At 60.1% G+C, this 53,483-nt stretch overlaps 4 protein-coding genes and 2 pseudogenes across 4 annotated transcripts in view; 3 read left to right on the forward strand and 3 right to left on the reverse strand.

Moving 5' to 3' along the window:
* LOC104037660 (dual specificity testis-specific protein kinase 1-like) overlaps positions 1–4,081 on the forward strand; it is a 10,159-nt gene extending 6,078 nt beyond the window's left edge. The window contains exons 2-10 of the mRNA XM_075725649.1: positions 240–361; positions 474–522; positions 758–904; positions 1,070–1,152; positions 1,520–1,610; positions 1,857–1,940; positions 2,388–2,477; positions 2,631–2,781; positions 3,039–4,081. Coding sequence (XP_075581764.1) covers positions 240–361; positions 474–522; positions 758–904; positions 1,070–1,152; positions 1,520–1,610; positions 1,857–1,940; positions 2,388–2,477; positions 2,631–2,781; positions 3,039–4,081 — 1,860 coding nt within the window. The remainder of the gene's footprint in view (positions 1–239; positions 362–473; positions 523–757; positions 905–1,069; positions 1,153–1,519; positions 1,611–1,856; positions 1,941–2,387; positions 2,478–2,630; positions 2,782–3,038) is intronic.
* A 2,607-nt stretch (positions 4,082–6,688) lies between these two features.
* LOC142596521 (C-type lectin domain family 12 member B-like) lies at positions 6,689–10,116 on the reverse strand. The gene is made up of 7 exons (XM_075725668.1): positions 10,032–10,116; positions 9,857–9,946; positions 9,529–9,618; positions 8,653–8,967; positions 8,245–8,393; positions 7,755–7,906; positions 6,689–6,827 (listed from the first exon to the last, which is right to left on the reverse strand). The coding sequence occupies exons 1-7, from the start codon at positions 10,114–10,116 to the stop codon at positions 6,689–6,691; spliced, it is 1,020 nt and encodes a 339-aa protein (XP_075581783.1).
* Positions 10,117–11,688: 1,572 nt separating this feature from the next.
* LOC142596430 (uncharacterized) lies at positions 11,689–13,280 on the forward strand (annotated as a pseudogene).
* Positions 13,281–21,417: 8,137 nt separating this feature from the next.
* Positions 21,418–24,498, reverse strand: LOC142596431 (C-type lectin domain family 6 member A-like; annotated as a pseudogene).
* Positions 24,499–24,572: 74 nt separating this feature from the next.
* LOC142596432 (uncharacterized) lies at positions 24,573–28,311 on the forward strand. The gene is given in 9 exon segments (XM_075725529.1): positions 24,573–24,577; positions 25,250–25,751; positions 25,753–25,837; positions 25,963–26,037; positions 26,154–26,231; positions 27,287–27,346; positions 27,434–27,478; positions 27,673–27,816; positions 27,914–28,311. Coding segments are annotated over 9 exon segments (1,392 nt in total).
* A 12,195-nt stretch (positions 28,312–40,506) lies between these two features.
* On the reverse strand, positions 40,507–49,061 carry LOC142596433 (transmembrane protein 8B-like). The gene is made up of 13 exons (XM_075725530.1): positions 48,959–49,061; positions 46,365–46,554; positions 45,551–45,758; positions 45,129–45,262; positions 44,735–44,994; positions 44,120–44,475; positions 43,702–43,798; positions 43,385–43,494; positions 41,872–42,043; positions 41,495–41,673; positions 41,261–41,407; positions 41,070–41,186; positions 40,507–40,842 (listed from the first exon to the last, which is right to left on the reverse strand). Exons 1-13 carry the CDS (start codon positions 49,059–49,061, stop codon positions 40,507–40,509), a joined length of 2,409 nt encoding a protein of 802 aa, XP_075581645.1.
* Between the last annotated feature and the right edge of the window lie 4,422 nt (positions 49,062–53,483).

Genomic DNA, 53,483 nt, shown 5'->3' on the forward strand with positions numbered 1-53,483 from the left:
GCAGGATGCCCCAGGGAGGATGGGGTTGTGCATCATTGGCATTGGGTGTCCTTGGGGTGCTGCTGTGATGGGAGAGCCCCCCTTAACCCTAGCAGTCCCTGAGGTGCCCCATGCCTCGGGTGTGTGGGGTGCTTAGCTCCAACCTCTAGGGCTGGGGGTGGGCACCAGGTGCAGTCTGGCATCTGGGGGGGGGCTGTGGAGACACATGGGGCTCAGCCACCCCTGTACCCCCCCTCCAGGTGCAGCACCGCCAGTCTGGGCAGATCATGGTGCTGAAGATGAACAAGCTGACCAGCAACCGGAGCAACATGCTGCGGGAGGTGCAGCTGATGAATCGCCTCTCGCACCCCAACATCCTCAGGTAGGACCTGCTCCCCCACTGTCATCCCCAGTCAGAGCTGCTACCAGGGCTGGGCAAGCTCCTGGGGCTGAGCCCCGCCACAGCCATCCTCAGGTCCCCCTCTGTCTCACAGGTTCATGGGGGTGTGCGTGCACCAGGGACAGCTGCACGCGCTGACAGAGGTGAGAGTGGGGCGACAGCCACGAGTCTCAGGGTTCCTGCAGGCAGGGCCTGGGGAGGGGACAGCAATGGCTATGGGGACACTTTCTTGGCCAGTGGCACATGTGCAGGGCAAGGTCTGCTGGGGGGCTGTGCCGTGGGGTGATTGGAGGATGTGTTGGGGTGAGAGATGGGGATCCAGCTTTATGGGAGGGAGGAGGGGGTGCAGTGATGCAACGGCCCGGCTCTTCCCATCAGTACATCAATGGTGGGAACCTGGAGCAGCTGCTGGACAGCCCTGTGCCCCTCTCCTGGTCCATGCGTGTCAAGCTGGCCCTCGACATCGCTCGTGGCCTGCACTACCTGCACTCCAAGGGCATCTTCCACCGCGACCTCACCTCCAAGGTACAGGGCATTCCACTGCCCTCTTTGTCCTGTACCCATGTTGCTTCCCGGGCACAGCTGGCCAGGGAGCAGGAGGCTGTGCTGTGCCCAGGGCATCCCAGGAGCAGTAGCTGGCAAGGCAGGGCTGGCGCAGGCGGTGTGACAGGAGTCCTCCTGTGCCCTCAGAACTGCTTGGTGCGCTGCGAGGCCAACGGCTACACGGCTGTGGTGGGTGACTTCGGCTTGGCGGAGAAGATCCCCACCTACAGGTGCATGGGCAGCATCCACCCATCCATCCCCGTCCTTGGAGTAGGAGGTTTACAGCCCACTTGGAGTAGGAGCTGGGGAGGGATGGACATTTGGGGTGTAGCTAGAAGGGCAGGGATGGGGGATGGTGGGTGTGGTCCCCATCAGTGGGGACTCATTGGACAGATGTACACATTTGGGGCTGGCTAGGAGGGGATGGAGAAGGAGATGGTGTGGGTGGGGAGACATGAGTTCGTAGGGTACATGGAAGAGGGTTGGCCCAGGAAGGGAGATGGAGATGGTGATTCAGGCTGCCCCAGCAGGAGGATGGGAGGTGGGACAGGGGCAGGTGCCTGCAGGCGGCCCCTGACGTCCTGCCATGTCCCCCAGTGAGGGCAGCGAGAAGGAGCCGCTGGCCGTGGTGGGCTCCCCGTACTGGATGGCGCCTGAGGTGCTGCGAGGGGAGATCTACAACGAGAAGGTGATGTACCATGGCTGCTGTGTGCGGGGCTTTATCCAGGCTTGCGCCGCTGGCGGTTTGCAGGATTTGCAGCCCTGGGTGCAGTCAGGCACACGGAGGGAAGGAACTGGGCATTCCTCAGGAGCAAGGTGGCAGGGCCCCCGGTGTGGCTCCGCAGGGAGGAGGGGGGCTATGGGTTTACAGAAGGGTGGGCACGTAGCCTCGGGGCTGCAGGGCCCCCCTCCAGTGACTCCCTGCTCTCTGCAGGCCGATGTGTTCGCGTACGGCATCATCCTGTGCGAGACCATTGCTCGCGTCCCCGCTGACCCCGACTACCTGCCCCGCACCGAGGTGACTCCCTGGGACGGGGAGGGAGGGCAGCAGGCAGCAGCACCACGGCTGAGGCCGCTTCACCAAATTAGGGGGACCATCCTCCTGTGCGGGGCAGAGCCCCATGTGCAGGAGCTGCCCCACGTCTCGGGGCAGGGGTGCTGTGTCCCAAATGTCTCCTGGCGGCAGGTGCTGCTGCCTGGGGAGGGATGCTCTCTGATGATAACTTGTCCTTGGAGCCCAGAGTCAGCCCAGGTGGGAGAAGGGGACAGCTGAATTCAGGCAGAGAGTAGGAGGGATCCGTGTCCCAGCATCCCCCAGCCTTGACCCAACTTGGGGTGCTGCCAGGTCTGCAGGGTGACATGCAGTCAGTGCAGCGGGTGGGGGAGGCCAGGACACCCTGGGTCCCCTGGGCTATGTGGTGCGCCGGGGGACCCATCCTCACTCTTCCTCCTTTCCCTGGCACAGGATTTTGGCCTGGACGTCACCACTTTCCGCACCATGGTGGGAACTGACTGCCCAGCGGCCTTCCTCCAGCTTGCTTTCCGCTGCTGCAATGTGAGCCTCCCATCTCTGCTGCCAGGGCAGCCAGGCAGGACAGGCAGCCTTGCCTGCACAGGGGGAGAGGCAGGGAGCTGCCTTTGCTGGGCAGGGCGCCCTGGGGTGCTGGGGGGGGCTACAGACCTCACAGGGAACCCCTCCTGCCCACAGATGGAGCCCACCTCCCGCCCCTCATTCCTGGAAATCATGCAGTGCCTGGAGGGCATCCTGCAGCACCAGCTGGGCACCAAGGGCACTGGGGCCACCCTCTTCGGCAGTGGGGAGAGCCTGCCCGCACCTGGGACAGCGGCTGCGCTCAATGGTACGTGGGTACCCCAATACCATAGGGTATATACCAAGGCCATAGGGGTGTGCAAGGAGGGGGGCTGTGGGGTGTCCCATCCTACCCCAGCAGCCATCAGGAAAGGAGACAGGGGTTGCACGAGGTCTGCAGGATGGAGCCAATTGCTGTTTCCCCCCCTGGGGTGCGTCCCTGGGTTGTTGGGTGCCCAGCACCCCGTGGCACCCTGTGCCAGTAGCTGCTGGCTGCTGGTGACCCACTCCTGTGCCTGTGCCCAGGGGTAGCCAGGAGGGCAGCCAGCCACTCTGAGCAGTTGCCCCTGCGCGAGCTGGGGACACAGCACCTGCAGTTGGACCAGTGCCTGTCCCGCAGCCAGTCTGACATGTTCCCCCCCAAATTGCCCACCCTACTGCGGCTGCTGGAGCCTTACGGTGGGGCCAGGACCAAGGAGCCACTGCCCCGCGTCAACCCCTTCTCCCAGCGCGAGGACCTGAAGGGAGGGAGGATCAAGCTCTTCGACACGCCAAGCAAGTTGGTCATCTCACTCACCTTTGACCTGCCGCCCCCCGCCCTGCTCCAGCTCAGCACCCCTGTGACACCCGAGCCCACTGTGGAGGTGCAGTGTGACTTCTTGGCCCCTGCCGCCGCCCCCCGCAAGTGCTACTCACTGCCTGCCTCCCCCAAGCTGCCCCGCCGAGGGGGCCTGGCACTAGACATAGGGTCCCCCCATCCCACCGCCAACACCCAGCCCCCTGCCCTCCTCTTCCCCCTGGCTTGGGGACGAGCCTCCCCCCCCAGCCCTGGGGCAGAGCAGTGGATGGACTGCGGCCCCGACAGCTCTGAGCTGCTCCAACCCTCCCTGCCACCCTCCAACAGCAACTTCATCCGCACAGCAGCCTTGGGTGCCCAAACCTGGCAGCCAGATCCGCGAGCCCCCAACGGGCTCCTCTTCAACAACAAACACATGGTGGTGAGCAAACCCCTGGCTTGGGGCAGCCGGCTGGAGCACAACTTCTCCGAGCTCAGCATCCCCTGTGCAGCAGCACTGGAGCAGACAGAGCACGCAGCCATGCTGACTGGGCATGGCTCCGGCACCGTGCTGGAGCAGAATGAGGTGCTGCCCTGCCCTGGCTGCTGCCTAGGTCCCTTCAGCTTCAGCTTGGCCTCTGTCTGCCACCGGCCGACACCCAGCCCACCCCACTATCAAAACCTCAACTGTGAGGCCAAGAACCTCCTCTGCCACGACCGGGGCTGCCACCAAAAAGCCCCGGGGCCAGTGCTGGCGGAGCCCAGCCTCAAGCTGCCAGAGGCGCAGTCTTAGTGCCAGGGACCCCTGGGGAGCGGGGCTGCACCCGGCCGCCCCTCAGACCCCCTCGCAGCCGCAGCACCGGGCAGGTGCAGGAGCCTGGCGTGTCCCTGCGGTCTGTCCTTGCTTGCTTGGCACTTGGTGGCTGCAGTGCCCCTTGCTGTGGCCACCATGGTGCTGCTCAGGTGCCCATCCTGCCGGGATCAACCTCGGGGGTCTGCGGGGAGCCCCAGGGGTGGGCTGGGTCCTTGCTGGGGACTGAAGTGCAATAACACTCCTGCCCCAGGCATGCTCTAGCACTGCCCTGGGCAGCAGGGCTAGGCCCCCGCAGGGCCCCCGGGGCTCAAGCCCTGGATGCAGGTCCCCCCTTTCCCAAGGGCTCACCCCTTCGCAGGCTCTCGCCAAGGTGTGTGCAATGAGCCGGGAGCCCCCTGTGGCCCCCCAGGCCATGGGGTGAGCAGGGCTGGGCTGGCGGCAGAGGGGTCAGTGTGTGTATGTGTGTGTTGGGGGACCCTGTGGGGCTGGTGGGTATCCCCATGCTTCCTCACAAGCATGGGGAGCGCACCCAGTCCCTGATGTGGGGAGAGGCGTGCAGGGGGCTGGGAAAGGGGTGATGCCCATAGGGCAGTGCCCAGGGAAGACTGCCAGTGCTGGGCTTGCCCCCTGCCTGCCCAATGACGAGGGCTAGGTGCTAAGCTGACACAGCGCCCTGTGTCCCCCTGGCACACGGGGTCAGGAGCAGGGTGCTGGCAGAGGGGCTGGGGTGCCATCCTACCTGGCATCCCACCCCAGAGCCTCCCAGGTGGCTGGGGGGGAAGTGACCAGTAGACAGCATGGCCAGGCTGCCCAGCCCCTGGCAAGGGTGGGAGCCAGCTTTCCTCCCTCCCACACAATGCACTGGTGAATGCAAAACTCTTGTGGTTTTTATTATTATTATTATGATTAATAATTGCTAGTAATATATACCCAGCTTATTTAAAGTGTTCAATAAAAACTGAACGTCCCAGCGACCCGGGCTGCTGCTTCTGTCTCTCAGATGCATATTGGATGGAGAGGGGAGCCCCACCCCAGACGGTGGCACAGGCTTGGCCAGGGCTTCTGGAGACCCCCCTTGGGGACCATGAGCCACCCTGGCTCAGCCCCAGGTCTTAATGTCCCCAAAATGACCATTTCTGTTGAAACGGCTTCAGTCAAATTCCCATTTATTATTTAGGTTCATTGGGTTCATGCCCTCAAGTCCGTGTTTGTAGTGGTACACAAGAAAGCAAAGAGCAGACAAGCTGTGTCTCTTTATTGCTACAAAGTGGGTTCAGCCAGTGGACAAGACAATTACATGTGCCACCTCCAAAACGCCTGTCTTTAACACCCTTTTGCTCTTCAAGTAAGCTAATTCAACTATATATGGCACACATGACCCCATAATAAACTGAGAGCGTCTTCACCTGGTTGAACATGACTTCCTCTGCTCTTGCCTGGCTGCAGTGTTACATCAGGGCTATTTTGCTTAATCTTCGCATGTGCACATGTGTAGTAACTATTTAAAGTTCTGATGATTTGTCTCGCAAAGCGTCAGTCCACTGCAAGTACTAGAGTTGCTTTTGCTTTTGAAAGGCACCGGCACATAGTACAATCCTAAAGGTCACTGCTCTACTTCCTAATTAACAAAAAACCCCCAACCACCAGCACAGGTGCCGGCCAGTTCAGGTACAGCTTCTCTCCTTTGCCAAGGCTGTTGCTTGCTGGGTTGCCTGAAAGCAGGGGCCAAGCTGCTCCCAGGATGGGGCCAGGCAGAAAGTCCCTGCCATAGGGAGGGGACCTGGCCAGGTGTGGGGCTGTGCTGTCCCCTGCTCCCACGTCTTTGCATCTCTGCACCACAACTCACTCCATGCTGGGGCTGTTGCACAGCTGCAGAGCTGAGCATCAGGGCTCGCTCTGCTCTGTGGCCATGGTGCACCAACCCCTGTGCTCAGGAAGACCCAGTGTACCCTGTGCAGGTGTGGGGCTGAGCTGTGGGGCTCGTACCACTCTGCTGAAGCGTGTTGGTTGGGGGGAAACAGTCACCACCACCGCCTCCCCCAGCCTGCATGATGCCTGAGCATCACTGTGGTCAGGGGAGCAGGCGGGAAGGACCTGGGTGGCCCCTGGGCAGGGCTCTGCAAGAGGGAAGGGGGTTGCTCGCGTGGATGGGACATCTCAGGCAGGGGTGCAGCAAGGCTGAAGCAGAGGCGGCGCGGGGTGCAGGCACTGCAAGAGAAGGCAGAGGGTGAGAGTGAGGTGCTGCCCAGCCTCCCCCGCATGCAGCGAGACTGGGAAGGCAGCTTGCAAAGGGGTTTCCCCCATCTTGCCCCTTTGCTGCCCCGCAGCTTGGGGGGGGTCTCTTGAGCTACCACAGACCAGGGGCTGCCGTGGCAGCAAAGGGATGGAGGCAGGCTCCATCCAGCATGGAGGTGTGCCTGCATCCCTCTCCCTTTCCTGCCAAGCCAGGGGTCAACATGCCCCATGCAGAAGCTCAAGCTCTCTGCTTTCCTCCACACACACCCCATGGGCCCCATGCACCCCGGGGCATGGCAAAGCCTGGTGTGGGCACACTCACCGCAGCGGTGCCAGGGCCAGCGGCCATCGTCATATGAAAGGGGAGCTGGGCCCTGCCACCTTCTCGCAGATCCAGAGGTGCAGGTCATCAGGACCAGCGCACTGGGTGGGCTTGATGTTCCCACGGCTTATTATGGCACAGGACCCATTCAACTTTGACTGCCATGGCCTGGATGGGGAAATGGCACATCAGGGGGCTGCCACCACACTATCCACCATCCTCTGCTGAGGGCTGCAGGCAGCCAGGGCCACCAATGGGTTCCCTCTTGCACACTCGCTGGGGAGGGGTTGAATGCTGCAGTCAAAGGGGGGATCCCCCAGTCCTCCCCTTCTGATTTCACAGTCTGAAGCCTCAGCTGATGCATCCCTGCCCTCCCTTGGGCAGGCTGAGAAACCCCTCTGCCTCAGGTTTGCATTACTTGCGACTCCATTTAGCCTCCCCCCTGCTTGAATCTCAGCCTCTGGCTGGGGGTATATTTCATCCCTGCAGCGCCCGGTGGTAGGAAGAGCTCAGTCCTCCCTGAGGGCACATGGATGGCTGGAGGAGCTGCCCATCCAGCAGCTGCAGCTGGGCAGCCTGGGCCTTGGGGCTGAGGATGGAGGGGCGGGCAGCGAGCAGGGGCTGGGTACCCAGCACCCGGGCCAGACAGGTCTGTTCCTCGCCACTGCTCTCAGACACCACAAGAGGAAGCAGTGGCGAGCCAGGGAGGGGGTGCACATGGCGGGGAGGATCCCAGGACCCTCTGTAGGCAGGAAGGCTTGATTTCCCCTTGAGGAGGGACCGGGGAGGCACGTGGGTGATAGAGGTGATGCTCGAACACTTTGTCTAGACCCCAAATAAAACTTGTGGTTTCTTTTGTCCCCTCTCACTGCCTCCTGCTCACGCAAGCCCTGCATTTGCCCCCCAAGGCTTGACTGTCCTTTTGCACGGCCTTCGAGCATCTCATCACACTGCTGCACCTGCCTCCCCTCAGCCTCAGCTGTTTGATGCTCTTTGTTGCCCAGTGCTTGTGCCCGGGACTGGGTACCACTGAGATTTAAAACGCTTCCTAAAGGAGGAGAGGGGGTTTCAGCAAGAGGCTGTGCCACCAGGTACCTTTCGTAAAGGGAACCGTCCACCCAGAACCAGGCGTCCGAGACCCCCTCACCATCTGGGTCCCCTTCCTCCAGCCAGCCATAGTCGTACCAGGGGAAGCTGCTCTTCTGCAGCCCAATCCAGTATGGGATGTCTGCATTCTTCAGGAAGGTCTGGGGAAGGGGAAAAAGGGCCTTTTCAAGGCTTTTCCACAGCGTCTACGGACTGCAGTGTCTGTGGGGGGTGGCTGTCTCCCCAAGGAGACCCTGAGGCCAGAGCTCCATGGGGCAGGACAGCTGAGCAGCCCTGGTGCCCCGCTCCAGCCTGGGCAGCATCCAGGGGTGCCAGAGCCTCTCCACCCCACATCCACCACCAGCCATGTGCTCCAGTGATTGGCCTTGCACCCTCTGATGTTTTGCCAGGGTAGGGGCCCCCAGAGTGGTGCTGGCCCACCTGGGGAGCCCAGGGCTGGATGCACCAGCTCCTGCCCTCGGCTCCCCCAGTACCCTACCGGCACGGTCCAGCGACTCCAGGATTTGGTGACCAGGAGCTGAGAATATTTCTTCTCGCACTCATCTCTGCTGTCTTCCCATGTCTTCTTCTCCGATGAGATGAAGAGGCACTTGCCCCTGTACAGCAGCCAGCCTGAGGGGCAGCAGTCTGGGGGCAGGGGCACAGCTCAGGTGCTTGCTCAGCCACAGATGCCCAGGGGGGGGCCCAGCCTGGACCGGGAACAGCCCCCACATCTCCCCAGCAGACATCGCAGTCTCAGCCTCTGTTCCAGGCATAGCTTCAGCCTTTGGACCACCCTGTCCCCACCATGTGGCCAAAAAGCCAGTGCCCGTGCCTCAGCACTGCATCTGCTGAGGGGTGCTGGGGTCCCCTGGGGCACCCCATCCCTGGTCAACCATCACCCTACCTATAGCCGTGCAGGAGCGCAGGATGGCCACAGTGCTCTCGCTGTTGTTGAGCTTCCCCTGCACCTCCTGCATCTCCTTCTCCATCTTCCCCAGGACACCCATGATGCGTGCCAGCTCGGCGTCCCGGCTCCCCAGCTCCAGCTGGCTGCTGTTGCCCTCCCGCCACGCTCGCTGTAGCTCCGCTCTGGCCCATGCCAGCTCCAGCCGTGTCTGCTCCAGGCTCTGCTCCCGTGCACTCACCTCCTGTGAGAGGCGGCCCCACTCGGCCGCGTGCTTGCGGGAGGCATCCTGCAGGCTGCGGGTGACCTGCCAGTCTGGGGACAGGCTGGGTGAGCTGGGGCATGGGGATGGGACAGCCCGAGCAGGGGGACACAGGACTGCCCCTGCTCAGGGGGTAGTGTGGGCATGGCTGGGTCAGGCAGGGCAGGACAAGGCAGGGAGGTGTCCATGCTGGATGGGAAAGGATGGGAAAGACACGGCAGGGAAGTGTGTGGCCAGAAGCTGGGCAGGACCTGGCAGGGGAGAGCAGGGCAAGGCAGGACAGGGTGTAGGAGCAGACAGAGCAGGGCAGGGACAGGGAGAGCGCAGCAATATGAGGCTGGGCAAGGCCTGGAAGGGAAGGGAAAGGAGCAGAAAGGAAGAACAAGGTAGGGAAGATGGGTGATGGGAGGCAAGGGAGGCACCCATGACATGCGAGGGATACAGGACAGCATGGGGCAGATGGGGCAGAAGTACCTAGCCCCAAGCAATGTGTGTGAGCATCCCTCTATTCACCCACTTATTCACCCACGGCACCCACCCCAGCCCAGCTGCCTCCCTCTCCCTGTGCTGCCCAGCCACCCCCAGCCCTGACAGTGCCCACCCCCCTGACTCACAGCAAGCCCCCAGGGCCGCGGTGGCCACCAGCAGCAGCAGGCAGGTTGCCAGCAGCCCCACAGGGATGCACCACCACCAGGACCAGGGCCCTGCAAGACACAACCGACCACGGGCATCACCTGCTGCCACCTCCAACTGAAAACCAGGAAACCCCTGGCAGCCCCCAGACCTTCTGCCTGCAGGCAGCAGAATGGCAGCGTGATGGCACAGGTGGCACGGTGTGGGCACTTCCTCTCTTCAAGGATGGGAGCGGGAGCACCCTGAAACACTACCCACTACCTGCGCCAGGACCTCCCCGGGTCCCCTGGGCTCCAGCCGGGCACTCACCTGGGCTGGGCTGGGCCCCGTCCCCATCCTGCCCCACTGGCGCTGGCTGAACATTCTCGTAGGGGCTCTCTGCCTCATCCATGCTGAGGGCTGTTGGAGGAAGGCAGGGGAGAGTGGCTGAATCCATGGGGCTGGGCATGGCAGGGGCATCATGAGCATTCCTGTGGGCTCTCACCTGCCTCCAGCGCCTGGCTGGCCATGCTCCGGCCCCCCATCACCTTGGCAAACCTCAGGTCAGCATAAACCACGCTCTGGGCCATGTGGGCAAGCACTGGGCAAGCCCTAAGCCCTGCTGGCTCCCACCCTGCCTTTGGGATGCCTTTCAGGGATGGTCCTGCTCCCTGGTGATTGCACCGTCTCTCAGGGGTGCAAAGGAGAAGCGCGGCCAGCGTCTGCAGAAGCAGAAGTTTGCTCTGAGCTGCAGCAGATGGGACCAGCGAGGCACGGCTGCGGGGACCAGCACCTTCTCATTGGTCCCAGCAGCTCCGGTCTGTCCCCTCCCACACCCTGAAAGTGCTCACGGTCCCCCTGGGCACACTGCAGGGCCAGGGCAGCACAGCCTGAGGTCAGGGCACTGGCAGAGCAAGGACAGACCCAAATCCCTGGGCCAGGGGAGAGCTGGAGGAGAGCAGGGACAGCCTGGACACAGGAGCACATTGCCCTGGGGCCAGCCCCGTGGAGGGCTGAAGGTCTCCGCGGATGCAGATTTCCCCTCCCAGCCTCTGGGAACGGGAATTTCCCTATGATGTAGCTTGTGCCGCTGCCTCTTGTCCTCTCCCTGGTCCCCTCCTAGAAGACCCTGGCTCCATCATCACTCCAAACCCTCACCAGAGAGTTGCAGAGAGCAACGACACCCACTGGACACAGCCAGTTCCTGGCACAGGACTGGAGGTGTGCAGGGGTGCTGGTGGAGCACAGCATTAAAAGGCCGCTCTCCATCATCTCTACAAGAGCAGAAGTACTTCATGACTGGAGAAAGGCAAAAATCACAGCCAACTTAAAGAGGGTAAGAAGGAGGTTTGGAAAGCCAAAGGTTGAGCAGCTTCCACCCAATCCCCAGGAAAGGGATGGGGCACGACCTGGGCACGTGGTGGTCCAGGACCAGGGAGGACATGGTGGTGGCTGGGGGGAGCAGGACAGGATTTACCAAGGGCAAGTGGCACCTGCCTGACCTGCCTGCCTGCTGCCATGGGAGCAGTGGGCTGGGGACAAGGGGAGAGCAATGGGGGCCATTTATTGTGACCCTTCAAGGTCTGGGACATGGTTCCCCATGGTGTCCTCACTGGCAGAGTGGGGAGACATGGCTAGGAGAAGGGGAGAAGAGCAAGAGCTCAAGCTGCAATGTGGAAACTCCTTTTTAGGCGTTAGGGCAAACATTTCTGCACAACAACGATGCTCAAACCCCAGAGCAGAGCACAGAGAGGGGGAACCTCCATCCTGGATGGGGCCAGCCCCAGAGCGACCTGTTCCCACGTCAAAGTCGGCCCCCCTCTCCCCTGTCCCAGCAATTTGGGTCGGTTCTCGGTACACTGAGCCCTGCAGCTCTGCCACGCCCCAGTGCAGCGCCCCAACCCCGAGCTGCACCACCCCGCCACGGTCCCAGGGGACCCTGAGTGGTTTCGGGGAGTGGAAAGGGACAGGATGGCAGTGCTGGGGCCAATGGCAGGGTGCTGGTCCCCACCGCTGTGCTTTCCTGCTCCCATTTTCCGCACATCACAGCAAACTTCTGCTTCTGCAGAATCCAGCCACCCTTCTCCTTTGCAGCTCCAAAAGAGGGGGGCGACTGCAGCGGAGCAGGAGCCATTGGGGTGGTAGGGGCAGCACCCACCTGCATGGCCTAGAGCGTGGTCTACACCAACCTGAGGTTTGCCATGGCTCCACCACTCACCATCCCCACCTGCCCTGCAGCACCCTCTGAGGCCGAGAGCCCCTACAAGAATGTGCAGCTGGGGCCAGCGCCCGTGGCAACCAGCCCAGGTGAGAGCCCGGCTGCGGCCACCACCATGGGGGGGATGGGTTGGGGGCACACCGGGCAGTGGCAGCGGGGATGCAGGGTGATGCCCGTGGGCGCTCATCTTTTGTAGGGCACTGGCCCCGGAGGCGGCGCATCCCTGCGGGGCTGCTGGCAGCCAGCCTGCTGCTGCTGCTGGTGGCCACCGTGGCCCTGGGGGCTTGCTGTGAGTTGGGGCAGGGGACGCGGGGTGGGGGGCAGCTGGGGAGAGGGGCACCGGGAGCAGGTTTGGGGCTGGGTGAGGGCCGGGCTGCTGGGGGGCGGTTGGGGCCAGAGGGTGCCTGGGGATGGGGGCCCTGGGGCGGTGCTGCTTCTTGCTTGGCTGCCCTGAGCTGCCCTCCATCTGCCTAAACTGCCTCCCACTGACTCCCACTGCCTCCCACTTCCTCCCGCTGTCTCCCACTGCCTTCCCACTGCCTTCTCATTGCCTTCCTATTGCCTTCCCCTTTCCTCCCATTGCCTCCCCTCCCCTTGGCACTGTTGGGGCTTCCTTACCCATCCCACTGGCACCCCCTGGACTGTCTCTGCCCACAGCCAGACACTTCTCTCCCACTCCCCCTTGCAAGGGCCATGCTTGACCCAGCCACCTGAGCAGGGCCAGTCCCTTGTCCCCTGCCTGGACTGTGCCATCCCCATGCCCCAGCTCACCCAGCCTGTCCCCAGACTGGCAGGTCACCCTCAGCCTGTGGAATGCCTCCCATGAGCATGCGGCTGAGTTGGGCTGCCTCTCACAGGAGGTGACTGTGCAGGAATAGACACGGCTGGAGCTGGCATGGGCCAGAGCGGAGCTACAGCGAGCGTGGCGGGAGGGCAACAGCAGCTGGCTAGAGCTGGGGGGCTGGGACACCGAGCTGGGGCATGCCAGGCAGGAGCTGGCTGTGCTGGAGAAGGAGATGCAGGGGGCGCAGGGGAAGCTCAGGGCCAGCGAGAGCACAGTGCACCTGCACGAATACAGGTAGGGCCATGGCAGGGTGGGGAGACAGGCAGCAATGCTGCTGGGGAGATGTGGGGGCCAATCCTCGGCCAGGCTGAGCCCCCTGAGCATCTCCAGGCAGGCAAGTACCTGAGCCGTGCCCCTACCCCCAGATTGCTGCCCCTCGGGCTGGGTGCTGTACAGGGGCAAGTGCCTCTTCATCTCGGTGGAGAAGACGACCTGGTGGGAAAGCCAGAAGTACTGCAAAGAGAAATCTGCTCAGCTGTTGTGGGAAGAGGTGTCCATGGTGCGGATGCTGTCACTGCCCCTCTGAGATGTGCCCTCTCTCCTAGGTATGACCATTCTGCAGACTGTGGGCTATCAGCTAATGGGAAAATAGAGAGTTCAAAATGCTGGAGAAAGTACCAGTGGATCTGTGAGCAGTCCCAAAGCTGAATAGCACACCCAAGACCCTCCTTCCTCTCCTGCTCAAGGAGTGACTGTGCTGCCATCCTGCTCTGTCACAGGACTCGGGGACAGGAGCTGAGGGTGCATCCCGAGACCCTCTCTCCTGTGCACGCATTGCCTCAACTGCATTGCAAAGCACTGGGAAAGGGTGTCTGTATTTTAAAGCAAGGCTCATGGAAAACAGACTTTATTCCCCTCTCTCACACATACATTTATACTACCTTGCACCAGCCCTCCAGACCCGGGCGCATGTCCCCATGTGCCCCGGCCAGCACAGCTTGCAGTGACCCAGGACTTCAGTGTGGAGCCCAGCTCCTGCCTGCCATGCTCCTCTGAGGCTGTCGGTGGTGCGCTGGTGCATCTTTTTGGAGCTGGGGGATGATGGTGCCATTGGTGTCCCCAATCTGTCCTCTTTGGGGAGTCCTGTGGATTTACTGCCTGTCCCTTGGCTGTTCCCTCAGCATTGACAGCTCTCGTCCTGCCCTTTCTCCTGCCTCCATCACCTGCCCAGGGCTTTGGGCTGGACCTTGCCCAGGGAAGGCACAGGCAGTGGTGCCATCAGCATGAGAAACTGCTGGGAAGCCCTAAGACCATGGGGGAGATGGAGGAGTGCTGGGGAGCCCTGAGACCATGGGGAGCAAATGAGGAAGCCCTGAGACTGTGGAGGAAATGGGGGTGCAATGAGGATCCCTGAGACCATGGGGGGTGAATGAGGGAACCCTGAGACCATGGGGGAAAAAGGGGTGCAGTGAAGAGCCCTGAGGCCATGGGGGATTTGAGGGTGCAGCGAAGATCCCCAAGATCATGGGAGGCAAATGAACTGAAGCCATGGGAGGAAATGGGGGTACAGTGAGGAGCCTTAAGACAGTGGGAGAGATGGGGGAGCACTGGGGAGGCTTGGGAACACGGAGAAAAGGGGAGAGCCCTGCCACCATGGGGGAAAGATTCCTAAGACCATGGCGGGACCGGTGAGCCCTGAGCTGCCAGGGGGGCGATGAGGGAGGTGGGAACCACTTTGCTAAGCTGGACTCGGGCATCTCATGAGAGAAGAGGTGTGGAAGGAGGCTGGTGGATGCAGCCCACGGCATGGTGAGGCTGGGAGGCTGGAACAGGATTACAGGAGGTCTCCTGCAATCTCAGCTATTGTGTGAAACAAGGACTTGCTGTGTCTGGCTTCTCCTGGGGAGCCCAGATGTGGTCTCCCCGGTGCCCTCAGAGGAGCATGCTCCCTTCCCCTGGAGCTCTGAGCTCCAGTCACAATGGCCCATCAGTGTCACTGGGCTCTGTCACCACAACGACACACTGTTGACTCCTGTCCAGCCTCTGGTTCGTAGGTCCCCCAGGCCCGTTCAGCACGGCTGCTTGCTCACCCATCCTGATGCATGGGGTTTCTCCTTCCCAACTGCAGGACTGTGGTGGGTTGACCTTGGCTGGCCAATAGGTGCCCACCAAGCCACTCTGTTACTCCCCCTCCTCATCTGGACAGGGGAGAGAAAATATAACGAAAGGCTCGTGAGTCAAGATAAGGACAGGGAGATCACTTAGCAATTACCGTCACGGGCAAAACAGACTCGACTTGGGGAAAATCAGTTTAATTTATTACCAATCAAAACTGAGTAGGGTAATGAGAAATAAAAACCAAATCTTAAAACGCTTTCCCCCCACCCCTCCCTTCTGCCCAGGCTCAACTTTACTCCCGATTTTCTCCACCTCCTCCCCAGAGCAGCACAGGGGTATGGGGAATGGGGGTTGCAGTCAGTTCATCACACGTTGTCTCTGCTGCTACTTCCTCACTCTCTTCCCCTGCTCCAGCATGGGATCCCTCCCATGGAAGACAGTCCTCCACAAACTTCTCCAACGTGAGTCCAAGTGTCGGGTCCTGCACTTCAGTCACAACAACCCCATGCAACGCTACAGGCTTGGGGAAGAGTGGCTGGAAAGCTGCCTGGCGGAAAAGGACCTGGGGGTGTTGGTGGACAGCCGGTTGAACATGAGCCAGCAGTGTGCCCAGGTGGCCAAGAAGGCCAACAGCATCCTGGCTTGTATCAGGAATAGTGTGGCCAGCAGGAGCAGGGAGGTGATTGTTCCCCTGTACTCGGTGCTGGTGAGGCCGCACCTGGAATGCTGTGTCCAGTTTTGGGCCCCTCAGTACAAGAAGGACATTGAGTTGCTGGAGCGTGTTCAGAAAAGGGCAACAAGGCTGGTAAAGGGTCTGGAGCACAGGCCTTATGAGGAGCGGCTGAGGGAACTGGGATTGTTTAGTCTGGAGAAGAGGAGGCTGAGGGGAGACCTTATCACTCTCTACAACTACCTGAAAGGAGGTTGTAGCAAGGTGGGTGTTGGTCTCTTCTCCCAAGTAGTTAGCGATACGATGAGAGGAAATGGGCTTAAGCTGCGCCAGGGGAGGTTTAGGTTGGAAATTAGGAAAAATTTCTTTACGGAAAGGGTGGTCAGGAATTGGAACAGGCTGCCCAGAGAGGTGGTGGAGTCACCATCCCTGGAAGTGTTCAAAAAACGGGTAGATGTGGCACTTCGGGACATGGTTTAGTCTAGTCTACCCTTGATTGGCTTAGAGTAGACTTGGTAATGTTAGGTTAATGGTTGGACTGGATGATCTTAAAGGTCTTTTCCAACCTAAATGATTCTATGATTCTACCATGGTCACTCTTCTCTTCCAGCTGTTGTTGCACAGCATTTTTTTTCCCATTCTTAAATATGTTATCACAGAGGTGCTACCACTGTCACTGATTGGCTCAGCTTTGGCCAGTGGCTGGTCCATCTTGGAGCCATCTGGAACTGGCTCTGTCAGACATGGGGGAAGCTTCTGGCATCTTCTCACAGAAGCCACCCCCGCTACCAAAACTTTGCCATGCAAACCTAATACAAAGACTCACCCTTTCCCCCATCCAACATCAGCAGGCTCCCATCAGCCGGTTTCTCCAGGTCCCTCTGAACATCAGTCCTGCACTCCAATATACTCACCACTGCTCAGTTTGGTATTGCCCCCCAGCTGGCTGAGACCGTCCCCATCCCATCATCCAGGGCACCGGTGAAGGCTTCAAGGAGCACTGGCCCCAGGAATGACCCTGCAGGGATGTTGCCAGCTGGACGGGGCACTGCTGACACCCCCCTGCAGCCCTCCCACCATCCAGGTTTCCACCCACCTTCTTCTCCCCTTCTCCTGGCCACGTCTCCCCACTCTGCCAGTGAGGACACCATGGGGAACCATGTCCCAGACCTTGAAGGGTCACAATAAATGGCCCCCATTGCTCTCCCCTTGTCCCCAGCCCACTGCTCCCATGGCAGCAGGCAGGCAGGTCAGGCAGGTGCCACTTGCCCTTGGTAAATCCTGTCCTGCTCCCCGCAGCCACCACCATGTTCTCCCTGGATGTATTGGCTGAGATGGAGTTAATCTTCCCCATAGCAGCCCTGTCGTGGTTTAGCCCCAGCCAGCAACTAAACACCACGCAGCCGCTCGCTCACTCCCCCTACCCCAATGGGATGGGGGAGAGAATTGGAGGAGTAAGAGTAAGAAACACTCCTGGGTTGAGATAAGAACAGTTTAATAATTGAAATAAAGTAAAATAGTAATGCTAATAGTAACAGTATAATAATGATAATAATAATAATGATATACGAAGCAAGTGATGCACAATGCAATTGCTCACCACCCACCGACCGATACCCAGACAGTTCCCGAGCAGCGATCACTGCTCCCTGGCCACCCCCCCCCAGTTTATATACTGAGCATGACGTCATGTGGTATGGAATAGCCCTTTGGTCAGTTTGGATCAACTATTCTGGCTGTGCCCCCTCCCAGTTTCTTGTGCGCCTGGCAGAGCATGGGAAGCTGAAAAAGTCCTTGACTAGCATAAGCAGTACTCAGCAACAACTAAAAACATCAGCGTGTTATCAACATTCTTCTCCTAAATCCAAAACACAGCACTATGCCTGCTACTAGGAAGAAAATTAACTCTATCCCAGCCGAAACCAGGACAAGCCCTCATAGTGCTGTGCTTTGTATTGGTATCTAGAAAGGTGTTGATAACACACCAGTGTTTTGGCTACTGCTGAGCAGTGCTCCCACAGCATCAAGGCTGTCTCTCCAACATTTCCCCCCTCACCAGTAGGCTGGGGGTGGGCAAAGATCTTGGGAGGGGCCATAGCCAGGACAGCTGACCCAAACTGACCAAAGGGATATTCCATACCATATGACATCAGCTCAGCAATAAAAGCTAAGAGAAAGGAGGAGGAAGGGGGCATTCGTTATTACGGCGTTTGTCTTCCAGAGCAACCGCTACGTGTACCAAAGCCCTGCTTCCCAGGAAGTGGCTAGACATTGCCTGCTGATGGGAAGTAGAGAATAAAATCTTTGTTTTCCTTTTGCTTCCGCATGGCCTTTGCTTTTGCTTTTGCTTTTTATTAAACTGCCTTTATCTCGACCCACAATTTTTTTTCCATCTCATTTTCTCCCCACCTGTCCTGCTGAGGAGGGGAGCAATAGGGCAGCTTGGCGGCACCTGGCGTCCAGCCAAGGTCAACCCACCACACTGGACCATTGCATGCCCAGGATGACGTGCTCCATCTTCTTCCCAGGAGCAAGGCTCTTCTCCGACCAGAACAAAGCTTAACCCTAGGACAGGCTGTGGCTGAGGGCAGGTGATGGAGGGAGGAAAAAGGGCAAGACAGGAGCCAGTGACAGCCAGTGACAGAGGTGAGGGGCAGACAGTAAAACCAAAGGACTCCCCAAGGGGGACAGCTTGGAGACACCAATGGCACTATCATAACCAGCTTAACAAGGTGCAAGAGGCACCTCCCAAACCAGTGCATGGGCACCAGCCTCAGAGAAAGGCAGCAGAGGTGAGCAGGACTCCGTACCAACATCCCCGCCCTGGGTCATGGGAGCCGAGGCTGGAGGGCAGGGGCAGGGGATGTAAGCATGGGTGTGAGTGTGAGACACAGAAATACAGTCTCTTTTCCATAAGTCTTGTTTTAAAATGCAGACACCTTCTTTCCCAACCTGCCTCCCCAGAGCTTTGCAATGTGGTTGAGGCAATGGTGCACAGGGATGTGGCTGTGCAGGAGGGGAAGGGTGTCTTTGCTGTGCACCCCCAGTTCCTGTCCCTCATTCCTGTGATGGAGAGGGGGCCTCAGAATCAATCCCTGGACCAGAGGAAGTAGGGACTTGGATGGGCTGCTCAGATTTGGGGGCTGCTCACAGATCCATGGAAAATGGTAAGAGCAGAAGGAGCAGCTTATCTTCCCAGAGGCTGTTTTTGCACAGTGGGCGAACCAATCGTTCCTAGAAGGGAAGGAGCATGTGAGACATGCCGCCACCATGCTCCCAGCCTGCTGCCAGCCCCACTGTGCCCCCCATGCAGCTGCAGCCCCAGGGCCCCTTAGCCTGGGCAGGAAGGCCAGAGCACTGCCCATGCCCAAGCATCAGCCCCATGGCCGGGACAGACACCTGGGCAGTACCCAGCACCTCTATCCATGGCTGGCGAAGGTGGGAGAGCTGCAGGTGGCCAAGATGGAACAACTTACTCTTTATATGGCTTCTCATCCAGCCCCTCAGGTTTATCACTATGATTTTGATATCTCTCTCCAATCCAGTATGAGGCACCAGGTGCCTGCACAAAATGCTGGGGGGAGAGAAGCTGTCAACTGCCTGCCCCATGCCCAGCACCCACCTGGTGCCCGGGAGCTCTGGGGCCAGCTGTGCTCCACCCCACAGCCTGCCAGGACTGGCACCCAGGGCTCGTGGTGCCACAAGGCAATAGGAAGGCAATGAGAAGGCAGTGGGAAGGCAGTGGGAGGCAGTGGGAGGCAGTTTAGGCAGATGGAGGGCAGCTCAGGGCAGCCAAGCAAGAAGCAGCACCGCCCCAGGGCCCCCATCCCCAGGCACCCTCTGGCCCCAACCGCCCCCCAGCAGCCCGGCCCTCACCCAGCCCCAAACCTGCTCCCGGTGCCCCTCTCCCCAGCTGCCCCCCACCCCGCGTCCCCTGCCCCGACTCACAGCAAGCCCCCAGGGCCACGGTGGCCACCAGCAGCAGCAGCAGGCTGGCTGCCAGCAGCCCCGCAGGGATGCGCCGCCTCCGGGGCCAGTGCCCTACAAAAGATGAGCGCCCACGGGCATCACCCTGCATCCCCGCTGCCACTGCCCGGTGTGCCCCCAACCCATCCCCCCCATGGTGGTGGCCGCAGCCGGGCTCTCACCTGGGCTGGTTGCCACGGGCGCTGGCCCCAGCTGCACATTCTTGTAGGGGCTCTCGGCCTCAGAGGGTGCTGCAGGGCAGGTGGGGACGGTGAGTGGTGGAGCCATGGCAAACCTCAGGTTGGTGTAGACCACGCTCTAGGCCATGCAGGCGGGTGCTGCCCCGGGTGGCAGCAGTTTGAGGACTCGGTCCTGCCCTGCTCTGCCGCAGTCAGGTGGCAGGCCGTGGCCAAGACTGTGTGGGGTGGAGCTACTTCTTCATGTGCAGACAAGCAGAAGTAGTCATGTTATTTGCAAAAAGTGGTTTTATTTCTGAGGCCACTCTCAGTTTGGGGAGGAACGAGCTCCATCCTGGGCAGCACACTCTGCATCCACCTCTCCAGGCTGCAAGGAGCCCCTGGAGCCCATGCGTAGTGGCCACAGTGGGGCCGTGCACCGCCATGCTTCACCTTCCCTATCCCACCCCCTGCCAGGAGAGAGGGGCTTGGTCCTCCACATGTGCCAGGAGGGACACCCAGAGATGTCCATGTGGGAGCTGCATGCTGGTGGCATGACCCAGGTGGTCTCTATTGACCCCGTAACAGCCCCCAGGACCAAACCCCTCCAAGCCAAGCCCCAGCAGGCCTTTTAGGCTCTTGTGCATCACCCAGCCTCAAAGCAAAGTGTGTTTGCTGCAACCTCTGCAGACTGGGCAGGCACCAGGAGACAAGCTGCTGCTCAGCCCAAGCCCTCTGCGTGACCTGGAAGGCAAAGGGTCACCTCTCAGCTGCCTTCCCCAAGAATCATAAACCCCGGGCAGCCACCATGATCAGAAAGCCCAGAGCTTTGGGGGATCTGCTCCAGCCTGCACAGGAGCAGCTTCATGCTGCCACCAGGCTATGGGAACGCTTGGGTTGATGCTGGCTCCTGCCACTTCCTTCAGTGCCACAGCAGCTGCCGTTTCCCACTGGGCAGCAATGAGACCGAGTCAGCGAGCTGGAGGAGGCACATCCTCCATCCCACCACCCTCATTCCCCAAAGCCAGCCACAGTGTCTGAGTGCCAGAGTTTATTGGCAAAGTGCAGAGATCTGGGGGGGGGGTGTGAAGAGCTCTGGGTGAGGAGGCAGCAGTGCCCAGGGATGCCCATGTGTTCGGGTTGAGCAGGGCGGGGGGGGGCACAGGGTGGTGGGACAGCTGGGCTGGAGATCCCCATGGTTACCAAGGCCCCACACAGGTGTAAGTGGTATTTCCCCAGAGGGAAGCAGGTGGTGAAGACCAGAGCCACTGCAAGGCTGCTGTGCTCTTCTCACAGACCCAGCCATGGGCTTCCCTGCAGATGCCACTGGACAGCCCTGAGCCTGATACCCTGCTGCAGGCCAGGAAGGAGCTGGTGGAGTGCTGGATTAGGAAGAGCATGCAGGGAGAGAGCAGGCTGAGATGGGTGGGATGGGCTGGGGCTGGTCTGTCAGCAACTCCTCCAGCCAGGGACCAGAGCCTGCGCAGAGATGCCATGGGGCCAAAGCTTGCCCTCCCCATGGAGCACTGTCCCCTGCCACCCTCCTCCTGATTAGGACACATGCTCTGATTTCCCCACCCCCACCCTACCCCTGCCTGCTTGGCATGCAGCCCCCAGCCCCATCATACATGCAGCACCTCCAGGCCCCTCCTGGCAGGGCTCGGTACCAGTTGCATCAAGCAAAGCCCCATGCTGGGAACCTGCTTTTGGGGGACCACCCCAACCCCTCACCCAAGCAGGGCGGGAGCACTGGGGTCAGGCCCCTGCAATCTTCCCTTCTCTAAAATGCCCCAGTGCAGCCCTGGGGAATTGAGAGGTGGCCAAGATGTGGAGCATGTCCCTGCCCTCTGGTGGGCTGCCTGTCGTGTGTGTCGTGTTGTGTGTGTGTCCCCGCCCATCACCTCCCTGAGCCCTGGTGTTGGACCCTCAGCAGCCCTGGCTGGGGACAAGCTGACAGCCTCACCCCTTCAGTGCAGTGCCATCCATCCACTTCCAGTCAGACCTGGAGCCGTCCCACTTCAGCCCTATATGGAAGACCTCCATGTTGGCCATGCGCACCAGGAAAGCCTAGTGCAGGAGAGGACCTGCATGAGCTCCCCGGGGGGACACCCAGCCCCAGCCACATGATTAGCGATGGGGGCTGCGCAGTTCGGGCACAGCGCAGTTTGGGCACAGCATTGCCAGCTCCCTGCCTGGAGGCTTGGCTGGGCTTTTGGCACATGGGCCAGAGCTGGGGAGCTGAGACAATGCTGGTGATGGCTGGGTGACTGCTGAGGGACCTTGAGGTGGTCACCAACACAGCCTGATGCCTGCAGGGGGTTAGACTGGCCAGGCTAGGCGCACTCACCAGGGTGGCGTTGGCTCGGACGGTGACCAGCTGTGCCCCTCTGGAGCAGCAGTCCTCTCTGCTCTGCTCCCAGCTCTTTTTGGCAGAGGATAAGTAGTAGCACTGTCCCACATCCCAGAGCCAGCTGGCTAGGCAGAACTGGCATCACCCTGCGCACCAGAAACGCAGCCTGGGGGAGCAGCCGGGATGGGGCAGCCGGCAGGAGCTGCTACCAGCCCCCAGCCCAGAGGGAAGCAGGGTGACAAGGGGCAGCCAGGGTGCCAACCAACCCAGCATGCTCCTGCAGCTGCCCCATGGAGAGGACCCTCCATTTGCCCTTACTCTGTAGCCTAGCTCCCACATCCCAGCCCCAGCTCCCCAGCGGGAGCCCCAGGGGAGATGGGTTAGTTACACGAAGGTGCTGGCATTGGGCAGGTGGGTCAGGGAGGGGAGCTCCAGGTTTGGGGGTGTGATACAAACATAATTTGCAAAGTGCTGAGAATGCAGCCAGGATTTCAGCTTCACCAGAGGCTGGTTGAAAGAGAGCGCCTGATGCCGTTCAGCATGCGGATGCTCATGGCAGCCATGAGCCTGGTGCTGGTGGCATGCCCAGGCGATGCTGAGCCGCGCTGGGGTCATCTCTTCCAAAGGGGTCCCAGCAGTGCAGCCTGTTCAGCAGTGCTGGGGCAGCTCTCCATACCGTGGGACAGGCAGCAAGGGTGGAGGAAGACTCAGGAGGGGGACATATTCTGGAGTAGGGATGGATCCTGCCTCTTGAAAGGAGCAGCCAGGCCCTCTCCAAACCTCACCCAGGAACCTGCCGGGCTCTCCTACTTCACAGTGTCTGTCGCCCATAGCTGGGGCTCTCCACCATGCTCCAGGGACCATGGGTGCAGGTCACCTGTTGTCCTAAATCTACAGAAGACGAGCACAGGAGTGTCCCCGCCAACCCTGGGCTCTTGCTCCCAGCAACATCCAGTGCCCTCTCCCATGGGACAGCCCTGCGGCTGCGGCTGAGGGCGTCCCCTCCTTTAGGGGACCTGCCAGCCAAGCCTGCCAAGGTCATTGTCCTGGTTTTGGCTGGGATAGAGTTAATTTTCTTTCTGTAGCTGGCATAGTGCTGTGTTTTGGATTTAGGATGAGAATAATGCTGATAACACACTGATGTTTTAGTTGTTGCTAAGTACTGCTTAGGCTAGTCAAGGGCTTTTCAGCTTCCCATGCTCTGCCAGGTGCACAAGAAGCTGGGAGGGGGCACAGCCAAGATAGGTTATCCAAACTGGCCAAAGGGCTGTTCCATACCATATGACGTCATGCTCAGTATATAAACTGGGGGGAGTTGGCTGGGGGCAGCTATTGCTGCTTGGGGATGGGCTGGGCATCAGTCAGCAGGTGGTGAGCAGTTGCATAACTTGTTTTTTTTTTTCCTGGGTTTTGTTTCTCTCTCTCTCGTTGTTCTCCTTTTCATTACAATTATTTATTATTGTTGTTATTATTATTATTATTTCAATTATTAAACTGTTCTTATCTCAACCCACGAGTTTTCTTACTTTTGCCCTTCGATTCTCTCCCCCATCCCACCGGAGGGGGGAGGGTGAGCCAGCGGCTGTGTGGTGCTTGGTTGCCGACAGGGGCTAAACCACAACAGTCATTTGCGGCTTTTGCTGTGCTTGGGAGCCCATCACATGACAGGCTTTCGGGGAAAGTGCTTCTGCCTTTCTGTTTCAGTGTCACCGCTCTCCCTCCTGTCTTCATTTTGTTACCATGTGATGAAGCAGGATGCCCCAGTGCCATCCCTGAGCCCATGCTGTTTCCCCGCCTTCCTCTCCCAGCCAGGCAGGTGAGGTCTTGCCTTACTAATTTTCTTGCTTGCCCCAGAGCCCAGAAATCCACAGTGCCCTCGGCCCCAAGCAGGAGGACCCAGCTTCGCGGGCAGGCTGCAGCTCTGCTGCCTGCTGCAGCGGGGCCAGGGCAGCTGCCCCCTCCAGAAGCCCTGTGGCTCAGTGACTCTCTGGCACATGGTCCCCACAGTGCTGACCTCAAGCCCTCAGCCAGAGAGGTCCAGGCACAAGTGGGTACTCACAGTGGAAGCTCAAGCTGATGAGGATGATTTGTGCCAGCAGCAGCAGGGAGAGGAGAGCCAGGCTGAGGGCTGCCCAGCACCAGGGCAGCCGCACTGTCTGCTGAGGAGCCGAGAGAGGGAGTCAACCTGGGTCCTGGAGGCTTGGTAGGAGCGGTGGGGAGCCCCCAGCCAGGAAAGGTCTGTGAGCCCTGAGCAGGGTCTCAGGAGGCAGCAGGGGAGCCCAGGAAAACTGAGGGAGAGCCCATTTGCAGCATCTTGACCCTCCTAGTTGTCTCCCTGCAGACAGTGCTTGGCATGGGGGGAGGGGAGAGCAGAGCAGGAGGTGCCTGTGTGCACTGTGCCACACAGCTGGGGTGCAGTGAGCATCCTCTTCCCTTGAGCCCCTCCTGCCCCCCCGCCCCGAGAGCAGGCAGTGTGCGACAGGGCTGGAGAGGAGCTGTTTGGGAGAGGATAATGGAAAGGAGGAAGCAGGGAGAGCAGGGCTGGGGGAACGGCCCTGCAGAGGGCAAGGGGCTGCAGGAGTGCAGGGGAGCTGCCAGGAAAGCTGGGGTGCCAGGGGCAGGGAGCAGCATGCCATTACCTGGTTGTGGGGGGGCAAGCGCAGATCGGCATACATGACCCCCTCTTCCATCCCTCCCTTGGTCTCTCGCTCTGCACCCTACAGGGGAAGTGGCAACCCCTTCCAGCCCCCTTTGGCAGGCCGGTATGACGTGAAATGGAAAGTGTCACTTCCTGGCAGGGTCCCCAGAGGCATCACCCTGGGGGTTTGCGGCGCTGCCAGTGCCAGGGGCAAGGGGGAGCCCCGGCAAGGCTGGCACCCAGGTGTTCTGGGCATGAGGGAACCCCACACCCCTGGCTCCAAGGCAGTGAGTGGTGGGGACGGCTGCTAGCTCAGACATGGGGCCAGGGCTGGGCTAGGCAGCCGTGTGGAGGCTGGTTCCCCTGCCCCGACCCCTCAGTGCTCAGCAGATTGCCCTGGGGACTGTGCAGGAGACCTGTGCATCCTTGAGGAGCAGGATACAGGGCCCTGTCTGCATCCCCAGGCTCTGCGCTCTCAGAAGCATCAAGGCCACGGGGTGTTTGCTCAGATGTGGTTTCTGCTGACTTTTTTGCATAGGGCTGCAGCTGCATCTCAGCCTTGGAAAGTCGGGGGCTGGGGTGCTCCTTCCCCTCCCCGAGCCCTGCCGTGATGGGCATCCCTGCCATGCCCTTGGGGGTGGGGGCAAAGTCCCCCAGCCCCCCGGGGTGGTCCTGTCCCGGGCTCCCTGCCACACCGCGCACCTCTATCCCTACAGCCGGGCAGGGCAGGGGCAGGGATGCCTGTGGGCAGGCAACGACCCCCTCCGCCGGGCTGGCGGGTGATGGGGGGATGGCGCGGCCAGGACTACGTTTCCCAGTGGCTCTTCCCGGGGCTGCACATGCTCGGTGCGGCTCCCGGCAGCGCCCGGCGCGGCGCCCGGTGCAGCACAGGTGTGCTCGGTGCGGCTCCAGGTGCAGCTCCCGGCACGGCAGACTCGCCGTGCGCCCTCGGGAGCGCACGGCCGAGCCCCGGGGCTGAGCCCTGCCCATCTCAGCCTCACCGCCGGCCCGGGGCTGAGCTTTCCCCCGGCACCCACCCTCGCCCCCGGCAGCATGCCCCGCGGGCGAGCCTGGACGCAAGCGGAGGTCAGCAGCCTCCTGGCACTGGTGGGGGGCTCGGGGGAGGCCGCCCTGCTCATGGCCTCCACGTCGCGACCCAATGAGGCGCTGTGGCGGGAGATCTCCTGGGGGCTGGCGGCAGCCGGCTACAGGCGCAGCGTGGCCCAGTGCCGCTCCAAGTGGAAGGCGCTCAAGCAGGCGTTCCACTCGGAGTGGGAGACGTGCCAGAGGGCTGGCCGCCACTCACCCCCGCCTGCCCCCACACTACTGAGCCATGAAGAGCATCTGGAAGGCAGCCGGGCGGCCAGTCTTCGGAGAGCGGAGGATGCCAGGTGGGTGCCAGGGATGGGCGGGTGGGCTTGGCAGGTCGTGGGGCGGCTGGATGTGGGATGCTGGGGGAGCGCTGGTGCCGCACGGCCACCTGGGGTCCCTTGATGATCTCTTTCTCTTCCTCTAGACCTGGTGAAGCTGCCCCCCAGGAAGTGCAGGTTGGCCCTCACCACCTGTCCTCCATCCTTGTCAGAGCCGCCAGGTACCCGTGGGCTCAGGCAGCTGGAGTGGGGCTTGTCTCTGCTATGGGGTGGCTGGGACTCCTCATCTCCTGGTTACTGAAGCTCTTTTATGCACCCCCTCACCCTCCTTCTGCAGAGCATGACGTTGACAGGGACGCCCTGGGCATGCTGCTGTCCCCGTTGCTGCAGTGTGCGAAGGACAAGTCAGAGCGCCGTAAGTACTGGTCTGCCCTGCTGCACTGGGCTGCGTGGCCACGGCTCCAGCCCAAGCCCATGCCAGTATGATGGGAATGGGGGGCTCAGAGGGTCAGGGGTGTTTTCTTCCCAGGAGGGACCTGTCGCATTGTGGTCCCTCAGCAGGGATGCTCGCAGATGGGGGTGTTGGGAGCTTTGGCTCCAAACCAGCCCCAGAGCATGAGGGGATGAGGACAGCTGAGATGGGGCAGGAGGGTGTCCCCGGCTGTGACCCAGCCTCAGGGCATGGCAAGGGTGCTGGCTGCCCCGGGGCAGGTTGTGAGGCTCAAGGACTCTAAGGGACGGTGGCCCCTATCCAGTCCAAGGGGCCCTCGCAGCTGTGCAGCACTGCAGGGCATGTGACTCCCCTTCCTTTGGCAGGTCCTGGCTCCCCTCTTCCCCAGTAACACCATAAAGTTTCAGATGAGTTAGGACTGGGTGTGAGGGCCAGAGGTGCCTGCAGCTCCCCTGACCTGCAGCGCACCCAGGGGCGGATCCTGCACCCCCCTTGCTGTGTGCACTCACAGGGGTTTAGCACTGAGGTGGTGCAGGATACATCCCTGAGTGATTTGCGTGGGTGCCCCAGACAGCATCCGTGCTGGGCAATTGCCTTCTGTCTCCCTAAATCCCCCCTGCAGTTTCAAGTGGATGTGGGATTCTCCTTCACTTCCAGTCCTAATCTGTTGTGTAGCATTGCTGCACGCTGCTGCCTTCCAGCCCAGAGGTGGCTGCATTGCAGTGGTGGATGAGTGACTCCTGCTTTTGTATCTAGCTCGTGAAACGCTTTGGAGCCCTGCAGGGCGCTGTGGAGCTGTGGTTAGGACATGTGAGGCTGTGGGGCTGGCCGGGGCAAGCCAGGCAGACCCCAGGCTGGTGGTGATCCCCCGGCAGGTCCCGTCAGACGGCACATCTCTGCTCTCTCCCAGCAGCTGGTGGGGACCACATCGCTGGAGTGCTGCCCACTCCCCCTGCCATGCCACGTAAGGCTTTCCTTGCCCCACTCGGCCTGGTAAACCCCCTTGGCCCTGCGAGCAGGGTCTGATCCAGTTCTCATTGCAGACACTGGTCACTGCTTCCCTCCCTTTCCCCTCCTGGGTGAGTGCTGCGCCCAGGCAGCCATGCTTGTGCGCCCTGGGACAGGAGGCAGCCACAGCTCATGGGCTGGGTCTGCTATCCTTCCAGGCTGTCACACTGCCCTGAAGCAGGAAAGAGCTGAGCGAAAGGCTGGTAAGGGTCTGCGGCTTCGAGCAAGTCCCCCTGCTCCAGGGGGCAGCTCTGTCCTGTCCTGCCCGTGGGGACGGAGGGCAGGGGCTCCCACAGGCAGTGCCTGCCCGGGGTTCTGCAGCAGGATCAGGCTAAGCACGGGGCTTGGGTGGCTCCAGCACCCTGGTTGTTCCCTCCATGCCAAACCATCGTGGCAGGCTTCCCTGTCGCAATGTCCCTGGGGATGGGAAGAGGAAACCGAGTGCTGTCAGTGGCTGCTGCAGCCCCAGGCTCCCCTGGGACGGCTGCTGTGATCAAGCAGCCAGCAGCAGGTGAAGAGGTGTCAGACACAAGCCTGCATGGTGGGTCCTCCCTGCAGTGTCCCGACAGCCACACAGCGCTCAGGGCTCTTGGAGCTGTGGTGAAGGTTTGCTGCTGCTGACCCCTCTCTTGCTGCAGGCTCCAGCATGGCGGGCTTGCTCCAGAGTGTCCAGCAGCTGCTGGTGCAGATCCTGCAGACATCACAGAAGCAGCAGGCGCTGCTGGAGAGCCTGGCCAGCAACACCATCTTCCACCTCCTCTCCCACAGCCTGGTGCAGGTGGGCGAGACCCTGCACCAGCTCCTTCTCCGGCCGCAGACCCACCCCAGCCCCCTTGGCCACTACATCCCCCATGTGCCCCTTTTTGAGGGCGGGCCTGGGGTGCCCTGCTCCCCCGGTGCTCCCCACACCTCCCCAGATCAGAAAGAGGAGCCTCAGGTGTCCCCTGCTGCTGGCTGCACCCCCCCCGCGAGTGCCGCCATCCCCGGCCCCAGGGGCGACGGCTTCACTATGCAGCCGCAGCACAAATCTTTATAGCAGAGGCCCTGGATATTTTGGAAGTTTATAGAAGAGACACATTTTAATAAAATTAAAAATAGCTTTTGTACCAGCGGCGACAATTGGCCAATTCTTTCCCCCTCTCCGGGGGATGTTCCCCTTCTCACTTTCAAGATGAGTAGAAGGGGAACTCAGCTATTTACAGCCTCCAAGAAACTCTCAGGCTGCAGACTGCAGGGCAGATGTACTTTCTCTGCCCCACCTGCTCCCCAACAGCTTCCAGCTGGGCCTGGGGCCAGCAAGTCCCTGGCCCAGAGGACGTGCTGCTGGTGCTGGGGAGGGCAGAGAGCCTGGCTGGGGCACAGGCTGCATCCTTCTGCAAGGGAAGGGGCCAGGGTGGGAAATGGTGGGCAGCACCAGGGCTGGGAAGGCAGCATGTGCTGTGGCCGTGGTCCCTCGGTCACCAGCTCCTTGGCAGGACACTTCCAGTGGGTGAGCTGGGGGCTTGCAGCATGCTGCGGTGAGCCCCCTCCTGCTCCTGTGTGCTCAGGATGTGGATCACCATCAGGTAGCGGTAGCTGCAGACGTGCCCATGGCACATTGTGCTTGGCAAAGTGGGCACTGGCTCTCGCCCAGACTCCTGTCACCTCTGCCAGAATGCCCATGTAGGTGTCCTCCACGGGGATGGGGTGGACATGCCAAGCCACCTCCAGGATCTTCTCAGCTGCATCCAGGGAGAGGATGTAGCTGATGCTGCTGGTGTAGGGCAGGTAGACATCAGGGTGATAGTCCTGCTGCACCACATGCCGCTTGCTGGAGGGCTGGCAGATGACCTGCTGCTTCTCCCGGTAGAAGAGAAACACCATGTAGAGGCAGGTCCATGCTGGGTTGACCCCAGCCAGGAAGATGGGCAGGTGGTCCAGTCCATGTTGAAGCAGTTATCCATCCTTAGTTGTAATGGGGCCAGCACTGCTTGGATGCCCACTTCAAGCTGTGCATGACCTTCAGGGTGATGTTGCAGTACATGTCCCTGTAGCTCCCCAGCAAGATGTCCCTGAACTCCTGCCCTTCCTGAGCACCCCACATGTGGCTGGGCCATGGAGAGGGGCCAACGGGGCTGCCCTGCTGTGCTCCCCATCATCCTGCCGTGCTCCCCATCATCCTGCCATGCTCCCCACCAGAGGCTGCAGCCTCCTCCCTCCAGCCCTGGGGCACCATAGCATCCATTCCCCGAGCCCTGAGGGCGCTAGGGCTGTGGGGCAGGCTGTTCCCCTGCACGGAGAGAGGCAGGTCCCTGGCAGGAGGTGAAGTGCAGTGAGGGGTGCCCTGGGATGCGGCCTGCAGTGGGGTGCTCTGCAGTTTGCAGATTGGGGGGTACATGGGAAGGCATTGGAGGTGCAGTGGGAGACAGCGGCAGGCAGTACTGGGAACTGGTGGGGTTAGACTGAGAGTGCAATGGGGTGCGTAGAGTGCAGCGAGATCGCAGTGCGAGCGCGTTTGAGTGCAGTAGGGTGGCAGTGGGGGCAGTGAGAATGCAGCGGGTGTGCCGGGATCGCGGGCCGGGCTAGAGTGACAGCTCGGCAGCCAATAGGACATCAAGGAGGAGAGGCAGGGGCGGGGTCAGGTCGAGGTCTTACAGTCAGTGGGGTAGCTGAGGGTCACTACCCAATCGCAGAGGCTGCGGCGGAGCAAACGCGAAGCGGCCAATCATGCAGCGGGGAGGGGCAGGGTGAGAGCGGGGGGGGGGGGGGGGCTCCCCTGTGACGTCACGAGAAGGGGATCCACCGGTGGGGTGGGCCCCCGGCCCAATCCAGCCTGCCCCAGGGCTGGGGCATCACCACACCCTGGGGCGGAGATTGACCCCCCCTCAGAACAGGGGGTCACCACCTCAGTGCAAAGGAGGTGAGCCCCCCCGCTGAGTGCTGCTTCCCCCCACTCCGGTGCAGGGGTGCTTGGAGTGGGCTGCTGGCCAGGCATGGGGGTGTCCTGCCAGGAGCACGCTATAGCATGCACACTGCATCCCCTGCCCTGCCCGAAAAGCACTGGACACAGCATAGCTTGGGATGCCCCCTGCCCCCCGCCCGCCAGCTTGGGCACAGGGGAGTGAAAGAGGGGCAGTGGGGTAGGGCTGGACCCCAGACCCTTTCTGGTGAGCCCCCGGCCCTGGGACGCAAGCAGGTGACCCGCACTGTCACCAGGTGGTTTCAGCGGGCCACCTGAAGAGATGAGATGAGAAGAGACGAGATGAGATGAGACAGGTATTCAGCCCCCCTGAGCTGGAAGACAGGGATGGAGAGCAGAATGAAGCCCCCATAATCCAGGAGGAAGCAGTTAATGACCTGCTACACCACCTGGATGCTCACAAGTCTATGGGGCCGGATGGGATCCACCCGAGAGTACTGAGGGAGCTGGCAGGGGAGCTGGCAGAGGAGCTTGCCAAGCCACTTTCCATCATCTATCAGCAGTCCTGGTTAACAGGGGAGGTCCCTGATGACTGGAGGCTTGCCAACATGACTCCCATCTACAAGAAGGGCCGGAAGGAGGATCTGGGGAACTACAGGCCTGTCAGCCTGACCTCGGTGCCGGGAAAGATTATGGAGCGGTTCATCTTGAGTGCGCTCAGCAGGCATGTGCAGGTCAACCAAGGGATCAGGCCCAGCCAGCATGGGTTCATGAAAGGCAGGTCCTGCTTGACCAACCTGATCTCCTTCTATGACCGGTGACCCGCCTAGTGGATAAGGGAAAGGCTGTGGATGTCATCTACCTGGATTTCAGTACAGCCTTTGACACTGTCTCCCACAGCATTCTCCTTGGGAAGCTGGCAGCTCATGGCTTGGATGGGCATACTCTTTGCTGAGTAAAAAACTGGCTGGATGGCTGGGCCCAGAGAGTAGTGGTGAATGGAGTTAAGTCCAGTTGGCGACCGGTCACGAGTGGTGTTCCCCAGGGATCAGTTTTGGGGCCAGTTTTGTTTAATATCTTTATCAATGATCTGGATGAGGGGATTGAGTGCACCCTCAGTAAGTTTGCAGATGACACCAACTTGGGTGGGAGTGTCGATCTGCTGGAGGGTAGGATGGCCCTGCAGAGGGATCTGGATAGGCTGGATCGATGGGCCAAGGCCAACTGTATGAGGTTCAACAAGGCCAAGTGCTGGGTCCTGCACTTCGGGCACAACAACCCCATGCAACGCTACAGGCTTGGGGAAGAGTGGCTGGAAAGCTGCCCAGCAGAAAAGGACCTGGGGGTGTTGGTGGACAGCCAGCTGAACATGAGCCAGCAGTGTGCTCAGGTGGCCAAGAAGGCCAACAGCATCCTGGCTTGTATCAGGAACAGTGTGGCCAGCAGGAGCAGGGAGGTGATTGTCCCCCTGTACTCGGCGCTGGTGAGGCCGCACCTGGAATACTGTGTCCAGTTTTGGGCCCCTCAGTACAAGAAGGACATTGAGTTGCTGGAGTGTGTTCAGAAAAGGGCAACAAAGCTGGTGAAGGGTCTGGGGAACAAGTCTTATGAGGAGTGGCTGAGGGAACTGAGGTTGTTTAGCCTGGAGAAGAGGAGGCTGAGGGGAGACCTTATCGCTCTCTACAACTACCTGAGAGGAGGTTGTAGTGAGATGGGTGTTGGTCTCTTCTCCCAAGTAGTTAGCAATAGGACAAGAGGAAATGGGCTCAAGCTGTGTCAGGGGAGGTTTAGATTGGATATTAGGAAAAATTTCTTTACGGAAAGGGTGGTCAAGAATTGGAACAGGCTGCACAGAGAGGTGGTGGAGCCACCATCCCTGGAAGTGTTCAAAAAACGGGTAGATGTGGCACTTTGGGACATGGTTTAGTAGACATGGTGGTGTTGAGTTGATGGTTGGACTGATGATCTTAGAGATCCTTTCCAACCTTAATGATTCCTAGTTTTTACATTCATTAAAAATAATCCAGCCACCAAGCCAGGAAACACAAAATTGCTACTCTACCCTTAATTGGTTTAGTAGTGGACTTGGTAATGTTAGGTTAATGGTTGGACTGGATGATCTTAAAGGTCTTTTCCAACCTAAATGATTCTATGATTCTGTGATTCTATTTCAGTCAGAAGGGACCTACAACGATCATCTAGTCCAACTGCCTGACCAATTCAGGGCTGACCAAAAGTTAAACATAGTACTAAGGGCATTGTCCAAATGCCTCTTAAACACTGACAGGCACGGGGCATTGACCACCTCTCTAGGAAGCCTGTTCCAGTGTTTGACCACCCTCTTGGTAAAGAAATGCTTCCTAATGTCAAGTCTGAACCTCCCCTGACACAGCTTTGAACCATTCCCACGCATCCTGTCACTGGATACCAGGGAGAAGAGATCAGCACCTCCCTCTCCACTTCCCCTCCTCAGGAAGCTGGAGAGAGCAATGAGGTCGCCCCTCAGCCTCCTTCTCTCCAAACTAGATAAACCCAAAGTCCTTAGCTGCTCCTCATAGGACGTGCCTTCCAGCCCTTTCACCAGCTTTGTCGCCCTCCTCTGGACGCATTCAAGGACCTTAACATCCTTCTTAAATTGTGGGGCCCAGAACTGCACGCAATACTCAAGGTGAGGCCGCACCAACACTAAATACAGCAGGATAATCACCTCTTTTGTCTGGCTGGTTATACTGTGTTTGATGCACCTCAGGATGCGGTTTGCCCTCTTGGCTGCCAGGGCACACTGTTGACTCATGTTGAGCCTGCTGTCAACCAGCACCCCCAGATCCCTTTCTGCAGGGCTGTTCTCCAGCCACTCCTCTCCCAATTTATACTTGTGCCCGGCATTACTCCGTCCTAGGTGCCGAATCCAGCATTTGTTCTTGTTAAATTTCATGCCATTGATGATTGCCCAATGCTCCAATCTATCTAGATCCCTCTGCAAGACCTCTTGTGCCTTGAGAGAGTCAACAGCACCTCCCAGTTTGGTATCATCATCAAACTTGCTAATGGTGCGTTCAACTCCTGCATCCAGATCATTGATAAAAATATTGAACAGGACTGGCCCTAGAATTGAGCCCTGAGGAACACCACTGGTGACTGGTCACCAGCCAGATGTAGCCCCATTCACTACAACCCTTTGAGCCCTGCCCTTCAGCTAGTTCTTCGCCCAGCACACCGTGTACCTGCTCATCCCACAGTTGGACAACTTGTCCAGAAGGATGCTGTGAGGGACGGTATCAAAAGCCTTACTAAAATCCAGAAAAAGTACATCCACCGCCTTCCCTTCATCCACTAGGCGGGTGACCTTATCATAGAAGGATATCAAATTAGTTAAACAGAACTTTCCCTTTGTGAACCCATGTTGACTGTGCCTGATGATTGCATTGTCCTTTAAATGGCTTTCAATAGCACCCGGTATGATCTTCTCCATAATTTTTCCAGGAACTGAGGTTGGACTAACAGGTCTGTAGTTTCCTGGGTCTTCCCTAGTGCCCTTCTTGTAAATTGGAATAATGTTGGCTAGCTTCCAGTCAGCAGGGACCTCCCCAGACCTTTGGTAGATGATTGAGAGGGGTCCTGCCATAACATCCGCTAGCTCCTTCGGTACTCTGGGATGAATCCCAACAGGCCCCATGGACTTGTGATACAGCTGGTCCCTTACAATTTCAGTGTCCACAAATGGAACGTCACTGTTCCTGCAGTCATGGTCCTCCGACTCAGGGGACTGGCAGCCTAAGGTCAGTCAGTGTTATTAAAGATTGAGGCAAAAAACACATTGAATGCCTCTGCTGTTTCTTCATCCCTAGTAGTCAGATGACCATCTTCAACAAGTATTGGTCCAATGTTTTCTTTAGACCTCCTCTTGCTATTAACATACTTAAAAAAGCCCTTCTTGTTATCTGAATCAACACTGGCCAGTTTCAACTCTAGTTGAGCTTTGGCCTTTCATGTCTTCTCCCTGCATATACAAACCACAGCTTGCTTCCAGATTGCACTTGTTCCGAGTCCTTTTAATTTTAGCCAAAATACTCCTCCTAGAAATGTGAAGCCCTGGGTTTTATCCCTGGAGGTGGTGAAGCATCTTTATATAAAGTAAGAATAAACTGTAATATTCCCCTTGGTGTAGGCACCACTCACACTCCAACAGGAAGATTCAATGTGTTTTCTTTAATACGGCTTCCGTTGAGAGCACTGTTCATACATAACAACATACTGCTTAGCACTTGGTTCTCTCAAGGGAAATTTCAGTGGTGGTATTTGAGTGGGGGAAATGGTTTTTATGAGAAAACTTTAATCTGCAAGCCATAAAGGGAACGGTGGCTTTGCATCCCATGGAAAATGTTCTCAGCCTCCACTAACGTGGTTTTATCTTCCTCTGCAGGCTTGCTTCTTAAGATAAATTTATCCAGGATTGCATTTGGTGTAACAATTTGATTTCTGTTGGTGTGAGGCTGATTTCTCACAAGAGTAACTGCCTTAATTTCCTACCACTTGACAGCAAGCACAGCTGCACTTTGTACTTGGAGACTTTGTTCTCACATTCACGGTCTACAAGACATCCTTCCCCTGCTCGCCAGCCATGATGCGCTGAGGCTGCTCCTTCAGCCTGGCATCCCTCTGTGTTGATATATGGGCACTGGATGTCTGCTCTGGGGCTAGAAACGCTTGACTTCCTTGTCCTAACACAAAAAGCAAAGGCTTGCAGGATACGCAGGTCCTACCCCAAGACTCATCCAAAGGAGACAGGTCCAGGTCGCAGTGCTCTGGTGCGTCCCTGGACACCCCCAAAGTCTCATTGCTACAGCAATGCCTCAAAGTTGGCATTGCAAAATTATTTGCAATTTTACACTGTTGCCAAGATCTTCCTCAAAGCCTTTTTAGGGGTTGTTTTGCTCTGGTTTTCCATGTAACTTCATCCTCTTTCCCGTGCTCTTCAGTTTGACACAGCTCCCCTCCTTGAGGAGTGCCCTTTCCTATCTGTTCTCCCGTTCCTTGGCCGTGATGACCCTGCAAATCTCGTTAAAGGACGCGTTCATTTACTGGAAGTCTCCAGCATGCTGCTCTGAGCATTTCTCGTGCTGTCTGCAGGCGCTATGCCCTCCTGGCTGCTCTATTAATTTCTTTTAGCAAGCTCCCTGATTTCTGTGCAGTTCCCTTGATGAAGTTAAACACAGCTCAAGTGGCTTTTCCGCTCGGCAGAGCAGCTCTTCAACAGCCCTCTTCTAAATTGCTGGGGATAAAGTCCCAAGTCCGGCCCCCCTGCGGGTTCCCCCACCAGTGTCTCCAAGAAATTCAATTACCAGCGGCTAAAAATTGTGGTGCTTTGCATCACCGCCACATTTGCCCAGTCTCCTGTGCTACAGTGTCCCCCCTTCCCTGTCCGCTGCTTCCCCCCAGCATGCGACCGTGGCAGCTGCTGTTTGTCCCTTGACACAGCACCCCTGTGATGCTCTGGTCCCTGCGGGTACAGCTAAGCCATTTGTCCTTCAGCTCCATGGCCCGTGCACCCATACCCTCATGCAAAATTGTGCATCCCCTGCCACCCTGCTGCTTTCTCACACTTCCAGGCACTGTGGCACAGGGTGCCACTGGGGCAATGATGGTTCCTGATGCCCTGGGTCCATCCCAGATCCCCTTGTCCCTGCTCTGGGCTGTCATGCTCAGCTCTGTCCCAGATGCATGGGACAGGTACCTGCAGCATGGTGCTGCCCCAGTGGAGGGACCTGGAGAGATGCCCCATGGCAGGAGTAATGCAGGAGCATGCACTGGGGCTGGGCTTGCTCTGTAGCTCCCACCTGGCCCTTGCCCAGCACCCTCCACACTGGGGCTGAAGCTGTGAGGTGTCCCTAACATGGGACGAGGGCTGGGGATGACAGCAGGAGGGTGACACACAGGGCTAGGAGATGGGGGAGAAGGAAGGGTGACCAAACAGGGTCTTCGTGGGTTACACCGGGAGAAACCAGGTCCCTTTGCCTGCTCAGAGCTGCTCCCCCCAGGCTGGCTGCGGCCGGGCTGCTGGCTGCGGGGCTGAGGGGTGGCCAGGGACAGAGCAGGGCAGGTGGCTCCAGTGCCTGTGGTCTGTGCAGCAGTGCCAACCGTGAGTGATGGATGGGTCTGCATGGGGAGGGTAGTCAAGGCTTGCTACTCTGATGAGAAACTCAAGTGACTGCAGGGTGCACCAAGCAAATTGCAAAAGAAGAGAGTAGCTGTGCCATTCTCCCAGCCTTTCATCATCTCCAGAGTGGCACAGTGACAGCTGTGCCTGGCCAGGGAGCAAGCTCTGGCTGCACCCACAGCAGGATTTACATTGACTGTGGTGGAAAGACCTCTTTTCACTGGGGCCCGGCAGCAGAGCGAGCAGGAGGGGGGGCAAGGACCTCCGGGGCAGCAGTGGGGGATCTGCTGCCTCTGGCCATGGAGCTTCATGAGGATGCAGGGAATGCTGGACAAAATGCCAAGGCAGGGACAGAGCAGGATGGTGCATCCCTCCCTATACACCTGTCCCTGCACCCTGCAGAGATAATGCCATCCTTGGGGTCTCATCGCACAGGGACCACCAAATCCCAGGCAACCGAGCTGGTGGCACCAACAGCCATACTGCCACACACACCTCACAGCCCTCAGGGCTAGCAAGGGGCACTGTACTCTCCTGCACCCAGAGAGACCCCAAAGGCTGGGACCTCTCGCCAGCCCCCGCCTGCTGCTGCCTGTTTGGGCGTGGGCGGGCAGGGAGAGGAGGAGGGATGATGGGTCCTGCCTGCGTGCACACAGCCCGCTGCAGGGCTCAATAATTCAGGCCTGACACATTAAAGTTGCATGGCGTGCAATTGCTGTCTGCAATGACAGACTGCATCAGGGCCACTGGCAGACATGGTCAGGCAGCAGTGGCAGGGCCTGGCAGCCCCACAGGGAGGCAGAGCATCCCTGCAGTGGGAGTTAGGGGTGGGAGGAAGTTGTGGGGGGAAGCATGGTCCTGGCCTTTGGGATACCCATTTCCATGAAGCATGTGTCAGAGCAGGGAACACCGGCCCAATGGCACTGACAGCCCAGCAGGCAGGATGGGGCTGGGACACAGTAGGCTGAACCATGGCGATGCTGTCCCCAGGGCCACCTCCCTCTCCTGCATCGCCTGTGTCCCCTGCAGCCTCCCTGGCAGGATAGAAGCCAAGGCGGCTTGTGCTGCCCCAGGCACCTTCCTGGCTGTGTCTGCCCCCACATCCCTGCAGCCACCCGCCCTAGTGGGGCTCAAATCCCCCTATCCCTCCCCAGCATCGAGGAAGCGAAGCTCTTCACCAGCTGTTCAGGGAGTCTGTTGCCATGGGGATGTCAGATGTACCTGATTGTTATAGGGACACTGTTGCCATGGTTATGCAGTTGCTGTGCCTGGCAGAGGCAGGGATGGAGCATCAGGAAGGCTGTTTGCATGGGGGGGGGGGGGGGGGGGGGGTAGGAGTCGCAGGGACCCCAGTTCTCTGGAGTGGGGGAAAGGAATAGTCCAGCCTTCACCCCAAGCGTATCCCCGCAGGGCCGAGGGTGGAGATTATGGGGAATGCACTGGTAAAGCTCACCCAGCCCCATAGGGGTGGACAGGCTGGTGCTCTTGACCCCACAATGAAGGGGAGGTAGCTGAGGGGACCCGGGGGCTCCCATGGGGTGTCCCAGCACACTCCCAGTGAGGCTTGGTGGGAGAGACAGTGCTGCACACCCTGTGCTGGGTGTCCCACGGGAGAGAGCAACTTTACCATGCTTGGTGCCAGGAGCACTGAGCAAAAACCTCTCAGTCCTGCAAGAAGGCCCTGCCCGTCCTGTACTTGCACCCCACCTTGATGCCCCCCCAGGCTGTGCCAGCCTCCTGGGCAGAGGGATGGGCTTCTGCCCTGCTGGGGCTGGGTGGGGGAAGTGGGGAGGGGGATTCCCAGCTCCCAGCAGGCAGCCTGTGGGCCCTGGGGGATGAGCTGGGCTGGCACAGAGTGCCTGGATCCCCTCCAGCACTGCTTGGCCAGGCTCCCTCCCCAGCAGTGTGCTCAGCCACTTGGCCTGTCCTTGAGATGAAAAATGCAGTCGTGAGTTTAATTAAAACAAGAGGGAGAGCTGAGCTGCCCCAGCAGCCTGGAGAAGCAGAGCTGGTGCATGGCTCCTCTGGGCTTCCCCAGGCTGCTCTGCCAGCTAAATCCCCTGCCCACCTCTGCCAGGACCCCCTGGGGGTCAGGACCTGCATGTGCCACCTGGCAGTGTCTGCCGTGGGGCAGGCCAGGGGCTGCGCAGCTGCTTGCAAGGGGAATGTGGCTCTGTTATTGTAGGGTCTACACAAACTCAGCAAACAGTGGGTTTGCACTTCAGCCCTGCAGCAGTGAGCCAGGGGATGTGGGAAGGGTAAGGATGCTGCGAGGAGTGCTGACCACTCCACAAAATTGGGGTGCTTGTGTGCAGGGCCACCTGCCAGGCTGGTGTGCACACCAGGGCAGCACAAGCCCTGTGCTCAGCACGCACCGTGCTCCAGTGTGTTGCTGATGTGAAAGCTGAGCCCCTCATTCTCTGGGGGCTGCTACTGCTGGGAGGATGCAATTGGACTTGGTGAAGTGAGAAACGTTTTTAATTAAAAAAAAAAAATCCTTAATAAGCCCCCTGGCCGGACCAGACAGGGCATTTGGCATGGCAGAGAAAGGGCCGGAGGATGAGCTCTCAGGGGGAGGAGGGTGGCGGGTGCAGGTCCCCCAGCCCCCTTGCACAGTGACTGGGGCTCCTGCCCAGCTGCCTGGGCTGCCTGGCACACCTCCACGCCAGACTGGCTCCCTGCAGCCATTGCCCCCTGCACAGCCCGGAGATGCAGGCAGCAAAGCCCTGAACCTGCCGCCATGGCCCTCGCCAGCTCACCCCTCTTTCTGCTCCTGCCTGCCCTGTCCCCGGTGTCCCCTTGGGCTGCCCCCACAGCTCCCTGAGCCCACCCGGCAGCTGGGGCCCAGCTCCCAAGCAGCAGGTTTAATTAGATTGCAATCCTATTACGGAGCTGCCCACCAGCAGTTGCTATCCCTGTTAGGCATCCAGTAAATCTCCCTGCACTTGGGTTCTGTCCCTGGGGTGCGGGGAGGGGGGCTGCTGGCAGGTGACTCTGCTGAGTCAGGATGTGACCACCAGGATGCAGAGCTTTGCTTGGGGACTCACCCCCGAAGATCCCTGCAGGGTTAGGAAGAGCCGGGAGGTTAGAGCAGTCCCCCGCAGGCGTGAGAAGGGGCAGTGGGGTTTCCCCTCTCCTCTCTGGTCCATCTTGCTGCCCCCAACGAGCTGCAGGGGCAGGGTGGAAACACCCCATCCTTGTGCCACATGCACAGCTCAGCTGTTTGCCACCACACCACAGTCATCACCAGTTCAGGTGGGTGCTGAGCCCGTGGGTCTGACCATGGGGGGGGGGGGGGGGGTGAGGAACAGGGTTGCCCCAACCAGATGGGGGGGTACAGGCCATGCAATGCCCCCTCCCAGTGATGCTCAGTGCCCTGCAGAGACAGGGCAGCTGCTCATGGCTGGTGGCACCAACAGAGACACAAGGTTGCCACTCCACTGCTCCTGGGTGGGTGCACCCACATGTGGGGCAGCAAGGGGGGCTGATTCAGGCAGTGGGGTGACATAACTGGGGCTGTGGGCTGCTGGGGATGTGGCCCCACGCATCGCCACAGCAGGCAGCACTGGGACCACTCCCCACTGGCAGCTTCCCTCAGGGCTATGGGCTCCCCACAGCCCTGCCGGCTTGGGGGGGACCCCAGCTGCCCTGGCACAGCACAGCTCCCCCTAGGTCAGGCATTAACAGCCATCTCACGAGAGCTCAGTACCATGGTGATGTCCTCCCAGCTCTGCAGCCTGTCCTGCAGTGAGCCAAATAGCTGGAGCCCCTGGACCCCCACCTCTTGCCAGCCACCTTGCTCCATGACAGATCTGCGTCAGCTCCAGAGCAGCCCACCGCAGAGTGGGAGCTCTTGCCACAGGACCCTGAGCGAGAGCAGGAGTCCATTGCTATTCCCCCCTCTGCACCCAGCCATGTCCCCTGGGCACCTCCATGGTCCTGCAAAGAGGGGAGTGTGGCCCCAGCTCAGCCTCGAGCCCTCCCCAGCTCTGCACCGAACTGAGCCGCAGCAACTCCTGGAGACAAGTTCAACCAGGCTGTAATTGCAAGAACAGGGCAGCACAGGCGGCTGTGCGCCTGCCCGGAGGAGTCCTGGTGCTCCTGGGATGGGTGGCCAGCAAAGAGAGCAGGTGCTGGGCCCCATGGGGCTGCTGTCGATGACAGAGGAGTCAGCATCAGCTGGTACAAATGCTGTTGATGGAGGCCATGGCTGGGTCAATGAGCCCCAGCTCCTCCTGTTCGTTGATGCAGAGCTGGTACCTGCAGCCCTTGCGCCGGGGCAGGGGCCCCAGGTGCCCACTGGGCTTGGCGCGGGGTGGCAGCAGGAAGCCGACACTGCCGGCAATAAGCAGGTGCCATATGCTGTGGATGTAGAAGTAGTTCTCCTCCGTCTCCACAAAGGCATAGAGCAGCACAGCGGCCACTGCGATCAGCACTCCCGGGCACAGGTAGAAAGCCCAGCGCTTCCAGGTCGGCGGGTAGCAGTGGCGGCGCTGGATGGTGCGAGCCGTCTGCGGTGGGGAAAGGGGGGTCTGGAAGAGGCAGCTCTCGCGGGGATGGGCACAGCCCCTCTGCTGTGGTGCCATGTCCCCCACGAGCCAGGGAAGGTGGTTCATGGGGAAGGATGAAGGCAGCAGAGGGGAGATGCTGGCAGGGGAGTAGGGCTGGACGGCTGGGCAGGATGCAGAGCACGCAGAGCGCGGCCGGGATGGGGACGTAAGGGACAGCATCTCCTTACCCAGGCGATGGCCATGATCCCTAAGGCAAAAAGGCTGGGCCCCAGCAGGTTCCAGAGCCCGTGGCGGTCCATCTGCAGAGCCATGGAGAGCAGCATGGCTCCCAGCAGGTACAGCACCTGTGGGGCAGCAGGGCACATGTCAGGATGGGTCCCTTCCCTGGCCACCCCGCATGCCCCCTCCCCCCACTTGCCTGCTTGACCATGGGCTGGAGCCGGGCCATGGCGATGACGGTGACCCAGACGGACATGAGGGAGCCCAGGAAGTCGCAGAACTGCAACACATCATACTCCATGATGCAGAACACCACGATGCCAGGCTGGTCACAGGCGTGGTAAAACTGGGGTAGGGGGAAAGGGTGTGAGAGCCACCCCACACAGCCCCGGCCCATCGCCTGCCCCCCAGCTGCCCCCAGTCCCACACTCACAGTGGAGAAGAACATGGTGAAGATGTAGATGGCGGCTTCCAGGAGGTAGTGGCTGCGGATGGCGATGGCCACAGGAGGCACAAACATGACATTGCTGAGGCACAGCAGCAGCGTGGAGATGAGCTGGAAGCCGTAGGAGAAAGCCTCAGCATTGTCCGTGCAGCCCCAGCCGTTCCAGCCTGTGGCCGGGGAGAGCTGCTGTTACCCCTGCAGCACCTGCAGCGGCTGAGGAAGGAGCGGGGAAGCCCCTTTCCAGCACCCTGCGGAGAGCTGGCACAGGAGGACTAATGGGGTGCGCAACCCCCGGGGAGGAGGGGAGGATGCCAGGGGGGTCCCCAGGTGCAGTGGGCACTGTGGGTGCCTGGGGAAGTTCTCACCAGCTTTGCACTCGCAGGCAGCATACAGGTAGTCGTTGGCGCGCAGCAGCTTGCACTGGCCATAGATGCCGCAGTCGTTGATGCAGGGCGTGAGGTAGGCACGCAGGTACACCTCGGCTGTCACGTTGGTGCAAGGCTCAAACCTGCAGCGCAGGAGAAGGGGGTCAGCCCCCTCGAGCAGCTCCCACCTCCACCAGAGGCACCTGCCGCACCCAGATGTTGCTGATAATGGGAGACCCAGGGACTCAGCGAGCGTGGAAATGAGCTGCTTTGGTGCTACACGTGGCAGCTCAGAGCTGGTCCACAAAGATCTTTGCACTGCAATTGTCTGTGCCAGGCTGGGCGAGCAGGAGGAATGTGGCTGCACTTAGACCCACTTTGCCTTTAGCAATGCACTCAGCTGGCTCCTATTTCGTCTGGATTTTGCTGTGCAAACACTGTGCCTTGCAACGCCTGCGCGTGACCGTGTTGTGGAAGGACCGACCACAACTGGCAACTCAGTGTGAGCTGGAAACGCAGCAGGAGTCAGAGCAGGCACACCAACCCCCGCTGCCCCACGCCTCCCATGCACGCTGCTCTGGACACACCCAGCACCTCAGCAGCCTCCAGCATGCAGGAACACAGACAGGCCCACATGCGGACAGCATGCACCGAGTGCTGCCTGTGCACGCACAGGCACCCCAACATGCACACAGTGCCATCTGCACACATGCACAGGGTGCATCTGCATGCGTGTCTGCTGTTCCTGTGTGTGTTCACACAGCCAAATCTGCACACATGCGCAAAGAACACACACAGCCCTGTCTGCTTGCACAAACCCGAACACACACGCAGTGCTGTCTGCATGCATGCACCAAATGTGTATGCAGCACCGTCTGCATGCATGCACCAAACACCTAGTGCTGTCTGCATGCATGCACTGAACACACACGCAGCACCGTCTGCACAGCACAGAGCCCCACATGGACTCTCACAAGTACAGACACATGCACACAACAACCCTTCTCCTCTGCAGGGCTCTCAGGCAGACACACGGGCCAGGAGCAGAGTTGCAGACACGGGACCGGTCCCTGGAGATGCTGAGTGGAGCAGGAGCACAGCAGCCTGACCAGAGCTGCCCCCTCATACACACAGCCAAGCCCTGTCCTCGCAGTGACAGCCCAGTCCCCTCCCAGGCACGGGTACAGATGGATGGGCACTGCCACGGAGACAGGCAGGCACCAACAGATGCACGGCGTTCGCAAGCTGACAGGCACTTCCTAACCAAGAGACAGAGGGAAGAGCTGTGGGGGACCCACAGATGGTCAGGCAGGCACAAGCTAGAGCCATCTGTGCCCACGCAGGCACTCACACGGTGACACAGCCCGCAAAGCCACGTGAGTGGTGTCATGCTGGGCAGGGACCAGGTACAACCACAGACCCATGGCACACATGGATGCAGGCCGTGGTGGGAACGTCCCCTCTGGGCACACAGGGAAAGGACATGCCGGGGCTCTTACCCATGCTCCGTGGCACAGAGCGAGCGCAAGCTCAGGTACCAGCTGCCTGTCTGGGGGTAGGGAATCCGCAGGCGGCTGAGGCTGGCCGTGGCATTGACAGAGAGCAGGAAGCCTGCCAGGGACTCTGCAGGCAGGGAAAGCTCTGGGTGAGTAGAGCGGGGGGCAGCCCCTTCCCCTGGGCAGAGCTGGGATAGGGTACCCTGTGCCAGGCTCCAGGGCCAGATGCCCCCATGGTCTCCGCCTTCTCCCACCCAGCCTCTCGCTGGACCCCCCCGTGGGTGGGTGTGACCCCCACAGCCATGGCAGGATGGACACGCACAGCCCAGCCTACCCGTCTTGCAGGTGACTGATGCGTTGTCACGGGACATCAGCGGAACTTCATGGTTCAGACACCCAAACACTGTCGCATTCTCACCACACAGGGAGCTCTGATGGCAGAGGAAGAGACAGCCTAAACCAGTGCTGGGGATGTCCTGTGTTCTGACAGCACCCAGCTCGCAGCACACCACCTAGCAGTGCCCTAACCCACTGCCCATCACCTAAGAACACCCCAAATCCAGGCCATCATCCTGCCCTTAGAGCACCCTAATCTGTGCTCTATCACCCAAGAGCTCCCAAACCATGGCCCATGACCCAAGAGCACCCCCAATCCTGTCCCTCACCTTGTTGCAGCCCCGACATCATCCATCTCCCAGCCCGTCCCCCCCAGGCTGCTCTGCCCCGTCCAGGGTGCAGCATGGCCACCTCACCACATTGAGCCGCAGCTCCAGGTTGAGCACCCCACCGCTGTCCAGCACTGGTAGGAGGTTGATGACAAAGACAGTGGGGCGGTCAGGTGGCACTGACACATTGGGCCCGAAGAAGATGTAGAAATGGACGGAGAAGGTGTCCAGCTCATTGCGCAGCGTGGGGCGGACTGGCCAGCACCGCTCGCCGGCGGGCGAGGCAGTGGGGATAGGGACCAGGTGATTCGTGCCATTGGGGCTGGCGGGTGGAGGGTTGTCCCCCAGTGCCAGCCCACCCGCGGAGCCGAAGGAGTGGGGCATGTTCATGGAGTCACTGGAAGGCAGGAAGGGTGGACGGGCCAGGCTGGGTCGGGAGCAATCTGGAGGGCAGAGCCGTCAGCCTGGGCACCACACAGCCCCTCCAGCCCCCTCTTAGCTCCCATCTCCCCTTCTTGCCCACCACTCACTTGCATCTGCAACACAGCCCCAACGCCTCCCAGTGTCCCCATCCCAGCAGAGCTTGGTATCACCCTGCACCCAGCTGGGGCCAGATCCTGCGGGCATCCTTTGCCCTCCCACCAGTCACCCAAGCAGAGTCAAGACCATGCCCCCTACCCAGACCTCCCTGTGCACTCTCACCTGTGAGCTGCACGGTGACCTGGAAGGAGATGGTGCCCGGCACCCCAGGGTGTTTCTCCACCAGCACATAGTACCAGTGCTGCCAGAAGGGCAGGTCCAGTGACAGCTGGCAGGGAGCATGCTCCCGGCAGTCCAGCGCTGTGGAGTTGTGCAAGGGGGGAGCCTTGGCCCGCATGCGCAGCCAGAGTGGGCAGCCCTCGGCCCCATGGCACCACAACACCTCCACCAGCACACGCGATGTGTAGCTGGGCACAAACACCCTGCGGGACAGTAGTGTCAGGTCCTGCTCCTCAGCATGGACCAACAGAGCTGGGGAGGCAAGCCAGAGGGATGGGGCACCCTAAGCTCCCCACCCTGGGGATGCCTCCTCCTTAGGAGACCCTCTCGCACTCACTTGTAGAGGCAGGAGCGGTTGTGGGGGGCCATACTCTGCTCGGTGACGTAACCGGGGTACAGCGTGGCAATGTTCACCAGGCGCTGCACAATGAGCTGTGGCTGGAAGAGATACTGGCACTCCTCGTAGAGCCCCTGCACCAACAGGACAGTCAGCACGGGGCAGGGGGGGACCGGCCGCACAGAGCCACCATCCCCCAGCTGCTGACCCCGCACCGCGGCAAGGGATTGGGGTGCAGTCTGCCCAGGTGCCCTCCATCCAGATGTGCCCAGGACCCCCACCAAGAGATGTGGTAGTCCTCCTGCCCCCCCATGTGCCCCACTTGGGACACCTGCCCCAGGCACTGCCAGCCCAGGACAGTCAGGCCCCAGCAGAGTCCTGCAGTGAGCCCCGCCACTCCACAGTCCCCCCAAGCCCTTCACCTTGACAGAGATCTTGCCTTCATCTTTGGGCAGGTGGGCAGCCAGGAACCAGTCCCCAGGCAGTGGGCTGGTGACATTGAACACCCCCGTGGTGCGGTTGGGCAGGGTCCAGGTGAGGGTCAGTGCGAAGGAGCCAGGGACAGCCGTGTCCCTGGGGAAATGGGTGTGCAGTGGGTTAATGACAGAGGGAGCCCCTGAGCGGAAATACCTGCAGGAGAGACAGCAATTAGTAGGGCGCAGGTTGGGCATCGTGGCAGGGCCAGCCTGCCCTACACGTGGAGGTCTGTCCTCTGTGCTATTAGGAAGCTCAAAGACATGATGGGGAAGCCGTCTGTAAGCTGGAACCTTGCTGGAGATTGTGAGCTTCCTTGCATGGGTGTTCAAGCAAAACAGTTCATGTATGAGATGCACAAAAGAGTGGAGCCTGCAACAGTCCTGGGAAGATGAATCATGGGGAGTGAGTGAGTGTGTGCACATGTGTGTGTGTGTGTGAATGTATGTGCATATATCATAGAATCATAGAATCGTTTAGGTTGGAAAAGACCTTTAAGATCAAGTCCAACCATTAACCTAGCACTGCCAATTCCACCACTAAACCACGTCCCTAAGCACCACATCTACATGCCTGTGTGCATGTGTATGCATGAGTGCCCCTCATGTGTATGCATGTGTGCATGCATATACATACATGCACATGTGCATGTGCATGTGCAAGCAAGAAGCAGACAAGAGCAGGCAGCCTCCAAGGCAAGTCCAGGCAGGGGGCAGCAGGGGCAGGCAGGAAGGAAACAGACAGGGCAGGCTGCTTACTCACACAGTGATGCTACGGTCTGGGCATTGGTCCCCGAAGGTGCCACCTTGCTCCTTGAAGGTGATGAGGTTCCAGACAGCAATGACTGTGTCTTCGGGGATGTGGAAGTGGAAGAGCTCGATGCTGGCAAAGGAGCGGAAGGGGCTGAGCTTGCGTGGTGTGCGGGTGAAGTAGTGAGTCATGAAGAGCCCATCTGCAGAGGAGACCCAAGGGGCTCTCAGCAGGGTGGGGGGCTGGGGGGGTGCAGCACACCTCCCAGACCAGGCCCACCCAGGATCTGAACATGCCCCAAAACCAGCAGCCTGGAGGCAGAAGGGGCTGGGGCTGTGCCATTTCAGTGTGTCCCCAGGGCTGATGTCAGCTGTCCCAGCTGCATCTCCCAGCCCTGGCAGTCTGCATCATCATGCCTGGTTCAACATTGCCTCAAGCCCAGTTCCTGGAGCTGTGGGCACTCATCCTCTGGAGCCTGAAGGGCCCTCAGCCTTGGCTGCTCAGGCTCTGCCTAGGTGCAGCCCACCTCTTTCAACTCATCGCCCTCTTCAGTGAGGACCTGCTCCCTGCATTTTACCTGTAATAAAGGGCCATTCCTCATGGCTCCAGCTCTGCCCCAACAGGTCAGCTCCCACAGGGACACAGATTCCCCCCCTTCTCTGCCTGCCGAGGAGGCTCAGCACAGAGCCCATCATAAACCACAAAGTCCCACCCCTAGAGCCACAAGAAGAAGGAGCAAGCAGTGCACTTCCTGCACAGCCCCCCAGCTCTCCCGTGGTTTGTGGAGGAGAAATGGTGCACGTGTGCGTGCACATATGCACACGTGGGTGCTGTCTGCATGCACGGCAAAGTGGAGGTGTGCACAGCCCCATGTCTGCAAGGCACTTCCTGCAAGCCCACAGCACTCATTAGGGCCACATCTCCCTGCCCAACTGTCCAACAGTTTGATTTCCAGGGATTTCCAGGAGCCCCGGCAGCAGAGAGGCAGCCACTTCCTTGGCACAGTGGAGACAAGGGAGACCTGGTCTCCAGACAGCACCTGTAACTTCACCCTACCATTGCCACACTTCCCCAGTGCCAGCCTGGGAGACCCATCCATTATTCCCTAGAGATGCACCAAGGACGAGATGCACCTCCCTACAAGCTGCTGGCAAGGGGGATGCCAGCAGAGGATGGGCTGGGAGCAGGGCTGTGCCCAGGAGGACTCATCCAGTGGGGAGTGGGATAGCTGAGAAGGGTTGCTTTGCACAGTATGCACCTGGCTGGGAGTGCGCGCACGTGCTTGTGTGCATGTGTGTTTGTGCTGCATGTGTGCAGCCCCAGCCAGCTGTACACTGACATGCATCTGCTCTCTTGCCTGGAACAAAGGCAGCTCCCCCTCCTCTTTGCTGCCAGCCAACACAAGCCAGGAATGAAATACCTGTCTCAGTGCAAGAGCACCTGATCCCAATTTCCACACCATGAACCACCAAGCCACTCCACAGCTCCCCTCCCCACGTGGGGACAGTGACCTGGCAGGGGACCCCAGGGAGGAGGGGATGTTGAACACAACTCCAGGAGATGGCATGGGGGAAAGCACTTGAGACCCTCCTAGTCCCAGCGCAGTTCCCCATGCCCACTCACCCGGGGCAAGGCAGAGGGAGCCAGCTGCAGGGAGAGGGTCAGACTGAAGCCCCGTGGCGGTGTGGCCAGAGCACAGGGGAGAGTGCTGGAGGACGGAGTGGGATTTCCTATCCATAGAGGAGGGAAAGCAAGTGCTCCTCTGCCCTGGGCTAGCAGCCAGAGCCGCGGGACCCCCCCCGCTTCGGGACCGCAGCACCAGGTCGCGGCCGGTGGACAGCACCACGGACAGCTCCCGCAGCCAACGGTCAGCACAGCGGACCGCTCCCGTGGCCGCCCCACAGCTGCCCCATAGGGGCCCCCGCCCTGCAGCCCGGCCCCGCTGCACGGGCAGCCCCCGGCCAGTTGTCCCCCTCCCCAGGGGTTGCCCCCTCCACACCCTCGTGTATCCCCCTGCCCGTCTCCAAGCCAGCTCCCGTGCCTCATAGCACGCTCATCGCCTCACATAGTCCCGCCGGCGCCCCCCCCGCACATCCCGATGCCTCGCTGCGCGCACATCCCCCTCTCTGCATGCTGTCCATCCCCGCTGCCCCACTGCATGCGCACAGCCCTCTGCCCTGGGGACCCGCTGCATCTGCAGCCTCCCGGACCCACTGCCCATGCATCTGTCCCCCCCGGGTGTTCCACTGCATGTGCACCACCTGCATCCTCCTGGCACACACACCTCTGTGCCCCACTGCACATTTATCTCCATGCCCCACTGCATGGGTACCCCATGCCCCACAGCATGCTTATTGTCATGCCCCACTGCACGCACATCCTTGCACCCCATTGCATAGGCATCTGGTACCCTCTGCACATGCATCTCCGTGCCCCATTATGTAAACACTCCATTGCACACGTGTCTCTGTGTCCCATCACACATGCACCTCGTGCCCCATTGCACATGCACCCCGCACCCAAACTGGGCACACCTCTGTGCCTTGTTGTATATGTACCCCAAACCCCACTGCATGCACACCCCATCCTGTGTTGCACAGACTCACCATGTCCCATTGCATGTGCATCCTGCATCCCATAGCAGGCAGACACTGTAGCCCCACTGCACACACCCCCCTGTGCTCCATTCTCATCCACCCTTTTCCCCATTGCATGCACACCCCACATCCCATTGCTCGTGTACCTCATACCCATCGAAAGCACATCCCTGTGCCCCACTGCACACACCCCCCACGCCCCACAGCATGTAGACCTCCTACCCATTGCACACACACACCCCACGCCCCACGGCACATGCACCCTGCACCCCATTGCATGTGTACCTCATTCCCATTGCACAAGCACTCCTGTGCCCCATTAATGTGCATCCCGGTGCCCCATTGCACATACACCCTCTGCCCCACTGATCATGCACACCATGTTCCGTTCATGTGCACTCCTGCACCCAGTCCCGTACTCGTCCCTGTGCCCCGTCGCATGTGTGCCCCACACCCGTTGCACGCACACACCCCCTCCCCCTCCCCCGCCCCCGGCCCCACGGCACTCACCGGCGGGCGGAGGCAGGAGGAGGGGCAGGAGGAGGAGCAGGAAGAGCGGCAGGAGCAGCAGGGGGAGGCGGAGGAGGAGGAGGGCGAGCAGTCGCCGCTGGCCGCCGCCCCGCCGGTCCATGCCGCCGCGCCGGCTGCCGTAGGGCGCGCACTGCCAGCAGCCCCGCCGCGCACCGTTAGCAGCCCCGCCGCGTACCGGCGCCCGTGACGTCACCCGCCCCGCCCCCGGGGCCGCCCCCGCGCGACCATTGGCCCCGACACACGTCAGTCGCCAGCAGCAATGCCCCGCCCCCCGCGCGCCCCGTTCTTCCCGGGGTGGCCCCGCCGCTGCTCGGGGCACCGAGGGGCAGGGACGGGGATACGGGCTGGGGGACAGGGACACGGGCTGGGGACAAGACAAGACATGAGACTGGGGACAGAGACACGGACAGGGACATAGTCTGGGGCAGGGATACAGGGCTGGGGGACAGGGACACAGGCTGGGGACAAGCACTGGGGCACAGGGATATGGGGCTGGGGACAGGGACACAGGCTGGGTACAGGGACCTGGGGCTCAGGACAAGGATACAGTCTGGGGCCAGGGATATGGGCTGGGGCCAGGGATACAGGGCTTAGGGACAGGGACCTGGGGCTCAGGACAAGGATACAGGCTGGGGACAGGTATATAGACTGGGGGACAGTGGCACAAGCTGGGGCTGGGGACAGAGGGCTGGGGAACACGGGACATGGAGTTGGGATGCAGGTGGCCATGGGGCCAGGCTACAAGGGGGGCATAGGACATAGGTGAAAGGGGCTGTGGGGCTGGGATATAGGGGGACAAGGGGACTACAACACAAGGGGCAAATGGGGTGTCCTGTGGAGAGAGGAAGGGAGGCAGTGAAGGCTACCTATGGGGGCTGTTTAATGGGGGGTCGGGTGGTTTTCTAACAGCGGCTACCATCTTATTATAATAAATTAGAATATTTATCTTATAGAGGAGGTGTCCAGAAGAGGGGTCTGGGCACCACCTGCAGGGATGAGGGCATCTCGACTGGAAACAATCTCATCACACTTCCCCAAACTCCCCTGACATCATCCCCAAACTCCCCTGACATCACCGTCCTCCTTGGCCACGGCAGAGATGGGCAGGTGATTCGTGGGCACAGCCCCATTCCTGGGGGTGCTCTGCCCTGCACTAGCCCCGCTCCCACACTGTGCCCCCAGGAGCCGCAGGAGGGAGCAGCCGCCCCCGGCTGGGGGAGCGTCGAGACGGGGTGAGACCGGGCACTTGGGGCTGGGAGGGGGCTCACACAGACCACCAGGTCTTGGGGTAGGGGGGCCCAAGCGAGAGGGACAGCTCTGCCCTGTGCCGGCGCTGCTTTCTCCCTGCAGGCTGCAGTGGCTCCACCACAACCCCCAGACCGTGTTTTTTCGGGACCATTCGCCCTGGCACTGGAGCGACTTCACCGCCCACCTGCGGGTGCTGAGCTGCACCGACCGCACCGGCCTGCAGTGCCTGGACACCCGGGTGAGCCCAGGAGAGGGGGCAGGCACAGGGCTGGCAGCAGGCGGGGGAGAGGGTCCCCCAACCTGGGGTGCTGACAGCACCCCAATTTGCTGCTGCAGGCCCCTGAGAGATGCCACTTTGATTTGTTCAAGGTGGGTGAGGAAGCCGGCTGCCAGCAGGGTGAACACGTGGTGCTGCCCATGTACCTGGGTAGGGCTCACCCCTCCCAGCACTTCGTCACCAACCAGGTGAGTCCCGCCACACACAGGGGAACAGCCAGGAGTCGGGAGGGACACACGACCCCAGCACAGCACCGGCACCCAGCGCCCACAGGGCAGGGGGATCACCCAGCTGAGAGGGGCTGCCACAGCCTGTTGGGGTGAGCCTCACTGAGCTGTGATCCCCATCCCAGTTCTCTGTGTACGTGCTGGACAAGCGGTTGCTGCTGGTGCCTGCGCTGAAGTGAGCACACATGATGAAGGCCCCCCCTCTCTTTGCCCACATGGTGTCGGGGTGGCCCTGGGAGGAGCCATAAGGCTCTGCTTGGCACTTCCCGCACCCAGGAGCTGCTGCAATACCAGAGTGAGAGACGGGGCTCTGTGGTTGCTGCTGGGCTGGGTCTTCTCTGTGCCCGCGTCCCAGCCTCCTCACCACTGGGACAGGCTGCTGCCCTGGCATCGGTGCTCACTGGGCAATTTTTGGCATATCCTTCCACAGGGGGCAGCCGGTCAGACTGCCAGCTGGTGGGGCATCCGCAGAAGCTGCACAGCATCATCGGCTGCCTGAAGCACCTGCCTGCCCAGCTCCCACACGGCCACTGCCTGCTCCAGCAGCGCCTTGGTGTCCCTACTGCAGGTGGGTGTCCCATGCTGTGGTGGTTTGACCCTGGCTGGATGCCAAGTGCCCACCAAAGCCACTCTATCACTCCCCTTCTCAACTGGACAGGGGAGAGGAAATATAACGAAAAAGCTCGTGGGTCGCGATAAGGACAGGGAGATCACTCAGCAATTACCATCACAGGCAAACCAGACTTGACTTGGGGAAAATCAGTTTAATTTATTGCCAATCAAAACTGAGTAGGGTAATGAGAAATAAAACCAAATCTTAAAACAACTTTCCCCCACCCCTCCCTTCTTCCCGGGCTCAACTTCACTCCCGATTTTCTCTACCTCCTCCTCCCAAACAGCGCAGGGGGATGGGGAATGGGGGTTGTGGTCAGTTCATCACACGTTGTCTCTGCCGCTCCTTCCTCCTCAGGGGAGGACTCCTCACAGTCTTCCCCTGCTCCAGCATAGGGTCCCTCCCACAGGAGACAGTCCTCCATGAACTTCTCCAACATGAGTCCTTCCCACAGGCTACAGTTCTTCACAAACTGCTCCAGCATGGGTCCCTTCCATGGGGTGCAGTCCTTCAGGAGCAGACTGCTCCAGCGTGGGCTCCCCCATGGGGTCACAAGTCCTGCCAGCAAACCTGCTCCAGCGTGGGTTCCTCTCTCTCTCCATGGGTCCACAGGTCCTGCCAGGAGCCTGCTCCAGCATGGGCTTCCCATGGGGTCACAGCCTCCTTTGGGCACATCCACCTGCTCTGGTGTGGGGTCCTCCACAGGCTGCAGGTGGATATCTGCTCCACCGTTAACCTCCATGGGCTGCAGGGGGACAATCTGCTTCACCATGGTCTTCACCACAGGCTGCAGGGGAATCTCTGTACCGGTGCCTGGAGCACCTCCTCCCCCTCCTTCTTCACTGACCTTGGTGTCTGCATAGTGGTTCCTCTCACATATTCTCACTCCTCTCCCCAGCTGCAGTTTTGTGTCCCATTGTTTTTTTTTTTCTTTCCCCTTCTTAAATATGTTATCTCAGAGGCACTACCACCATCACTGATTGTCTTGGCCTTGGCCAGCGGCAGGTCCTTCTTGGAGCTGGCTGGCATTGGCTCTATCAGAGAGGGGAAGCTTCTAGCAGCTTCTCACAGAAGTCCCCCCGCTGCCAAAACCTTGCCATGCAAACCCAATACACATGACTTCCTGGGGTGCAGGTCCTGGCAGGAGGACATGGCCCTCAGGCTGCAAGGATGGAGGGGAAGGTACAGCTCTTGCTGTGCCCTGGGTTTGGGGGTGAAAAAGCAAAAGCAAACCCCTGAACAACCCCATGCACAGGGTGGGAGATTAAATGCCTAGAAAAGGATGTGGGGGGGCAAGAGCCAGCAGTGGGCGTCCTCATTGGGTGTATCGAGCACCTGTTTGATGGCAGCCTGGTCTGGGGACTGGGGGCAGTGGTGGGAGGAGAGGATGAGCTTCAACCTGGCACAGAGGCAACAGGTGCTGTGAGAGCAGCGGTGGGGGCAGAAGCGAGCCCGCGGCAAGCACAGTCTCTCGGCCAGCTTCATCTCCTCCCTCACCCACCAGTCCGAGCTGCATCCCAACCTGCCCACTCTGGAGATGCTTTGGAGACCTCCCAGTTGGAGCAAGAGGTTTTCTGGGAGGTGCCCACGTCCCACAGGGCAAAAGGCCCATCCTGGTGCCAGGTGCTTTGATGTTCT

Source organism: Pelecanus crispus, chromosome W (assembly GCF_030463565.1).
Source record: "Pelecanus crispus isolate bPelCri1 chromosome W, bPelCri1.pri, whole genome shotgun sequence".
Taxonomy (NCBI): Eukaryota; Metazoa; Chordata; class Aves; order Pelecaniformes; family Pelecanidae; genus Pelecanus; species Pelecanus crispus.

Bases quoted from the DNA above. Each gene is read 5' to 3' on its own strand.
- LOC142596521 (XM_075725668.1), bottom strand. From the start codon at position 10,116: ATGGCCCAGAGCGTGGTTTATGCTGACCTGAGGTTTGCCAAGGTGATG. The intron at 9,947-10,031 runs GTGAGAGCCCAC...TTCCTCCAACAG, and splicing joins CAGCCAGGCGCTGGAGGCAG to CCCTCAGCATGGATGAGGCA. The intron at 8,968-9,528 runs GTGAGTCAGGGG...GCCTGTCCCCAG, and splicing joins CGCGGCCCTGGGGGCTTGCT to ACTGGCAGGTCACCCGCAGC.
- LOC142596433 (XM_075725530.1), bottom strand. From the start codon at position 49,061: ATGGGGAAAAGGGTGGATGAGAATGGAGCACAGGGGGGTGTGTGCAGT. The intron at 46,555-48,958 runs GTGAGTCTGTGC...TCTCCTCTGCAG, and splicing joins TGCACATGCAATGGGACATG to ATGGGCTCTTCATGACTCAC. The intron at 45,263-45,550 runs GTGAAGGGCTTG...CTGTTGGTGCAG, and splicing joins AAGGCAAGATCTCTGTCAAG to GGGCTCTACGAGGAGTGCCA.